Raw genomic sequence first — 72,089 nt, 5'->3', positions numbered from 1 at the left:
GCGTTGACAGATCATACTTAAGCTAAGTGTACAATGTACGCAGAAATGTTGCTATGACCGAATATGACATTAGGTGGATTAGTTAGAATTTCCGATATCTATGGGCATCTAGCTTTCATGATTAATTAATTCATACTGTGTTCCTTGAGAAATGTTGAAGAGCTGCTTAAGTATGTCACCCCTAATGTGATTGAACTATTGCTTTTTCAGTAGAATTTGTCATCTGTATTCTGCAGGATTTATATCAAATTTGAAAATAGTATATTATTACCTATTTCCTATTTTCTTTTGAATCATATGTTCATAATATTTGATATATATATAGAAGCATATCGTCGAAACTTATCGACGGTTCCTTAATAAAACATATGCCTAAATGAAAATTCCATGCTAACCTTTTGGTGAGTAATCCGTTAATAAATCGATCACCTCTATTTTACGTTAATGCGTTTACTCATGAACTCACCATTCATCTGTTATTGTACAAGCAGGCCAAATAGAAAATCTGTCATCACTTTGTCGCGGTCCGAAGAAGATGTAAAAAGGTACAAATCCACAAGTAATTACCACGAACCAAATCACGCCAATAATTATCTACAGAAGTAATGAACAATATTTTATATAATGTGAATAGGTATTGTAAATTACGCTTTTAAAAAGATTCTCACAAAAACTTAGAAGGAAAATTATGAAAGAAACCAATGACTATATACTGTAATTTCATATGGAATAATCATTTCTTAGTAAAGCAATAAAATGCTGCATACACTGAACACAAAGTCGAAAGCTATTAGGAGAAAAATACAAAAATTTTGTGTGATAGCAAAATAATATAATATTCACATAAAATCTGATTAATCAAGGTTTTTGCTGAGATTACGAAATGTCCGCTATGTATAACACATCCAGTAGTATTGTAGCAGCAACTTAGTTTTCTTACATATCGACCATTATAGCTGTCGTCTGAGAGGGATTGAGTAGTTACTCTGTATCTATAATATATCATTTAATTTACTATACACAAAGCCCAGTGATATTAAATTTCATTTTTGACTCAAGTTATTTTGTGGAAATCAAACTTTACTCGGTGTAAATGCCACCGATTGAAGCATGCGGAATTTGTGGAATTGTAAATTTTTACATGTTGGTCATACTTCATTCTTTATATAACAATCTTACCTTCACCATTTTAGTCGTCAGTTTTTGTGAATTAAAAGGAAATTTTATCACAATGTAACGTAGCAGTCCGAAAATCATTATGTGAATTGCTGTCGAGAACGAAGTTGTTATTTCGGACCCCCAATAAAACTGTAAATTACGAACGATAAACACAGAATGTTAATATTAAAAATTTGCCAGATTGAGTAAGTTAAACGCAGTTTAATTAAGCGTTATTTATACTGTTAAACTTATATCAGAACATAATATTTTAAATAATATCATTGTGCCACTGCACTTGGAAATTCCCGAAACATATCACATCAATGCATTCACTCAATCAATTTCCAACAAGCCACATTCAAGAATGTTCCCTGAAAGGTACTTACAATTACTTGTTTATCTATGTGTAAATGGCAATTTACCTTACAAAAGAATTCTGGAAGCTTCCATACGTCAAATCCTAGTGTTCTTCGGTACCAGAACAGTGGGCTTATGATGGCGGATATCAGGTCAGAAACACAGAGAGAAAAAATGAAATACACGAACAAATTTCTGAATTAGAAATAACATATTCTTTATTCGTTAACACAGTTACCAATGAAGTGACCTCTGGCATATATAACTCAACTTGTCATTAATGATTTAAAGACTATTCGGTGACTCAATCAAAAACGAACATTTTATTCATTCGTGTAAATTCTCGAACACGTATGTAAATGCATATAGTTAGATGTTACTTCATTGCAAAATAAAATTTCAATATAGTTTGCAATCACATTCTTATAATATTTTTTTCTATTTATCTCTGAAAAATCAAGAAATGCCTTTAGTTGTAACATATTAGAAATAAGAGCTCTGAGTCTGAACAGGCATCATTCCGATGACTACCGAAATGATAATGAAAACTGGCGAGTGCATCATTGTTGGACATAGTATTTTATTTTGAATGACCTCCGTTATAAAAGAGGGAAGTACTTCTTCTATCTTACTTTGGTTTTATCTTATTTCAATTAAATAAAGCAAAGCATTTCAAGCGAAGACTGGTATACGAATAAATGGACAAGTAAGTTATATTACCTCAGTTTTGAATACTTGCAGATGACAAGGATGGTTAGCAGGTTCAATACGATTCCAATAATGAATAATAATAAAAAAGCAACTCCCGTTGACCAAATAGACGGATTTCCAAATGGTCGATTAGGTCTGAGAATAAAAAATTCTCTAGCTCTGTCAATCATAATATATCACACATCTCAGTGGCTTTTTATTGATCTTTCAAATCCTTATTTAAAAATAGTAACAGAAACGTAAAGTCTGTGTGGGTAACGCAAGTGAAACATTACCAGTAGATTGAATCTCTTATAAGCTTTGTTTGTGGAGTCGACATCTATGTGAAACACGAACTATATTTCACTATTACGTGTTCGGTTGTGATGGAACAAGTTTTTAACCGTGCGTATATTCAAAATTAATCTTAAATCTAGTAATGGATGTTGTTCAAGAAATAAAACTTCACTATCATATATGCCTATCAAGGATCAAATTTTTTTCTAACAAATTGAAGTAGAACATGATGAAAATTCACATGTTAAGTCCAATACTTCCTTCTTCCAATACTTTTAAACATTCATCACAGATAGATAGAAATTTTAGACTCACCGTGACGTTGACGTCTCGTTCGGTAAAACATTTGAAGTTGCGCTGATGAATTCCGTTCCGATCGAAGAACTGATATTTTCAGGCCCAGATGTTACTATTTCGATTGAGGTTAATTCGAACATGCTTACAATTATTCAAATGTATCTATGATTTCATGAAATCTATTTTTTTGCTTATCACATCAATTTGATTATGACTTGCAAAACAATTATTCTGACTAATCTATCACCCACGCTGCACATTAAGATTTGATATCATTTTTCCAGCTTTTATATTCTCTGCAAGTGAAATTAGGTTACTCTACAACTTGTTATGTTTCCCAACTTGAAGCCACAGAAATTATATTTATCAATTGTTGAATTATATTTAGAATAATTTGCATAAAACGTAACACATTATTTCGTTTACAACAATTAAATATACATCGGCAAATGAAAATATAGACGTATCAAAAAATAGAATGATAGTTATATCACGACACGAATAGGTATTTTTACAGGCTTGTTAATTTGCCCATCATGCTACACATCGGAAAAGCATACAGGTTTGGATCGTACGGTAATGATTATGTATAAAAAAAAAACTGCTGGACTTGATTCTCAACGCAAGTGCTGTTGCAAATCCGTTATCGTACCCGTAGTTGTCGCCATCAGGCTTCGACGAATTGACTAATAATATTTTGGAAACGTTGGACCAGTTCCTGTGGGCTTTTTCCATCACTTGCTAATATTTATCTTATGACTCCCAATACAACTTTAAAAATAACACCATTACAAAAATACGTAATAATATGCATGTCCCGCCAGTCGGTAAAAAGCTAATTCAGTCACTCAGTTACACATGTCACGCAATAGCATACTTTGACACAGAAGATGCAATTTAAAATAACGTCACATGCAATTATAAATAACTGCTAGTCTTTGAAGCTACTTTCAAAATACCAATGTATTTATTGTCGCATTCAGTATTTCTATCTTGAAAAAATAAACTATAGTTCGGCGAAAATTTAATGAAACAGAAGGAATATGAATTTGACTACGAAATAGAGGGTAAAATTTCAAACGATGAAAATGGAACATGAATGTATATCAAGTTAAATAGGAGAATAAATAAATTATAAAACACATTTGATATTGTATATATATATATATTGGACGGCGCTGTGATTGTTAAGTAATATTGAGTAACATAACATTGAAAGACATAGCAAGTAGAAGGGATATTGTATGCATGATCATCAGACAGATCATTTCTTTCTAATTAGTGATCACGAAGTGGTTCGTTAAGAAGATCGTTTCAAATTGTTGTTGTTGTTACAAACAATCCCTAAGGAATGAACTAATCCAGGGTTTCCCAAACTAGGGTCCAGAAACCCCTGGGGGTCCATGATGACTGCACAGGTGGTCCACAACCATATGAAAAGAGTCTGATCGATCTTTAATGATTTATTTCAATCAAAATTCCATTGTATCTTTTTGGCCAAGCGTTGCTGACGAATATCAATTGTTAGAAGTAAAGCAATTAAAATTGTATTGTTTTTTGCAATGACATGCATGTGTGAGGCAGCATTTCAGCTCTTATCAATGAAAGAACAAGATACATGTCGAGGAGTCACCTCATTCATCACATCAATATCGTTTTTGTTGTAGTGTTGTAAATAAAATATTGTCCTTCTTCGTTCCTCGCTGGACAGAGAAATTGATACAGCATATGATGTAGGTCCGTCAAAACAAAGGTTCACGAATAGGGGTCCGCGGCGCAGAAAGTGAAAGCCTGGACTAATCTATTTTGCTTTAGGATGGTTTAAGCCGCTATTTAATTGAATAAAATATTTTTTCATGTTTTTGGTTCTCAAATAAATAGTTTTTCAAACAAACACAGCTTTACATAATTATATTCACTATAAAAAATGGCTTCATTTTTTATTGTTGTCATAACTATGTTAATAATTTATGTTACTGAGTTGTTTCTCGATCTGGATGAAATTGGAGCTGTAATACTTCTTCTTCGTCTGATTTCTGTATTTCCAAAGGTTTCTTCTAAATATGTCTTAGTGCAATTTCGCATTTTACTGGATCCAAGATTGTAGAATATTGGATTTAAGCATTCAGAAAACCGAATGAAAAAATATTCTGATAATCCCATCCAATAATCTAAAACTTTGTAATATCGCGTGTTTGGGTGACTTTGCACTGACCAAAACTCGTACACTGTAAAAAAGAGAAAACTACGTTAATTGAAGAAATCAGCAATAGAATATTCAGAAGTAAATATTCAACTGGACATAATCAGCTCTGTTTTGCTTAACAGCATCGAAAATTTCCCTTTGGGTCTGATTGCAAAAAGTATTCCCTTCAAGATCGTTCCAAAATATATGATAGAACATATAAATAATGCAAAGAAAAAGTTGAGTCTTTATTTGATGTAAAACACAAGAATTTCATTGCAATTTAAAGTTGCGTGAATTACTTTGAAATATTTATTATCTTAATTCCGTACTCATGTAGTATGTAAAACAAGATGGCGGACACCGGAACGTAGTATGTGTACCAGTTTAGGGTTAGGCCAAAATTCCAGGTACAAATACTACGGGAGTCACTTGGCTAGTCCCCGAACTAAAATAAGGAAAATTTGGATAAAATTATGTCCTATAACCCTAACCTGGTACATATACTACGTTCCGGTGCCCGCCATTTCGGTTCACATACTACGAAAGCGCCAACTTAATTTTTATCACAACATATTCAAATTTGGTTAAAAATAACAGAACAGTTGTTAATTAGTTTGTCTGATCTAATTAAAGCCGACAAAAATAGGTTCAACACGTTTTATGTTTGTGAGAGTTACTTCCTGGGGACATTTGGGGAAAGTACTGGATAGATCCCGAAATTGGGCTTGGTCCTTCTACAATATTAATAGCAACTATAATAAGAGGCAATGGAAGCATTGTTGACTCATGTTTTGGTTTGAAAATATATTGCGTTCTATTTTTGTCACCAATCTTATGTTGCGTAGGCAAAAATCAAATGATGCAAATGCAGGCATGCGCAATAAATAAAGGGAAAGGTTACGACTACGTGCTGATGATCTGGTACCGATACGCTTCTTACAACTCTAATTAAGAACATTTATTAAACTGGACTGAGTCAATTAATGTCGAATCATTCCATGAATCGTTGCAGTTGTCTTCGATGCGGATTGAATGTCCAACTGTGTACAAAGTGGCATAATTGCGTATTTTTAAATCGAACGTCAAGATGTTTTTAATTCAAAATTGTCAGAACATTGGCCATCAAACAATGAATATTCATTCCATTTAGTTCGTATAATTGTTTTCCGACGATTTAAAATATCGTGACCCTAATCGCGAAAAGTGATCAAATATATAAATTATATAATGGCTTCTTACATGTCTGTCTACATAAATTAGTCAATTAAACAGCGAACGCTGTCTCACAAACATTTACTTCATGACTATAGGTGCTACACTAACCTGTAAAAGGAATGTATCCAATAAGGAACGAAAGAACAATAAGAATCAATTGTCCGACAGCTTGTTTATCTTTTTTCTTTCTCTTTACTGAAGCTGTTTCGTTGGCTGATTTGGCTGCTCTAGTTTGTGTTGTAGCGTATACTTGGAATGAAATCATCACAGAAACCAATACTACCATCACAAGAGGACCGTATAGAAACAGCGGATAAGCAATCTTCTGAAACAGCGTGTACTGCTCATACCTTAAACAAAAAGGCTATTATATTTGCGTTTTTGTTAATATTTATATATAATGTATATTCTTTATCCCTACCTTCTACGCCAATTGCAATTAGAAATGAGCGTTACTGATTCATAAGTAGTTATAAATATTAGTTTTTTCGTCATAACCGGTATCGAATCAGAATTTTAAATACCGATATACCTATAATGTTTCAGAATATTACAGAAATGAGCTATTGACTTCCACTCTATTATTTCTATATGTTTTCAAACTTTTGCTGCCTCGTTTGTAGACATTATTGCAGAACTATTACTAGCAAAGGGTCAGCGAAATTCGACCTAATAGTATTCCTTTTCGCACATTGTAACTTACCATTCCATATTTATAGTACAGGCTGGCCATCTTGCGTCTTCAGAATCACTATATCTATCTCGTACTCGTGCACCGAAAAATATGAAGAAGGGAATAAATCCGCAACTTATGCTTATAAACCATATAGCGATGATGCCAATCTGTTATTTAGAAAATGTAATGAACATATATTTTGTCTATCAATACAAATACAAACTTGCCAGCAAAGGTTCATAGAATTATTTCAGTGAACACGCCCTCGTGCTTAAATATTATATATATCTATATGGTATGCTGTAAACTGCTTGTCTGAGGAAGTCTGATTTTGGTCAGACGAAACGTTACAGAAATACATTTGTGTTACTCTGCAGCATAGGACTCTTGAATTGCATAGTAAGGTATTTTTATTCCTGCTACAGCATCTTTGCATTATGTACATACAGATCCACCAGCACAAAGGCATTGAGGATAGATAGAGATTTAGTATCGCGCATCCTCTACTAATAGGTATATAAAGGTTGTTTTTACTAGATTGGAAAATACTCATTTGGGAGAAGGAAAAGCCAACTAAAAAAGCCTTTGTTTTTTAAATTTTGCACGCGTTTCAGCCATAAACGTTTAGTGTATAAAGATAGAAGTTTTCAAATTCAAATGTGCTGAAATCCCGGAATTTCAAGGAAGTTCGATACACAAAAAACAAAAGGATAAATAAATGTAATCGGTCACAAGTCTTTTAAACATTATATGGTTTAGCGCCAGGGACTACATTCCTTGTGGTATTAATTGTCAATTTCGAACGAGTTAAATTTTGTAAACATATTTATGTTTTTATATCCTAACTTACAATTGCATTCCTGTCCGTGATTCTGTAATACAGAATGGGAAACTTGATGGAAAAATATCGAAGAAATCCGAACGTCATAATGTGCATTGCCGTGGCAAATGACGTTGCAATATCAGCTGCCCAGAAAAACTGAAATAATAAAGCAAAATATTTGTAAATGGGATGCGTTCAAGTGTTCCGACTTACTTCAAAAATTTTATGAATTTCTACTGAGATGTTTGAAAAATCTTGAATTTCAGCAGTATTTTAGATTTACCCGGATTGTACAGCAGCGGATGGATTTGCAGAGAACATTAAGGATAATTATAAAAGAGGCTGATAGTCAAAAATGATTTCTGGTACACAGACAAATAGTGAAAAGGAAACAGTTTAAATCAGCCGCAATTATAGACTGATATTATTTTGTATATATGGATAACCTTGGATAGGCATTCACTTTTTGACCATTTTTCCAAAATGCTAAAATCTAGAATTACCTTACAGAAGAAACCAGGTATCGCCCAGACATCAAATCCCAGAGTTCTTCGATACCAGAAAAGTGGACTGATGACAGCAGATATTAAATCCGAAATGCAGAGAGAAAATATAAAATACACAAACAAGTTCCTGTAAAAATATTATATATTTATTAGAAAATATTTTGACGTCCATAGAACATCTTAACAGTATTATGAAAGCTTCTATATTTTGTTTAAGTTCCAGTTTTCGTCAATAATAATATCGCAAATACTTGAAGTATGTTTGGAATTTCTAACAATTTTCCGTATCCCAATAATTTTACACTTCACTCTATTCTGTATGACAATTGCCTAATTCACATTATTGATTAAAGATCAAATACATGTCAAACTTTTTCATGATACGCGGAATACTGTAATCGAAAAGAATGCGTATCATGGTTTGGCTGTAAACAGATTCCTATTACATTATCATTTCTTAACGATCCAAATGTTTCTAGGGCTTGAACGACTTACGTTAAATTGGCGACTATAATTATATCAATTTAATAGTTTTGATAAATCTTACCTCACTTTTGGATACTTGTATATTACAAGTATTGTCAATAAATTCAGAATGAATCCTATAATAAGGAAAGTAAATATGATGCATGCGGACAACCAGATTGCAAAATCTCCGAATGGTCGCTCATATGGCCTAAAATGCAATAAACGAGCGTTAATACTTTATTACTAGGAAAATATTAAACCGAAAAGTTTGTTAATTTGTTCAAATAATGCAAATTCATATAACTTTTGGTGCAATATTCAACATAATATGGCTGGGATTTTACTAATATTGCACAATTAGAACGCACTCACTTTCTTACAAATGGATATTTGTATTTTATTGTTTATACTCTGTGTTCATCAAATGGACCTTGCTGATTATATCTGAATATATGTACCAATAGAGCCAACTCCAATATGACTACAAATGAGAGTGAATGAACACACAAATGAGAGTGGTGACCAGACTAAAACTTGCCAGAATCATTTTGCATGAAAGATTCAATAACTGGTCTTTTGTAACTCTACTTTTATCTTTATGTGGGTTCATATAATTTTTCAAGGCTTGTCCATGGAACATATTTTCGGTCCCATTCCATCCCATAGCAATTATGCCTGTCCCATCCCATTCCATGGGATTCCCATTGGAATAAAATTCAATAAAATTGTTAAATTTTAACATTGTTAAAATTGTTAGGTTTAGCGTCCACTAAATGAAACGTCTCCCAGAAATAGATATAACTTATCTAAAACTTACTCTATAGTTGAAGTCGAAAAATTTCTTGAAGTCACATTGGCCAGTGTGCTCGGAAAATCTCCTGATACCATAGTGCTTGTGTCCGTACTCGTAAATGTATAAAAAAAAAAGTCGCATATATATCATTTTAGTTTCGACAACTTCGATTTATCTATGAAGTACGTAGTAATATAAAGCAAGCCGACATCTAAAAAAAATGTAACAAGGTTTATTTTTGGCCGCCAATTTATTCATGAATGCTAATTTACTAAAAATGAGTTGCTATCTTGTCGCTCATGTTTGGGTAAGAAACACCGCCAAAGACCTCAATTGTATCTAAAATCATGAATTCGCCGCAATATCCTTTCACAGTGACGTCTGCGATAATTGCAGTTTCTCTGCACCCGGGCACGACGGCGCATGTGCGTAGAGTACCGGTATGGTATCGTGGTTCGAAATGCTTCCATTTATATCGTGCCAGTAAAATTCGCCTATTTGGAATAAATTCCAACTAGCTTGTATAAACTTACAGATTACTTTGAACTATAATATTAAAGGATTTGAAGTTTGATGTTGTGTTTTCTTTCATTCCAGGTCGTTTTCTCGAAACAAGCTTGAATTTAACAAAGCTCTAAACCCGACACGACTTTCAGCTCTGCTAATAACATCAATATTCCAACATGAATTGGACATATTTATGGAACTCGTTTAATATTCTGTAAGCCAAAACTTTGCGTCGGATTAGACTGTAGATCGCCTAATTGGTAAAAATGGCATATTATGCCTGCAATTTGAAACATGACGTATAGTCTATTACAACCTCCTTCTGTTATCAATTTTTCACATTATCAAATCAATCATTTAGCGTTGAATTTCCTGCAAACCTGAAATACAGCTCCACCCAATTTCCTTTACTTACGTAGCTTAACTGTCCTCGACTATTTCATTACTTGCAATTTAATCACTTCGTTAGCTGATGGATAAATGGACTCATATTCAAACAACTTCCTTATTTTGAATTCGATACGTCATACTAATGACGCATAGCAAAAATGTGAGAGTGTTTTTTATATTTAATTACATGTATTCTATATGATTTAAATAAAATTAAGATGTATCCACGATTCACTCACTTTACAACATATTTGCATTGCAAGTCAACTTCCTGGTAACGAAATATGGCATTGAGATCGACTCATTCATAAATGAGTCGAAACGAATAAATGAGTCGAAACGAATATGTCAATAAATATTCTGCGTAGGCTACCAGGAAACCTATGCAACCTATGCAATTTAATATGAGGTTGCATGTATATACACAGCCTTTCTTCTAATTCGAAATAATGTTATCTTAAATAAAATCTTTGAACGTTTTCGTCTTTCTTTCAAAAAAGTTTCCCGGACATTTTCCCCAAATGCGATACAATGACATCATTTGCAATATTGCTTCGAGTGAACAAACAACAAGCCGTACTTTTTAATTCAGCGCGTATGCTTCTCGGCTGTGTCGATTATTGTAATGGCTAATTGGTAGTCAATAACTCAGCGATCACATTTATATCATCCCCAATTATTTTATCAATTTGTTTATTACCAATTATTTGTTTGTAGCATTACCCGGAGGGTACCGTCAAATTTTATGGAGATATATATTAAATGAATACGCTGCTTAGTATACTGATTATGGTAGTAATTAATTGTTCACCAATGCTATTGTTATAGAATCCAAACTACTTTGAAACAGCGCTCATATTTTCTGCAAAAATGATGTTTGATGATTGAATTTTAACCAAAAACACAATCCAGCGTCAAAAAGGTTGTATTTTTACTAAATTCTACTGCCAATTTCACCGACTAATCCCCCATTCTCGATGAGCAATATTTTTATCCCCGAGGCCGTAGAACAACCACATAACGAGATTTGAAGATATGTGGTAATCCCAAACAATAATAATTAATATGACGTCATATTTGGTCCAATTTACTCTCTATAAAAATTATATGTTTAAGATATCTATAAATCCTTCCCCACGCTTACGACGTAATGAGCTAAGAATTAATATTTATCTCTGAAAACTAACCTCCAGTTTACTATTTCCAAACCAGGAATACTCAATTTTCATTGACTTTGATGGAATACTATGAAACCTGTTGTAAAATAATATTCTTTTCTATATGCTAAGCTAGATAACCTCTATTGATTGTGAGCTTCACCCACTAAGAATAAGCAATATATGTCTGTTTGTGCGTAGTCATTGGACGTGCTCAAGATAGTTTCCAGTTGATTTGATGAAAATAGAATTGTTTACACTTTTTGACGTCTGTTCGCCGAACCAAATCATGGACGTAACGTGATTGTCTTGTACGCGAATTCATATTTTGTATTCGATAGCATTCAACCAATAATACTATAAAATGTTACGTATATTGTTGTCACATTTCCGTTACATTTACTCGTTGCACGAAAATATCAATGTATTCTATACTTTTCTTATTTCGGAATACAAACTAAATCTAGGAAATTGGAAACTTTCAGTCACAACTCGATAACATATTGATCCGACAATTGACGCCACCGAAAGGCGACAAGCGACTTGTCGGATTTTAGTGATAGTGTATGGTTTTATCAAAGACATTGAACTTTTTCATACAGGTTAATTAAGCAATAGATAATAGTCCACCGTTATCTAGCTAGACAGCTGGAAAAAGTATAATTTAGGAATAAAATTTGCCTTCTATACAGTGTTGTGTTGTAAGTGTCAATTGTATAATTATAAGTTCACCTTGTCATGGGACTGATTGAAATAGAGCAAAATGGTTGGTGATAAATAAAAGAAATAATATGAATGAATTTCTACTAAAGCGTTTCAGAAAATAATAAACTCTGCATGACGTATAAAAATAGATTGAAAATTGCCGAATCCATGGGCGTATCTAAATAGCTGGAAAATAAATGAAAGGAGAAATTTACTTCATTGCATATAGATTGTTTTTACCATTTGAAAGCATTCCTTTAAATTTGAACGGAAAAGGCTAATAATCAATTAGATGAAGGCCGTCTATTTAGTTGAACTTGAAAGGCTAAGATCATTAAATCGTTTCAATACTCAACAAGTATAAGTCAGCAACTGAATTTTAAGCTATGCTTTGTATGCTTAAAGTCTTAATTGCCTTATGGCCATTTCTCCATTTGTCATAACAGAATTCTATAAATCATTGCCTAGAACGAATATATTATACGAAATATGCTTTTGTAATAAGAAATTAAATAATCGATTCTTCAACAATCGAACATTTTTTTGGAGAAATATTATTTTCATCATTATATTAAAGATGACGTGTCAGTTTGAGGAGACAAAACAAGCCGGAAATATTAAGTTTTCTCGGCGCAGCGAGACCTCGATGAAAACGTTGTAACCACTGGAACCGTTAGTGAAAAGATGAAGTGTCAAGTTAAGCCGAGTCCTGTTTTTTCTAGACGTTGAAGAAAATGCGACTTTGTACTGACAGTTGCCATTAGCAACCATATACAAGGTTGATGCTGTAGATGTAATAGGATTTTTATATTCATCCCACTGAGAGAAAAGTTGGTGTGACGTCCTATATACGCGGCTCACCTGCATTCCAATGACTTGACTTGTGACAGAGACGACGATAAATACCCAGTTGCGAGAGGCTTGAATATCTTCTATTTAGCCAACAAAATCATGAAAATGGACTCTACCCAAGACCAGATTTGCCATTGGGCAAGACATTCAATTTTAAACTATTATTCTTTTCAAGTAGTTTTTGAATTTTAAAGCCTTGTTCCAGAATAAAACTGATTCAAAATTTTATAAAACTAATATTTGCTTAATCTTTCAATCAGGGAAATAATTGTTGTTCCAAATATTTACCGCACAGTCGAATAAATGAATCCAAATTTGAATAACTTAACCCTAATAAAATAAATGATAATATATGATAAAAAATATATGATAATTCAAATTAATTGAGCATGTTTTTATTATCCTAACAATACCTAAGCAGGCCTGTGCAAGTTGCGGCCCGCGGGCCACATCCGGCTCGCGGCAACGTATCATCCGGCCCGCGAGCAGGTTTCTTGATGTGGACACTTTCTTTTTTCTTTACATATAAAATATACTTTAACTTTGAACGAAAGAAATTTTTAGGAAAATGAAAAAGTCGGCAATACCATTAGACAAATCCTTCTTTAAATGACCGATTGTTTTCGTCAGCTCGAGATGTTATTTGGACCGTAAACGCTTTTACGTCGGTGATTATTCTACTCAAATCACAAATCACCTTCAACATATGTCTAGCATACAGAACTGTGGAACCATTGAGAAAAACGAGTCATGATATATATAATAATGCTAAAGATAAGGAAGTGCATCTGCAAGCAACCTAAATCGAGATTTCAGAGCGGCAATATAAAATACTAAAAACCGGACAGAAACAAGATTGATTTAGAAGGTTTGCGACAGATTAAAACGCTGTTGTAGAAATTGGAAACTGAAAAATTTCTGGTGCCCATGGCACAAAGTAAAGTAAATTCAACCGATTTTCATGGTACTAAATTGAATTTTAATCGGTGTGGTTTTATGGCAGACGAAGGGATTTTTCTATTGGTGAAATCTGTAAAATATAGCCAAGTCATTGTTGCAAGAACAAATCACATTTGTTGATTTCACGATATCGCAAACACCGAATAAAAGTAATCTGGCACTTTATCTCACGTTTTTATATATATCCGCGACATGCGGTGGTATTTAACAGTAGTAATGATTATATTTTGTCAAAGCAATTGCAGGTTAAGTTTAAAACAACAAAGCAAGACATTTTAATGTGCCCATATCAATGCATGTTAAATATACCCGTATCGCAAAAATAGGTATCAAAATTAAGTATATTCCGGCAGTTTATTTCACATTTTTATATACGCAGATAGACGTTGTATTCTAGAGCAGTGCATTCCAAACTTTTAGGCTCGCAACGCCTTCGAATGCATTAAAGTTTTCCGCGACCCCTGTTTACGTTAAAAATACTATGGTCACGAATGTTTGGTCATCGAAGGCATGGTCTTAATTCCGCATAGTTACTCACCCTTTAGCATTAATGATAAAATTCGGCATTGTTTTGCAAGCGTGACGTTTCTCTGATCCTATGTCTTGTCTTGAAATCGCGATATCTATGTTTTAAACTAGTTTTAATAACTGTGCTTTAAATAAAAATAACGGAGTACAATAGTACTTTGTTTTATTTAAATGTGTAATGAAATGCATTGGAAACGCACAATTGGCTTTACTTAGTCCGGTCCGCCACTGCATTTTGAATATCCAATGTGGCCCGATAGCAAAAATAATTGCCCAGCCCTGGGCCCTAACGGGTATATTAAGATATCGTTTTTTGGTGCCATGAAAATTTGTTGCATCCCCGAATTCCTTAAATTTAACTTACTATACAATCTACTTGGACGATTCCAAATTTATTTATGGCGTCATAACACATTTCAATAACAGCGCGATTCCTATTATGACACAATAACTAATTCGATGATATTCTATGACGTCACTGATAAAGAGTGGCCTCACAAATAGCACGGCATAGGAAGGGGAAACCCCTGGCAAGTGTGCCAAAATTGGCACGAGATTCTTAGCCCCTCAGATTAAAAAAGTTTTAAAGGATAGGTATTATCTGATGAAACTAGGTTTTTGGTTTTTCATTTTCGTTTGTTAACAATCCGATATTTAGTAAAACTTTTTTCCTTTACGGAGAAAGGGAATATGGTTTCAAAGTGATATATTATAACCTAACTTCTAGCAGAGCTCTCAACCTACAGACAATTGTACTCGAGACAAGCGTAGGATTTATTTGGCTACTCTCTTACGTGATATAGTTCGTCTGTGCCACTTTTTTTTATTGATTCTTGCTAGATTTACGAAATTGTCGAGTGCATGCTAGTTAGAGTTGCTTGTTTAATTATTGGTATAAATTGGTTTCAAAATGTACTTGTGGATCTCTGTAGCCCAATATTTATTTATCACAATGTGAAAATTAAAGACATATATATTTACAAAAAGAAGCAAAACATTGTTATTCACAGGTGAAGAAAACCTAAGAAGTTATCTAGTTGTGACACCCTATGATGTATTGCCACTAATAAAAACTGAAAATAATATGGACAATAAAAAATGCAATTGTTTATAGTGGGGCATTTTTTCCTATGTTACAAAGCTGTTGTTCTAATTGGGCACAACTAGAGTTTCCAGTGATGAACTCTTTCTCCTGATGGGATTTGCTTGACTGATGAAACTATTATAGTAGGCTACTTCACGTATCTCTCTGCAGTTACAAAATATAAAACGGATGTAAATATCTCTGTCAGCGGTTATACAGCATCAGAAGTCCCACTAATATGTCAAGAGAAAGTAAACAAATTTTTTTTTTTTGACAGGTAATTCAATACCGGTTAAAACGGCATGTTTGGGTGAATATTTATCATTTCTTCAAGACCTTTACCTTTAAAAATGTCAGTAGTACGTTCTCACAAATTTTGGTTGGGTCGCCTAATTTTGGTTGAAAAAGAAACCACTTCTGGCCTAAGGTATTATCCTTAGCGTGGAGCCGTACTATTTGTTATTTGTAGCTTATTGTTCGCTAGTAATCTTTGAGGTGGAGCGAGAGACTTGACAATTTCTATAAGAGGCGCGCAGCTTGAAAAGTTTGAGAACCACTGCTGTAAAGCATATGCGGACCCGGAATCGTACAAATTGAACAATATATGGCTTGGTGACGTAAAGCGCCCGTGATCAAATCTCTGCTCTGCTGTCAAGATGGAGCGACCTGCGGTTCTTGGACGTTTTTCGCACCTCCACAAAGCTTTTGACATGTAGACCCCGATTTCGTAAAATCCGTATTTTTTTCTGCTCAGCATTGCCTGATCAATTTATCACACCCTGGTTGAGGTACCAGGCCCGGGTAAATAGGTAAACACACTCATAAATCTTTATTATAATTAGAATTTTATAACAATAAATACTAATGCAGTGAACCTAAATTTAAAAACAACTACGCCATCAGCGATGACTGGAACCAGACTTAGAAGGTCACAATGATAAACCACACAACAATGTCATGAAAAGGCGAAAACTGTTTGAATCCACAACAGATATTCATATAAAACGATTTTAACCAGATCTAATTTCAATAAAAGTGATCTCCGAAATTTTTGTATACTTCCAGTATCATGTCTCCCCTCATAGTCTGAAACCGCTCGAACGCAACACTTTGACATGTTTAGGAAACCAGATGAATCGGATCTGGTACCATGAAGTACCTAGAAAATTTTTTTTTGTCATAACTTAAATTTAGTGTTGCAATTAATAAGAAAGCCGCATCTGATTTGTATTCATGTCCACATGATCCTACGAACAAATTAGAATTACATAATGTACTTTCGGATAGTTTGATATATATCATCAATTTGTTATATACGTAGAAAAATACATTCATTTGAACCATGCACAATGGCTATCTATAAAAATGACCTTAAATTGCTTTATTCCCATAATATTCATATCAAAAAAATAGATGTGCCTAATGGTTTTAGTCGTTTTATGAAAACGAAATGTGATTAGATCATTGGAGCTTGGAACTAAGTTGAAGAAAAACTTTGTGATGGAAATTCAAACTGTTACAGTGTAAAAAATAACACTAGGCCTAAATAGTCATCACATTGAAATTCTCTAGTTTCAAAATACCTCAAGCATCCTCAACAAATCGTTTGTTTTGAACAGCATTACCATTGGCCTTGGTACAGTGTTCAATATTTTTGATATTCCAGGAAGAAAACCTGGTACTTCTGTTCTTATTGAATTATCTTCATCTTCAGAAAACTTGGTCCTGTAAGAAATAAATAAGTTATAATGACAATCCAGCCTTACTCATCATTCATCAATGTATATAAAAGTAAATTAAGCAAAGAAGTAATGCACGAGGATTTAATGGATAGATGCGAGATATTCAATGATTCAACAAAACAGTGTTGACAGTTTATAAAGAAGGCAGGGCTGAGAAGCTGGAAACAAGCTTACCAAGATAGATGGAGCTGGGACCAGAGCTACCAGAATTTATTTACCAACCAATGATTTACCTTTTTATGCCGCCTTCACAGACGACTTCCCATGAACGCACGGTTATCATCGTTGCAAATAAAGGATACATGTCGCCTACTCCAAACTTGGAAGAATGCTGCTTTATCTTCTTCACATTTGCACTGATGAGACCTTGCCAGAGTCCTGCGTATTCATACCTAGCATGAAACAGTTCAAATATGTTAACCGTTAATGAAATTGAAACCATTGGTTAATTGTAAGGCGAGCTTTCGAAATACTAAAACATCCTCAAATTAACATCTCTTCCACTCAATTTATTAGTATAAAAGTCAAGTAATATCTGACATTCAAGTTCAAAAAATATATCTCACCTAAAATCATCATCAAGTGTTTGGTAAAGTCCATGATCCAACAATACAAGTTCAACTTCACTGCATCTGGATTTTCCTCCTAAGAAAAATGGTAAAAAGCTTCGTATCCAACTTAGACTCAGGAAAGAACCATCTAGAATCTTTCGCTCTTCATCACTTCTTCTTTTCACAAGTACATTACCAGGATGTGGATCACAGTGCACAAAACCATGAACAAATATCATCTCACTGAATAGTTTGCCAAGAAGTCTGAAAATTTACAAACATAAAAATAATTCCAATTTACATATAGCCACATAGGGTGCCACGAAGTGGCTCTTTGGAAGACTTGAGCAACGGCCTTCATTCCGTCGTTAAGTACCATTCGTGATGACCATATTTAACTAAGGTAAATTAGTTGTGATTTTGTTTAATTATATATATAATATTTGACTGTAATGCATTTGTTCTTTCACCTATGTTTGTTGGCTTTTTGTGCAAATGTGGCGAACAAAATAACTGGAGAATCTATTAGAAGCAAAGCCCACAAGTGTTAAGTGTATTTGAAAGGAGGCAGACCCCAAGGATAAGAAAGTTTTAGAACCACTGACCTAGTACAATAGATAACACTTATTTGACAATGAATTTGAAAAATTTACGGTCATAGCTGATGAAAATTTCTATGAGCGTTTTATGAGTTTTTTTATATTTGCCTCAAATATTATTCCAGTTTAAACAGATAGTTCATGGATATCAAGTTCAAAAAAATTAAAATCTCAATTCGGCTACCCATTTCTGGTCACAGGTAGAGAGAGCTTGATCTGGCCTCTAACTACCAGAGATCTTATATCTTACAAAGGCAAATAATAATTAGTATTTTTCACAAGTCAATACAGAATGTGATAAAAAACAGATCCAATCAGGTTAAATCATAATTATGCTCAGTAGGTAAGGTATGATGCGAAAAACTAACAACAAAATAAACAAACAACAATTTCAGTACTAATTTGCAAACAGTCAGTTTTGAAGTAAAATCGACTTTTCTACAAAGTACAACTGGTGGATAGACGAAAGTAATTTTGAATCTGGCATATTTCAACTATATTTTGACCCAATCATAAATCTCAAATATAAGTTGTGACAATTAACATATCCTCAAAAAATTAAATTCTAGTGGACAGCATACCTTGAAACATGATTGCAGTCAATATTATTTCTTTTGAAATAACCCAAATCGTTGACTTGCCCACCTTCACAATATTCCATCACTAAGACACGTTCACTTGATATATTCCAATGTATCTTAGGAACCTTATTATTGTCATAAACAAAGAAGTATTAAAAATCTTGCAAGTTTCAATAGTGAATATCCTGTAAAAGCACATTGTTATCAAGGTATTATTTTTCCCAAATTGCTATTTCATTAAACTTCCTGTCATACTTGTTTATTTATGTTAGTTTGGACATTTGGTTTTTATATTTTGGCAAATCAGCACAATAATGTGTAGCAAAATAAAATTAGCTTTTTAACACTCTGAAACAGTGGCACTTCAACAACCAGGAATAAAATAAGAATTGTTGGGAAGGTGCATTTTACTTAAGCAGCCTCCTCACATGAGTTGCTAACTAGCTTTATTTTTGGGCGCTCCAGAAGTATGTGTACCAAGATGGCACACAACCTGAACCCTAATCTGGTACACATAACTATGTTCAGGCTGTGCGCCATCTTGGTTCACATTCTGGAGCTTCTATTTTTCAAACAAGGAATTCATTTTTTTAAATCAGCGTTTAGGCAGGTTCGACAAAATCATAAGGTTAAAGATACCTTGAGCCATTCAAAGCATTTCAATTGCTCAGCCACTTTTTCTGCATTTTTTCCTTCATGTAAAAAATCAAGTTCTAGAGGTAGATGCTTCTGAGTTTCTTCTGATAACCAAACCATATTGAATTCTGGAAATATCTTTGCAGCCAATCTGAGACACACAATGAGTTTAATTAAATGGGATTCAAGAGTCTATTGTTGGTTTATTCAGGGCATTACACTAAGAACTTGAAGTATTACAAACACAAACTTTGCCATTTGCATATATTACCCAAGGTGGCAAACACAGTGGCAGGAGATACACTGGAAATTGAAATTTCAAAAAATAGAAAAAGGAACAAGAGCTCGTCATCAATCTACGGTATAAGAAGTAAAGTTTTTGAGATGGAAAAAAGATGGAAAATTTATTTAAAATAACCAGTTGTTTTACCTATAAAGTGAGAAAATGATGCTAAGCATGACTGACTCGTGAGCAAACTGCACTTTAATAGCATGTACGTAGTCATTACTATCATAAATTTGTATATGGAGCATAGTATTGATGTGTAGTCTTACAATAAACTGGCTTGGGTGATAAAGTTTAAATTACACATAAAACTTGGAAAAAACCAAACGTTCTTTGCAAATGAAAAAGGGTATGCAACAAAGTGAAATAGCTAGACTTATGAAAAAAGTACGCAGGTATAAATTATAAACAAAAAACAACGTACTTTATTCACCTTGTTGCACTATCAGTCACTTTCATATCAAAATCAGCATGCTCTCGCACTTTCGGATGTTGAACTTTTACAGCAACTTTTTCACCTGTAGAACGTAGAATTGCAGTGTGCACTTGAGCTAAAGATGCTGTTCCAATAGGTTCTGGTGAGAAATTGATGAACAACTCATCCAGATTGTCAATGCATAAATCATTTTTGACAACCTAAACAAAGTCAACAGTATTGTCAGTAATATCTGCAACAAGAAATTCAATGAGAATGTCACACTCTCCAACACTCGCAAATAATCCTACACATTCCGTAAGTCTGAAAACAATAGCTCTGATGTAGTTAGAATGTAATACTGATTCAATATATAAGTTAGATTTAATATTCATCTCACCACGACCAGTGCAATTCATTTTCATTCACCTGTACATATATGTGTGAGTGCTATACTTGTTAAAAATCTGTCCCCCGAAAATGAACCACTGCCAAAGTGTCTTCGTTATTTACATTTGGAGAACCCTTTCCAAGATTCAAATTCTAAAAATCTGAAGCCTTGCGCATTCGTTGTTGCATTGTATTTCTGGAGTTACCATATAGAATTGAAAAGCTGTGGTCTGCATGCTCTCAATTTATTACATAATAGTTGACTTAATTTGACATTCGTTCATTTCTTATCTTTTTTTCTATACATGTTTACAAATATTTTGCTCCAAACAAGACCCTGCACAAGCAGCAACTGCTAGGCAAAAAGCCACTCTAGTTAGGAAAAAATCATGATTGCCTACCCGACTTAAACCTGGGCTGTCATATTTTAAGTCTAATGCTCTCACTGCCATCATAATCTTTATGTATTTACCGACTCAATCTCTTGCAATGTACTCTTTGGTGCATCATCATGGAATACTTTCAATACTGTTGTATATTCACGAGGTAGAATGTAATCTAATGCTCCAAGCAATTGTCCCATCTTAATATATGTGCCTTTGTTTATACAACATAAATCATATATCTTGTGAGCTGATCGAGTGTGTGCCTAAAGATAATAAGAGATAATAATACATAATAAGAGATATTAAAATTGTATTCTAAATTTTTCCTCTTAATTTCAACTTGTTAGTTAATTTTGACTTGTTTCAATTGAAATGTAAATATCTGAAGATGAGAAACGATTTGTGAGCCTTCAATTTAAAAGCTTAGTACCAAAGTAACATCTTCATTAATGTTTTTTTAGATATTTTATTCATTATAAATTCTCAATGACAAACCTTCATTTGGATATGGGAAATGGTCCATGTCGGATGTAAACATAAAAAAAGTCACTGAATGCTACAAATGACCAGTAAAATGAATCAATCATGACATGAGATATAAACGGAATGGAGTATATTTTTTTCAGTGGCACACACCAAAAATGTTTAAAACTTTCTCTACACACTTTTAACACTGAAACAAGTATACTGAAATTTGAGATAGCATGAAAGGTGTCATATAGCGGGCTATTCACAAAATCTTTTATTTTTTGAATATTCAAAATTTGGTGAAATTTAAATATAGAAATTTTACATTGATACCTCAGAAAGTGCTCTCTCATATTCATCAGTATCGTTGTCGAATTTCCTCAAAGTTAGCTTGTAGTCAAGAATGATAGATAAGGTCGTCTTAGCAACTCTGGCAGACCGCAGAGGTGTCACGTCATAATAGGACATCAGTATCCCTCCACCAGCAAAGGCTCCCAATAAAGCACCACCAACTTTCAAAAGACGAAGTGGCATATTCACTTATTTTTTGTCTTATTCATATTAATAAAACATTGCCTAGCATTCTATTTTTAATAAAGCTTTATCTAAAATAATTATACAATTATATTTATTTAAATGACTGTTCATAAATGCGCCATGTTCCCATCTAACGTACTATTTTAGTATTTTCACCTACAGACCTACTAATTCTGTAATTTCTGAATCTGAAAAGTGGAAGGCATATTTCAGTAGTCTGAAACTGAACTACTATAACTGTATAAAGACAGAAAGACTTGAATTCAAAGCATAGACAGATAGAGGTCCGAGATAATACTGTAATATGTGAAGTCTGGAAGTGGGATTCATTCATCACATAGGCACCAAGAGATTTTCGGCAAATGATAGAGACTAATAGATCTTGAGAGGGAAATTATGAAATGGAAGAAAGCTATTCATGATAATAGAATTCCTTGCATTACAGCATCATAATGCTTTCATGAATCACTACCGTACACTATACCCGACTTGGAATGGTAACCCGACGAGAGGCCGTGGTTCGCCATATGGATAAGCCGCCTTATCGGCTTTCCTCTCCCCCGGGATAAATATGTAAATCTTATCCTTTTTTATCCTTAATCTTATTAAAAATAATTAGTCTTTTTTAATCAATTTAAAAGTAATGCTCTCTAACACAAATATATTCAGATATTTCTGTCACCTTTCCTCTGTCTGTCTTTGTGTAGCAAGACTGTATTGCGCAATGAGGTATAACCACCTAATGGGCAGATGAGTATAACACCTCAATCTGTCCATGGCAAATGGCAATGTCGACAATTATGGCCAGACTGTCGATAAACATACCGAATAACCATTCATTCAAAAAAGCCCTCTAGATGGCGCAAGATAGCCAGAAATTTACACCGAGAGATCACAATTTACAAACATGATTCGAATTATCGAATACTTTATGCTTCCTTGGCTTGAATATTTTTTTAGTCTCATTTTATGCGAAACCAGTTCAAAAGTAGCGTTTATTTTCCTTAAAGTCTTCTCTGTTCCCTGATATGTGAAGACTAAAGAGCGACTATTTTTTCAACGTGTATACCGAATATAGTGTCATATTTATCAGAAATGGTGGAATAACCCTTCCATCGTTTTCTTATCACTAGAAATAAAATGTATTTCTTGTGAAAGATAAGGAAATGCGATAATCAACAAATTCTATCAATTGCCCGCACCGTTAATTAAAAAAAATGAAGAACTTGATTTTTAACTTGAACTTTTCGTGGTACGCTAATTCGTTAATAGCTGACTGCTAATATAATGCCTGGTTCTGAGCGAAGACGTAAAATTCCGATAATCAGATAAGCAGATGACGTAGATGTTTTTTTAGTGGAAGGAATAATGGGTAAATGTCGCCAGTATGTTTCATCGTGATTTTATGATAGGATGGGATTTACATATTTATCCCGGAGGAGAAAAAAGCCAATAAGACGGCTTAATCAAATGGCGAACCAGGGCCTCTCGTCCAGTCCATGTCGCGTATGGGATTAGTCAGCCAGTTATTTGTTTTCGGAAGCACGGACTTGATGGTGTAGGAAGCCGTACCGACCAGGTTACGAGAACCACCCCACGCGGCGAGGAGTTCAGCAATCCTCTCGGACATAACTATCCCCGCATGGGATTTCAACCCACGCAGGGTAGTCAGCGGTGCGGTGGCAAGAGTATTCCTAACGCTCAGCACGACGCGGCAAACCGCCGAGTCCGAGCAAGCAACCGCGATACGCCATACGCGTGAATAAAAAGTTCACAAGCCACGATTCCAGTCTGTGGTGCAATAATGTGACCGAAACTTGTCAATGGCTTCCAAGTTCATTTCGCACGCTCGCCATACACGTATATATATATATTATATATAGTCTGTAATGATTTTTAATCTCACCTCCATTGCCCGTCTTATATTACTTCGTATGATAGCACTGAATGAGAATTGTATGGAGATATCACTGAAACAAATTAACGGGAAATTGAAATATTCACGTTATTGTTAAACATCACATAAAATTGACCGGCCATAGTGAAGACTTTGGCCACAGAGTGGTACACGTATTCGACCGGCAATTGCGGCTTCCTCTACAATTCGAGTCTACGCATCTGAAACAATTAATGTTTAGCTATCTATCTTCCATGCCCCACTTATATTGGTACGGAGCTCAGAGTCAAAATTTCGCTACACGGTTAAGCTGCTTATCTATTTTCTTCTATCTGGATATAAAATATAAATAATATGATATATCTTGATTAGCAATTATCCTAAACATCTATAAGCGCAAAAATAGAACAATAATAAATATTTAAAATGCACAGTATCAAAATGTAATTGAACTTCATTTTATTTATTCAGCTAATATATCCATTGTACCAACGGGGTCTTTATTCATAAATAAGATACCTGCAACTTTTAGTAAGGATCGACCGGTTCGCTGAATATCCCCCCTCGTCCTCACATACAAAGACTTTCGTTATGTAATTTAAAAAATAATAATAATCTGATTTCTACCCTATTACCCTCGGTTTCACGAAAATGTTAAGTATAGTATATTGTGGGGACTGGAGGGGAGTCAATCACAGGTACCGACTACCATATATAACATTTATACTAGTGAATGATTTTAACGCTATGAGTATAATAATCTTTCACCACTGAAAATTTCAAAGCAATTGGTCCAGTAATTAGGGAGAAAATCTATTTTTCATAACAACAATAACATGAAAATTAATTCTAACATAACATTAAAACGATCTATATGTCCGCTTCATGTCCAAAATATCATATAACAATATTCTCAATACAAAATGTCGGCGATAATAAAAATTGAAGCCGGTTTAGTTTAACTGTCTTTTTCGTTTTCCAAAATTATACTAAAATCGCTCACAATAAAAAAAATATTCGAGTACATTACAACTACGCTTTATGACAAATCTAGGGTGACCATATTTCATCACCATTCGGTAGAACATATTTCACCTGTACCTGAGATATATACAGTGTATATCTACTAAATTATCAAGGCCTAAATATGGAAGTGACAATAGACGAAGTGCCGACATTGCAATATTGCATTTTTGTCTTAACGTGCATCTGTAAGATAAATTTTGCCTTTATTCGCCCCAGTACCGCACCCGCACGTAATGCACTCCGCTTCGCTATCAGTTCGATCTTTTCTTAAGCATTGATACTTCTGCTTTATTTCTAGGGTATAAGAAAGATTTTTACTAGGTCTACTGACGTAATTTTCTCCCAAATCGAAACTACACTAAATTGCGAAATACAATATGAAATGATGTAAAAAATAATTGCAGAACATCACGATTTTTACGTGATAAACAAGTATGCATATAACCTAGAGCAGTGCTTCTAACTTTTGCGGGTCTATCGAACCTCTACGCCAGGGGTCGACAACCTTTTGTCGCTCGCGGGCTAAATTTAAGGGTTGCAAGTCATTGGCGGGCCGCACATATTTTCAGAAAGTTGAAAACCGAACGGATGATACTTTTTATGATAAAAACCAACCAGTGATACATCTCTCGAATAGAATATAGACTTATTTCCTCATTGCATCGCATCTCAAAAAATTTTATCTAAATATTTTCGGCGCCATTGAACCCTTTGGACTTAGCATTAACTTTTCTGCGTTTCGCCTAATAATAATTAAATTATGGGCTCATTAAACGAGTAATTGTGAATTTTATACTTGTTAAATTACAATATACAGTAATTCAGTCTACACTTATCTCACAATAAATTCTGTTACGTAAAAAATATAATCGTCAAAACAGATTTTGTTAGTATAATTCAGTGAAGCGTCGCGGGCCGGCCGACCCCTGCAGTCTACGCTATTGTGCAAGCTCCCGTCCCCATTCAACGGTTGAAACTAGGAGCGCAATCAGAACTTCACAAAGGAGAAGGTAATTTTGTGCAAGTTTATAGAAAATGATCATTGTGGTGTAACCTTAAATACGAATGTATGTGGAAATATTCATTGTTGTGTCACAGTGGTGCCAGCAGCAACCATCTTTTGTTGTATAAAATTGCATTTTTGAAATTCGGAAGATCATAACTCAAAAATGTTGGTAGCTCAAGTCATTCGTTTCCCAAACTTCAAACTGCATCCGCGTGCGGATTAATGTTTTTTTCACGGATATTTGATGAAATTGAGATAGCCTACATTATGAACTAGCGCCATTTTGATATGAGTTTTAATGAAGGGAACTGAATTCATGATGTAACAGCCATTGACATGTCCAGTAAAAAGTATATCTGCGCGAAGCTACACCCGGCTAAGCTATTTTGCGAGTTGTTTAAACGTGTAAGACTGTATTGTATGTCTACGATAAACTATCGTAATTTTAATATTTTTTCTAATTAGTAGGCTGGTTACTAGAGAGATTTTATTATATATAACTGTTCTAGAATCTAGAGGGCATTCGGCAAACCCGTGGAACAGCTCCACCGAACCCATGGTAAAAACACTGACCTAACGGTATCTCGTATGCTACCATCTCAATGCATTGCGTCATGCGTGTCATATGTGAAATGATATTTACAAGTTTCTACTTACTTTAAAATTTTCTTAAAAACATTTGATTATATTATAAGAGAATTTTAAATATTTAATCCAGTGAAAAAGGAGGACAAATCATCCAAAAGAAGGACGTATGGTCACCGCCTAGCCCTAGACAAACCCTCAGCTACATTTCAAAAGAGAATAACACTATTTGACTTTACACATCTCATTTCGCTCTCTTGTATTGTACGTCTAAACGTCACTATCGGATATAGGTCACCGAATAAACGTTCTATTCGACTAACGTTCATACTACCTACTTTCAAATAATGTACTTCCGTTCAAGTTTGATGAATCCAGCAGTTTTGGACTGCAAAAACGTCGTCGTTTGTAAGCCATTGGTCGTAAATTTTGACTTAAACTCTTGATTCCAGAATATTATCCCGGCTCCGGATGATATGAAAATACGCCTCTTACTCCAACGTTTGAAAAAGCAGGCCACTCCATTTTTAACTCTACAAGCTTGGTCACTAGGACTTATTTTGCTTCGAAACTGTTAATTATTGATATCATATTAAAAAAGAAGATCGCATGACAGGCTGGAATGTTCCAATCTCGTAATAGCCATCCAAAATGTTATAACTCAAGATTTTAGTCTTCATCATACATCTATAATAGCTTGTCAGAAGTCTGTAATATATAAAAAGTTTCGAAACCTTGTGATGAAACAAAAGTAATTCGCGATTTTCTAGCGACAAGCAAATTGAAAGCTGCAGGCTGTATCAAATAACTATAGCAAGCAAACCTGTTGTTTTGACTTTACTAATCTAAGCTTACATAATTCAAAGATCCATTAGGACGCCAAGATCGACCAAGGTAAATTAACATGTAAGCTTTTACAACCAGGCAAATGTTGCAGACGAATAGCTTTTGTACATCATGATTGTGTAATGCCCATGCCTGGCGTGAATGTAGGCACTCGCGCGGTAATACATCGACATATGGAAAGCCAAGCGGATTTCAACGTTAACCCCTCTCTTACATTATATAAAACCTGACGAATAGCTTGCTAACCGCTTTCATAAGCTAAAAGTGAACAATGATACGATCACGACGAGATATAAAAGAGAACAAAAATACGCAATATCTTGCCCTACGTCGTCATATCGCGTACCGGCTCATCAAATCATTTGTCTCGTCTGGACCACAGTTGACTCAAATTTTACCTAAACTGATATTATATGAGCGAAATGAAAAGCATACCGCCCGAAAGCAAAGCTATTAAAAGAAACTAATTCTCGTCCCTGCACTCTCACCAAACTTTTCCCTTCCTCTTGCCGCAGTCAATAAATAAGCACAGCGGACAAACCTTATCAATTCCATGTATTTTCACAGTTGTTGGCTTTCGTGCGCAACGCGGCACATACACTGCCATACATACATTACGACTATAACACTATTCTGCTTAACTACGCAATCGAGTCTCGTAACGCCCGATTATTTCGTGATGTTTCAAAAACAAGCGTGTCTTCGTTTTTCTTGTACCTCTCGATATATAACTGACAAAGACAGGCTAAATAATATTCAAAGTTGTGGTACAACCACGAAAAAGCCATAGTCGGCTACCGCGTCTGATTCTACCGAAATATTGTTTGGAAACTACGTTATCTCCTATTTTTGTATACAAAAAGAGTTTGAGAAATTAGTGAGACAGATTTGACCACCACGGAAAGGTTGTAAAACTTGACAGTTTCCTTGTTCAAGTCACAGGTACAACAAGAGAAAACCTCTTGCTGCAGTGTCGATAAAATGTTAAAATATATATAACAATAGCCTACCCTTCGCCATCCTTGGGCAACGATGATGCAGCGTCAAATGTTTCCAGATAACACATAGATGTGTCGTACATGTATTGAGTGATTACAATTAAACCCGTCATGAGAGTCGTCAGTTTGAGCTGAGCCATTTGGCAAGAACAAGTGCTACATAAATACAGGATATGTACAAATGATAAAGTGACTTCAAATGAGGTATAACGTACCAGACACACACGCCTATATCAGTAAGACATTCCCAATCTAAAATTTTTATCACGGTCACGATCATTAGCCTCAAAATGTGTCAAACGAAAATCGTAGCGCTCCATTTACTGTAAGCCGTTTGGTTAATTTGCATGAAAAATGAAACAACATTCATGAACGTAGGTATTGCTTGCTCGCAGTTTATCATGAATCAGAATACTGTATTGATAATGTAAAAGCAGAATCACCAATAATCGCGCCCAAGCGCGATCATTGGTCTGGCTATCCATAATCAATACACGACTGACTTGTATTTTTTGAAACGAGTTGCCATGTGTAATGATGGTAATATATAAAGCCTATTTTACTAAATGTTTTAGTAGTAAGAACGATAATCCAACACACTATGTATGTCATCAATAAAGCTGTAACTTCACAAGCAGTCGGTGAAAATATTGTTTGGCGTATTACAGGTATGAGGATAGTGGATGACGTGTTTATCTCACAGCAGACGTGCTTTCGGTTAAGTAGCCAGCAAATTTCCCGCAGCGACCCGTTCGTCGTATTTCTTTTGTCTTTTTATTGCGTGGCTGACGGAAAGAGAAAACGCGACTAAATAGAAGTAATTTTTGTCCGCCCTGATCATCGTTGTGATTGGTTTAGTTTGACTACGAAACAGCGACGCTGTTTATGTTCATTTTGATCGTCTCGCATGTTTAACCACGACAGATATGTCTTTGTTACGGTATTAGTGATTTTAACAGAAATATGAAATACTAGAAATTGCGTACCGTAACGGTGAAATAAGTATCGGAGAAGAATGCAAGACCCTTTTCTGTCATTATTGTTGATCTTAGAAGTGCTGACTGGTCTAGTATATTGAAAAGTGTTACAATGGAATTTCCTACTTCAGAATGTCTGAAATTTGGAATGACAGTTATAGCCGACCAGATATTTGTAAATCGTTCGTCCTAAAAGTGCTGTAAATAGCTTATTGAGAAATGGTCAAATACAGTTCTGCATTAGGCTGCAAGTATACAATCCATCGAAAAATGTTGTCACCTGGAATATTCTTTACAGTACCCTACTACTAAAGAATATACAAAAGTTAGCGGAATTCATTTGAATAATATTGTTCGGAATATGACATACCGGTATGTCTGTCAATGTAATACTGCCATTAATGCTGCATTTTCAAAAAAACTTAGTCCTAAGTCAATGATGGCTACCACCATGAACATAAATAGTCTATGAGTTAAAGTTATACAGGAAAAATAAGCAGTCGTGCAGTATTACAAGGTCAAGCTGGTTAACTAATATGCGATGTTGTAGGTAGCATGATTTGTTATTACGATGCGAATGCGCCACATAATCGATCATCGAGGTGGCTTGTACTCGGATGAAGAAAAGAGGCCTATTATCGATTTAAAGCATGCTATTCTATATTTAATTTATTTCCATCGCTGTTTCTTTTTAATTTCTCGACAGAGCAAGCAACCGTCCGTTTATCGTAATGTAAGAAGTCGTAAGGCCATGGCTTCTCCGTGTACGTGTATACTCATGGCACACACACGCGAAACCATTCCAGACAAAATATGATGACCTGATATTGTTTGATCGGGCGTGTGTTAGTGAAAAAGAGCGTCTGGAGTGTTGTTGCATCGCTTGATCATACACGGGTAAATTTACTTTATCAAGTTGACAAAATCCTGGACCGAAACAAGCCAATTTATGAAATCATTTCCGCGTGGGATTTCACTATACTGTCGCTAATGTTACATGTACGTATCTAAAATAGTTTAGTAGTAACTACACTGTTGCATTAACAGGTAGGTTAGTTAGCTCAGTCAAGATTAATCAGTGAAGAAGTTATAGTATGTGAGCGGGAATACATGTAGGATACAATACAATCTTGAGTTTAGATAGTTTTGTGATTTCGATAAACAGATATCTTTTGTGTTTTTGTTAAGTACGATAACAAATGTATGTTTGTGTTTTTCTTTGAATTATTTAGTAAGCGACTCAATTTCCACATTGCAATAAGAGTACTATGACTTCACTTAAGTTATGTTAACGATTTGGAATAATGACGTTTCCTGACTGTTATTCTTATGACTACCATGTATACGTGCCAAATTTAAATGTATTTCAGACAATTTTGGGGCCAAAATATTCCTTGTACAACCAAACTATTAGTATATCATTGAAAATAAATTATCTAGTTGCGGCTGTAATGGTATAGCGGTAATCTGCCGTCGTTACAATTCTATCGATTGAAATATCAGGAATTAATGAAAGGGGTTTGAGGTGAATAGAGCATTAGAAAAAGTTCAGATCGCGTAACAATAATGTATATGTCCATCTCAAACCAGTTTATTATATGTGATTAGAGGCATTTTGCGCAGTATTCGAAGTCGTCGGTCGGCGGAATGAAATGAGTATGCTTTCCATTTGACAAATGACAAGCTAGGTTGGTCGGCGGTCAGTGGTTAGGTTGCAGTAAGCATAGTGACGATGATGTTAGTTATTATCATTGTAGGAAGAATAAATTGCTCGGGGCTACATAATATCATGTTTGTGCTTAGGACTTGGATATCGGTTTTTCCTTTCATTTGCGGTCGCAAACGAAATCTTGTCATTAATTCGGTTTGATTTTTGTTTCGCTCTGACTAGACTAGAATGTGAGTATATTATATACAGGATTATTTTATTTTTATGATCACAATCTACCCAGTTTGATATGACGGTGGTATTCTTTGTTTATTAATTGGTCTTCGCCATACTGATTCTAAATAGCGTACTCGTTGTGTTAAAATTTATTGAATGTGACTTATCAATAACGGAACCCTGCGGCAGTAAACATTCGGAATCGGGTTTATTCATACATGCTTTTAAAATGACCGAGTTAGAAATAACTATCGCAGCGCCCAAAACTAGTTGGCTTTATCATTATGACAACTTCGCAGGAGTACATACCTATCAGTACTCAAAGTCATGTCTACTATTGCCTCATTACCATGCAGTGGTTTTATTATCTTCGAGTACTCAAAAATAAGTTAAACGCAATTTATGAGAGGTTGCGTTCTGCGTGAACTAATGGCATGTTTTTACTGAGCTAGAGTTAGATTGAACAAATGTTTGGTATAATTCGGCATTTGTTATTTAAAATGCTGATTGCAATCGCTTGAATGCAATGGTAACCGTTCGCCATAACTAAACACGGCATACGATACAATGATGAAACTATAACTGCTGTCAGTTAGACGCAAATCGTTTTCGCATTTCAGAACTAAGAGGTCTTTTCGGCGAGCAAGATTATAGGCCAAATATACAAGTCGCGTCATAGACTGTCGTTCGATTAACCCATTATGGACATTTCCGTGCAGGCGGGCTTGATTGAGGTTTTACAGTTGGTTTTCATACGATCTTATTTGTTCTGAGTTCTGGTGCATCGTGATAAACAGCAAATGTAGCGTGGTCGGGAAAAAAAGAGAAGGGACAAATGAAAATCACATTACCGAACACGTATCCTATATTACGTTATTGATTACACACCACTTTGAAGAAGCACAATGAAAAAGCTAGCAGAAGGCGGCCAGGCGTGTGTCTCATGCACACACACTCGTTGCGCTACTTGCTATCAAGGCGCAGCAATAATATAATAATATCACACACGGAACATTACTTGTTTACGGAGAGACAACTACGGGTTTAGGAACGCCCCGCGAAAATCGACGAAAATGGGTAGAAAGAGTTAGCTAAATCGCGCGACCAGGTCGATAAATTATTGAAAGCGAAAACTGTGTCAAATACGAATCATTTCAATGTGCTATCTCAGATATAAGGGTATATCAAATCCGCACTTAGTTTGAGTGAGGAAATATTGCTTTTAAAATATGACTTCCTTAGAAAAGACGTTCGCAGTGGACCCGAAGTGTAAATCCAAGGTATATTGCTCTGGATCAGTATTTAGCGATATCGTAAAATTACGAATGGTTAGTTGAAAGTGAAGTAGCTCTTTTCCCTTCTATCGGTAATTTATACGTATCAATTATTTTAATGTATAATTCTATGGGAAATCAGGCGCAGTTTGTATGTTCCAGCTATATACATGAATATTTTTAAATGTTTACATGAGTTATACTGCCAACCAAAATGCATATACGTTTCTTCATATTCGAAGATGGCCCGTGTTCGTAATCCGAATAAAAATGTATCGTGTAAGCATTTGAATGGGTTAAAATATATTTCAAATGTTATCAGTTTTTTGGCGCAGGCGGAAACATTTAAAAAAAAAAATTTCGATTGGTAGTGGTAGTTCATTCAGAAATTTAAACTTCATTTTTGTCCTTGTAGAATCCCAGATGTTCGGCACAAATGAGAAGTATTCTCAAGTTAGCCCGGTCTGTCGAGCATATAAAATAATCTCTGTACATGGAAGGCTATTCGTGTGAGATGAATCACTATGCGCTTTAACATAAATTTGTCTTTCACCTCTCTCAAAAACACTTATCTTTATATTTCTCTATTTGTTGCTTGCGCACCTTTCAAGTAAGGCAGAGCATTTATGTTGCCACTCGAGGAACATAAACCATCGCTCTCGATAATATAATATCACCAGACTACTCGTTTAGCTTATTTCGCTGGTTTAATTCTCACTTTTCCGACCGCCCCAAAACTCAACCAACCAAATCGAAATGAAAACGTGTGTTTCTTCGAGTGGCGTGCAATCACTTTTGTTATATTACCAATCCTCGCTATATCCGATTCACAAAGGTTTCGTGGTCGAGAATAAGAAACAAATAGCTTTTGTTTGAGCGCGGGCGATTGGTGGTTGATAACCCAAATCTATCTCCGTGTGTAAAAAAGCATAACGCAAGCGTAAGGTTTAGCTAAACTCGCACAGCACTTCGACATGGTTATTTATACGTAAATCCTTTTTGGCTCAGTATGGATGATCATTTCCGGATTGTATACTCGTTATAACACGATTGTGTGTTCGCTCTTAGCTTGTTATTACACATTATAACTGTTAAGGCAATTTATCGCAGAAGATATTTCTTCTATAAGACTCGTGCAACAATCTAACAACTCGACTGCATGTGATTAAACACTATACGGCGGCAGTTAGCACTAACAAATTGTAGTCTGTACAAAGAATTGATAAAGTCGATAATAGATGTTTTTTAATTCAGATATGCGAAATATTTCGGTGACAGGTGGGTAATCTGTTCTTGTCGGAGTTATAAAACGACAATCGCTGTATTTTTACACCGTTTTAGACTAGTATTTAACAGCACGGAAATTATTTTCCGATCAATGTATGTTTAAAGTTTTCAGTTTGTGTAGTATCGATGACTAAATGATAGTTTATAAATATTGTACATAGTTTTATAACAGTTTTCGTTTAATAGCGCTGTTTTGAGATGAGAACGGTGCGAGGTGGATATTTTGCGGACATGAGCGTCTTATAGAGAGTGGAAGTTAACGAATTTCGTCGGTCTCATCAGTTTGGTACGGCAAATTGGCATGCGCGTCAGTTTTCCTTTGTTCTGAAAATGTACCTTGAAAGTTACGACCAATAAATGTGGTTAGAATATACACATAAATCTAAGTCGCCAAAACCCGTCTAAATGTCATCGTCGTTAGCGTTGGCGACAGTCAAGAGCATGTTGTGTACATCGTCGTTGTTGCAAACAAAAAAGTCGCACAACATTCCAATCTCTCTCGCATACCAGACGAAGATTGTTACCTCACGTGAACTCACTAACTCCATCTTACGACAAAATAAACCAATTGCTAAGGAATTGCTCGAACATGATCGGTAATAAATCATAACAAAATGAATAAATACTTATAATAAAAACTTATATTCACTTCGATGCATGTACCTATACATTGTTAGATACTGGTTGATCATATTCTATTTATTCCACTAAATCCCCTTGCTTGCCAACACAGTGCAAATGAGTATATTAGACTTGAGGAGCGACATAGTTTGATTCCATTTTTTGTTTTTTTTCAGACAATTGAAAAATTTGATAAATTTTGAAAAGATGTTTTTTTTTTAAAATTTGGAAACAATTTGAAATGTTCTTTTTACTTATTGTGGGGAATGAAAAGATCTTTAATATTTCTGTCTAAAATGTTTAAAAATGGAACTTTTCTACAAATTATTCAACCAAATTCATATCTGCAAAGCTAACACCATATCTCATCTTGATCGACTTATAACCAGTGGCAGTGCATTCTGCATTTTATATACGATATAAACATTTTTTTGTGAAATCTTGATAAGCTATTAAAAAAATATGATTTGTATATCTTTGTGCAGCTGTTAAGAAGAAGAATCAGGTTGTTCTATACTCATGTCTATATCTGCATCGGGGGCGTAGCCAGGAATTTCAAAGGGGAGGGGGTTCTGAAATTTAGGTGCTCCCGAAGTATGTGTACTAAATGTCGCACAACCTGAAAATAGTATGTGTACCAGGTTAGGGTTAGGGTTAGGGTTTGCCAATTTGTGATTGCCAAGTTTGACTGTAACAGCTGGCCGGAAGCCCGCAAGTTTCTAAGAGAACTGATCTTCTAAAAATTGCTATGTGCGTGGCAAGTCACGCCCATTAGTCGTCGTTTTTTACTCATTCCAAAAAGGGGGGTTTCGACCGTCAACCCCCCCCCCCCCCCCCTGGCTACACCCCTGATCTGCATGTCTGTATATATTTATTCTAAACAGGATATAATTCTAATGTACTACATTTTCAAACAGTTTTTGTATAATTATCTAAAAATAAGTGTGAATGTAGTTATCTATACAATGCTGTGAAAAATGTGTGTGACTCTGCTCTTTATATACTGTTATTCCAAATCTATGTAAAAATGGATAAAAAGAAACAAAGCAAAAGCCCTCGACAAGGAGGTAGATTATCAGCAGCAGAGCAACAAGCACAATTAGCTATTGCTCAACAGCTTGGGATTCCGCCAGAATACTTAGATCCCAGTTTAATGGGTTATGGAGGATTACCTTCAGGAATTGATCCACAACAATTGCTAAATCCGATGGCTGCAGCAGCTAGTGGTTTTCCATTCATGAATCCTGCTGCTCTGCAAGCTTTCGCGGGTCTTGGTTCGTTGGGTGGACAAAGCACCGCAGGTATGTATTCTAATATATGAGTTTTTCAGATAGTTCACTATTTAGAATATATTTCAATGCATTTTTTAGGAGTTTATCAATATATTCACTTGGCAAATATCAACAATTGGATTTTAATTCAAAAATAACTGAAAGCGGAATATCTTTCTTTAAATTTAATATATGAAACTGAAATTTATTCATAATGATGCCTTAACCGAAATATTTATATTAAGGCGCTGCGGAATGGTGGAATCTAGCACAAAATCAGGCCCTGGCTGCAAGTCTTGGGGGTTTCTATCCTGGGATGATGCCTGGATTTTCTATGTTGTCATCCGATTCATTGCAGAACACAAAGTCATCAACTGTAGACAAAATGAAAGAAGACAATAGGAAATCCAATAGTCGTAATGGTAGGCACTTTTTGTACATCATATATACAGGTTTTTGCAAACGTGGTCTGTACCAAGAAAATACAATCGACTGCAGTGAAGATATTTGGTCTGTAACAACATTGTGGGGTTTGAAAGTTAGGTTTTAGGCTTTGAAATCTTTTCAAACAGAATACTTTTTCAGCAAACATTGTGAAGGATTATACCTTGATTTTGATTTATCAACCACTATAATTGCATGAAAACATCTCTGAAACAAGTCTCATAAAACTGTAGTAACATTATCTCATTTCTTCTTGACATATCTTCTCATTTCATCGTGATATATTTTTAAATTGCACTTTAAACGGCATATGTTATTAGGATCAAGAGGAAATTTAATTTTTTACCACTCTATGTAACCAGCATTTAAAAACAAACAGATCCCTTTTGTGCAAACGTAGACCTTTTATCATGATTTATTCAATGTTAATTAATTTATTGAAGAATTGTCGCCAAGGCCTGGGTCATCAGGTGCATCAATTAGTCGATCTCAACAAGACAGAAAAAAGTCGAATGAATCGATGAACTCATCTTCAAGAGAAAGACCTGACAGTCATCATAGTACAAGTTCTCCTTTCCGAGGAACAAACGCAAAGCAGAGCAGTTCAGCTGGGAATTCTTCCTGGGTATGTGGTTCATGTTTTCATATCATGATTGGTGTCAAGATTATAGAAGTATTTCATATCAATAAAATGGGTACTCCCGTAGTGTGTGTGGACCAGGTTAGGGTTAGGCTATAATTTTATTCCAATTTTCCTTATTTTACTTCTATTACGAGTTCAGGGACTGTCTGTGTTAGCCAAGTCAATATACCCCCTGCCCCCATAGGCTTCCGTCCCTTTACACAACTTGATGTAAAGTAGGCGAACAAAATTAGTTACCTCCATATTGGTACACACACTTCTGGAGCGCCGTAGAATGACCCATATCCACCATTCAACCGAATGGAAATTTTCAGCAACCGAACTAGCTTTGGTTTTGATTTATTCTTCTGCATAAAAAACTTTTTGGTATTCTGGCAATTGAACTTTGTATCTCATCATAAGGCTAGCTGTAATATTATTATTATTATTATTCACAATTTCCCTACTACATAGACAGCAAATAATTTAAAGAATTTTTAATATTTCAGATGGATGGAGTAAGCGGCCAACACCAACAAAAGTTGAATGAGCAGGTTTTTCAGGTTTGTCAATTACATTACCCACTTGCTGTTTGTGAAATTCTTTATTGTCCTCTAGTATGAGATTACAAAAATCCCGCTGCAGAAGGCCCTCAATTATGCGATTGTCATTGCATATAACCATATATTGATCTTGGTCCATATTATCTCTCAATTCATACCTTAAATTCAGTCTACAATCTACATAGTATGCATTTTTAATCCTATATTGATCAACTTGTTTGCAAGTAGTCCATTTCAATCAATAAAAATGCTGGGTTATAATTGTATGTCAATGTCTGACATAATTACTGTATTATAGCTAAATAGCTTGCATGCTTGAATTGATTCTATTTGTAAACAGTATTGCATATTGATTTTGTGATCAACAGTTATGTTTGAAGTTTGTCTTCATTTTAATGATGAGTTAGTAAGAATAGACTTAAAGATTATCTCCAATCTCCACTGTTAGTCATTTTAAATAAATATATGAATTAGTATCAGGTGATTGTATTTCTGTTGTTGTGTAATCTGGGTATATTGATTTAATATTTGACTGAAATAAATAAATGTCCAGAAACCTACTAATATGCTCTGAATCAAGTACATTCTATTTTTCTAGTTTTTAATCTCGTATGTCCGTACTCAATGTAAATGTACTTGTAAATATTTCAATCAATGTTCATAAAGACAAAGCTTTCTGGCGTTGGATCAAAAATAATTCTTTACCGCCATATTCAAGTTATTTATATCTGTCAGTATCAAAAGTATCTAAATAAGTTACCCATTTGTTACTAATGTTGAAAATTTATTTCACGTCATTCTTGTTAATAAATTTACTTGGTCTGTTTGAATGTACACCAAAATTGCATTTGTGTGTTGTCAATTGTTGACATTTCAGTCAGCTTCATTTTGTATTTGTATATTATCTACTGGGAAAATCAGAAATGCCAGTTGAAATCTATACCAATTGATTTACTCTCATTCGAGTGAATCTTTAAACACTCTTCTAACCATGCTCGACTAGAGATGTACTTTTGTGTATTAAATAGCTTTTTTGCAAATTGCAAAGTAAACCTATTTATTATTAAAGGCCATACGTGGCCAGGTATACAGTTCACTATTTATTGGTCGAGTTTAATAATGTATAAATCTTTATTATTTATATATAGGCAGAAATTATGAGGCAACTTGAACAACAATTTTTGGTGCAACAGCTTCAATTACAACAGCAACAACAACAAGATCAGTTAACAGCTGCTTTACAATCAGTGATGGCGGGTTCTTCTGGAACTTCACTTGGATCTAGTTCTAGTTCTCATAAAAAGGTAACTCTTTAATCACCAGTAGTAATCGTATATCTGTGCATATAATAATATATTTATGAATAATAGTTTATTCATAACTATAGGTAATTAGACATTGTTTGTCAGTGACTATGTATATTTATCTGATTGGATAATACCTATTATTTTTAATCTTCATTCATTTTAATGCTGGAGCCAAAACTTTTTTTCCAACACTTTTCATTGACTTCAAGTGTGGCGACAATCAGCATTTGCTTTCTTATAATATACCACCATAAATCTGTATCTGTAATAGTTTTAGTAGCTTTCACCATGGCAGTGTTTTCCTATAATTCATCCTAAAGATGAGTCTTTTTTACTTCTGAGTGAGTGTGACCTTGCTCTGAACAAATTCTCTTGAAAATGCAAGAATATCACAGGTGGGCCCAAGAAAACAGAATCCATAATTTATTCAACATTGAATTTCTGTTTGAGTAATCTTAATCTAATTATCGCTCTGCATAAAAATTATATTCTTTCTATAAAAATTTACTAATGACCCAGGTACTGTTTTTTGGTCATCCTATATAATATATCTTAGACTGAGATCAATGTGAATGGAGAATTCAATTTTAATTTCACAGTAATGAATATTTTGTAATTCCCAATTTTTATTTTAGTTTTAATTAGCTCTGGCAATATGATCTACAATAAACTTTCATTATTTTGTGGTTTTTCCATTTCCATCTTTGTAATTAATGTTTAGGGAGCTTCTTCGGATGCAGAGAAGTTGCAGCAGCAGATGGCTATGATGATGCAATTAATGCAAACGGGTGCTACAGGTTCCTCTCTTCAAGGAATGTCACCTGCGATGGCGTCCTCTTTATTCTCTACTCCAGGAGCTTTGGAAACTATGATGGCGATGAGTCAAGTATGTAAAATTATTCAATTTTCAATATGATTACACTAAACTGTTTCAGTGATCATATTTTATTTACTCGCAACAAAATTTCTAGTCTTCTTTTAAACAGTATTTATCATCTCTGTGACGAATCAATCATCTTCCTGTATCCACCACCTAACTCATTGTTTAGATAATCGATTGGGGTACAGAAAAAATTCAGCAGCAAGTCACTCAGTTGCACATTTATAAAATTGTAATGAAAACTTTTGTGACTGTTTTTTGGAAATTGACAAAATTTTTACTTGTAATTTCAGATGGGGAATATGAATGCTCTAACTGGACTTGGAAATTTACAAAGTTCAAGTAAGTCTAACGAAAGAACTGATCACAGAGATAAAAACTCTCTATCATCCTTTTCTTCACATCATCGTTCGTCATTGCACAGTCCACCCAAATCAAAGCAATATGCGTCTTCTTCGTCTCCTAGTTCATCAAAAACCAGAGTTCAGTCTTCTTCGCCTCGAAAATCACAACGTCAAACTCCAGAATCAGCATCGACTAAAAATACTGCTATTCCTGGCATCTCTGGTATACCGGGTGCAGAACTTTCTCCTGATAATGCTTTGCTTGCTGCTCTTTATAGTCAGCAGTTACAACAGCAACAGTATGAAGCATTTTTTAAGCAAGAATTGGACGCTTCGAACAAATTCAGAAACAAGGCTGCAACTCCTTCTTCTACAAGTTCAAGGGACTCAAAATCTAGATCTCGTGTCAAACAAGAACCTCGCCATGATTCACGAAATGAATTTTTTTCATCTTCGTCCCATGCTAGATCGAGTTTATACAGTCCCGCTAATTCAACTTCATCAAGGGGGAAAGCACATACTAGCCCGCAAAGAGATTTCTCCAAATCTCCATTCAGAAAATCAAGGGACCCTGACCATAGTCAATCTCGCGGTTCATCTTCATCAAAACACTTGAGTCCAAGCACCACAAAACATTCCTCTTCAAAAGACCATAGACAGGAAAATGTATCTGAAACTCTAAAACTATTTTCTGCACTTGCTTCTAATCCAAATTTAACTCAACAAGAACTAGCTGCATTACTTAGCATTCCAAACACAGCTGACGCAACGGCTTTGCTTTCTGGTATGGGTGCGATGCAATTTCCTGGAAGCAATGCCTTCCTTGATCCATCACAAGCAGGAAATCAAATGACACAAAGTGAATTAGAAAAATTAAATAAAGACTTAGCTGCTGCTTTAGCATTTGAAACACAAAGACTTCAGGAGCAGATGAGACAGCAGCAATTGCAATTGGAAAACAATCATAAGAAATCGAAAGATAAAGACAACAGAATATCTGTAATACACCAGGTTTGTATTCAATTGTCTCAATCAATTATCTATATCAGGGATGGCAAAATAACTATAACGCCAGATTGTAGTGACATGATTGAAATCTGATCAAAAATATATTTATCTCCCAAACCTTGAGATTTCGAACCGATTTGTCGTATCATTATACCGTAAATGTTTTTGGTGATTCATATGCATGCAACCCTGTTTTCGCGCACAAATTCCTTAAAATCGAGTAATAAAAATCGCTTCAAATCAATCCTGGTGTGGGGGTTAAGGGCTTCATGTGTAAAGCTCATATATCTACCAAGGATTATAAAAACTCAGTTTTTTATATAATCGATTGGGGTACAGAAAAAATTCACCAGCAAATCACTCAATTGCACATTTTAAAAATTGTAATCAGACTTTTGCAACTGTTTTTTGGAAATCGACAAATTTCTTACTTGTAATTTGTTAAGCTCATATAATATCTACCAAGGATTATAAGAAATCAGTGCTTATATATATAAATTGTGAAAAGATGAAAAAGCAAGTTTCTCATCGATGCAGACATATTTTAATAAATATCTATGATATTTAATTTTCAATAATAAAAATATAATTTTTGACAAGGTTTGCCATCCCTGATCTATATAGCAATGCCTATACTTTGCCTACTATGTCTATTAATTAAAAAGATATTGCCAATTTGGTCAAGGCCTATTTAAAAAATTGAAATAAATTTGGGTAAAAGACATCTCCATATAATCAGTGGTTTTCAACCTTCTATGCTGAAGCGGAACTCCTGTGCAATAGTTTAATTGTTTTTTATTGTATGAAATGTGAATATATAAATTTTGGTATATATAAGAGCAAACCTATGACTGGCAAATCTTTAAAATGTAGTTTGATAACAGTAATGGGTATTCGATTTTATTTAGACAATATGCATATAAAAATATAGACCTTCGGATTTGAATGTAAACCCGGAATCCCGGTTGGGCCCCACTTCTCCAGAGTGTGCAGGTGTAGCATATATCATTGGATTTCTGGCGTGGTTACTTGTGATCTGATTCTTTATGATTGATATTTCAGAATAATACCTCATCTGAAAATACATCAGATAAAGCCTCATCATCCAAATATCAAGAAAAAGCTGGTAAATTTTAAGTTCAGTAAATTGGATTTTTTTGGAATATTCTTTGTGTGTATTTTGTAACTGTTATCTAGCATATTTTTTTATATTTATTTGAAAAAATATTTTTATACAAAATCTTGAAATTGTCATATGTCCAAATTCCACGTTTAAATTTAAATATCAGTATCAAAGTGATAACCATAATAATCCAGCTGATTTTATCCGGCTGAATTTTGTATTCCTTGTGTAACGAAACCGAATCCAAACAAAATTGTTAAAATCGTTCATAATTAATTGAACAAATAGTGGCAGGGATCTCATTTGTTACCGATTCACCTGTTATATATCAATATAGAAATATTTTTGATTCGAACATTCATTTCTTTAATATTAATTTATTCCAACTGTTTCAGAAAAACAATCAACTGAAAATAATAAAGTGAATGAGTTGAAGAGAAGAAATGAAGATGCTGCGTCCAGTGATGGAGATGTTGCTTCTGAGAAAAATGGTTGTAAGTACCTGAATTTCATCGATTGTTAAGTAATTCCCACTTATTGAAGAGTTTGATTAATTTAATGTTTTGTACCGTAATTCAGACAAACAGTTTTAAATCCATTTAATAAATGTCAATGTGTCATGGAAAATTTGAATGTTTTTCTAGTTTCTAATTGTGTTAAATAGTGGAGCTTGTTTATATCGATTTTGAATAGTTTAACCGAAACGCTTTGGTAAATTATAGATTTTGTGCTTCCTACAATAACCTGAAATTTATATGTTGATCATTATGTGCAAATATAACACAGTATTTTTGCACGTACTTGTAGTTGTATTATTAACTTAGTGTATACTTATTAATAGGGACAAAGCTTGTTAACATATTATGTTTTGTAAGTTTTTCATCCCAGGGCATGTCCAGTTTCTTCCAGTTTTGGAGTAGGTTGTGAACTTACTTTGGAAAATACTCAAAAATTTATTGAATAAAATACTTTGTATTGTTTGTTATGTTAGAATAATCTCTATGAATTTATTTGAAATGTTGCAAGTTTGAAGCTTGAAAGGTGATTCTATTTTAATCAAGTTATCATATATTTATCTTTTGCAGCTGTGGGATCCAATAGAATTTCTAGAAAACGCCGCCGCGTCATTTCTGGTAGTGAAGAGGTTCTTGAACCTTTAAAACACGACTGGAAACGGGAAGTTCGGTTCAGAGCTGTTGGCAATCATCTGAAAGGAGAGGTTGTTTACATATCTCCAAGTGGAAAGAAATTTAGAACCTATCCTGATATACTGAAGGTGATGACAATAAACAAATTTTGAAAACATATGCTTTTTTTGCGAATTTGAGTCTGTTTATTTGAAATAATATCGAGATGTTTTCGTAAGGTAGGATTTAATACAGGGTGACCTAAAATAAACAGAACTCATTGGTTTCTTAATTCCCTCTAGAAAAATGATGATATTTATTCGGCACTTGAAATTCTCTTTGTGTATGATTGTACCCAAAAGTTTTGGAAATCTAAGATGTTTCCCACAAAAGTTATAATGAACTGGGTTCTGTTTTTTTTTTGGCTGCTTGTAACTAACATCTATTACTGAATCTATATTCAAAGATTTATAATTTACGCCATTTTTTTAGCACAATATTTTTTTCTTTTACCTGCAAGTCAATATTTTATGGTCTCGTAGTTGACTATTGATCATATTTCATAAGCTTTTCTGGATATTCAAAAATAGTTCTTCATATTATATTTCTTGTAAATGGCTTCCTTTTTACAGCATATTGAAGAGAACAACATGACACATTTGCAGAGAAATAACTTTTCATTCAGTTCGAGACTCAAGGTTGGATCATTTCTCGAACAAAAAGAAAAAGAAAAGGGGAATACTGAGGTATTATTATTCGAGGAAACAAAATGTAATTGTCAATGTAATACTGTTCCTTTATTTATTAAGTATATTCTAAGTCATTGACATAAAATTTTGTAAAATCAAGTTTTGTTTGATTTCCAACCTTCGATAAACTGTTATCTTTCTTTATTTTCGATGCCATCATAGTTTGGTCAAACACACTAAACTTAACCTATAGGTCATCGTGCCCAAAAAATTGATAATAAATTGTGTTTTATATCTGTCTCTTGGGATTTTAAAAATATTTACTTCAAAAACAAAATGTTAGTCATAAATCATATGTCTTCTCCATTGTCCTAACTTGTATATTGAAATGGTATTAAAAAACTAAAGCACATTTATTTACTTATATTCACTTTTGTTCAGTGGAAAAAAATAACAGAGGAGGAACTTGAACAAAAAATACAACAAGTTGATAGAAGTCGAAATTCAAGCCCTTTGCCTGATAATTGTGATCAAATGAGCGATTATTCATCATCTTCGAAGGCAGATTCTAAATCGTCTAAAGCAGAGAAAGAAAGAGGTAAATCTTTATATATCGTTTTGTAGTGTGAAGCGATAATTGTTACTGTTTTTCATTTAATTGTGTATTGAGGGGGAGGGGTTTCTGAAATGAATTAATTTATCATTAGGTGTGCATTGCTTTATTTCAATGAAGTTTAATTTAGTCGGTGTGATGGCCGAACAGTTAGGTGATAGACTTGCACACCTCGGGTCCAAGCACCATGCCCACCACCCCACCTGGGGTGTAATCAATTGGATAGACAATCAGAAAGATTCTAATCCTTCCATAAAAAATGATCCCCTTGCATACCAGTGGCTGCTTGTACTGGGTCCTGTTCGGTGCAAGAGGAGTGAATAAGAGTCATATGAGAAAAGTGATTTTCATTTTTTTACAATTTTATTTATTCATCCATTCATTGATAACTTTGAGTAATCACAGAAGTGAAGTGAAGTAAACTTTTATTTACTGCAATTGTTGGCTCTTTATTTCTACTTATCTATGTTCAGCAGATAAAGAGAGACAAAGAGAACAATTGAAGTTATTGCAGGAACAAGAAAAATTACAAAAACTTGAGCAAGATAGAATCGAAAGAGAAGTGAAAGAAAGACTTGCAATGGAGGTAAAAAACTTTAAATTTTAAATTTCGATCACCTTTTAACCAATAAATAACAAAGAACAAATTGTATGTTTTGTAACTAAAATCTTTTGGATTCTTACACAATGTGCTTTTATTTTAGTTTTCTTTTTTAGGGTTCATTTAGTTATTCAAAAATAAAATGTTTTCAGGAACGTCGGGCTGCTGAAGCATACGAGAGGGAACAGAGGAGGCAACAAATGCTTCTGATACGAGCTCTAGAATCTAGAAAGAAAGCTGAAGAGAGAGAGAAAAGGAGAGAAGAAATCAGACTGGAGAGAATAAGAGAAAGGGAAAAGAAAATGGTAGATTGTTTTTACATGCCTTATATGAAGGTTATCTCAAAATTGAAGATTTGACTTTAGAGGAGAATTCATAGGTCTATCTAGGTCACCTATGCACCCATGGTGTAATAAAGTGGGGGGGAAATCGCGATAGGTGGAAATTTTGGTTTTTCCAAAAGTAGTACAAGTCCCTCCGTTTGTATCGTCGATTGAAAGCTTAGTAACACAGAAAAAAATTTAAGTGTGGCAAACACAAATACTGACAATGTGAATTGTTTCAAAGGAGCAACGAAGAATAGCGATGCAAATTGCAAGGGAATTAAAAATGCCGGTTGAAGATATGGCAACTATTGGAGCTCCTGAACTTCCTCACCTTAATAGATTGCAAGGTCAGTGACATAATAGGATATTGCCTTATTGATAATGAATCATATTTATTTCTGTATCAAACTAATTCATTATCTAGTATCTAATGGACATAGGCTTATGGCTATTGCTGAAATCTTTAAAAAATAGAAAATAGATTCATGTTACCATTTGGGATGTGTAAAATAATTTGAAACAAGTCAAGTATTGCTTGCTGCCTATGTTCGGGTTAGGCTGTGAGGGGGTTGCTGGAAATCTAGCAAAAAATGCATTTCTCACAAGTTATAATTTATTATTTAATATCCAGATGTTGTAACCAAGCAGAGAAATAATCCAGGATGTGCGTCTTATTTTGCAATTGGACAATCACATTTCACACAATTTTTGAAGTTGCAATTTTTTTACTAGAACTTTTGCTTACATTTAGGGGATACCTTTGATAACGTAATATGGTCTGTAAGCTGTTGGTGTTTCTTGTTATTTCTTTGATGGGTTCAGGATATCAAAGATTTTATCTTCTATCCTATTTATCTTTACCAAACAACCATGGTGTTTTTTTTTTCAGGAACCTATGATAACAAGTGTCCTCATCAACTGAGCGGGAATGCATCGGCTGATTTACTGATGGTTCTAGAATTTGTGAAAACGTTTAACGAATGTCTTCGAATTGGTATGTCATGAACATTGGATTCTAGATCAATTCATATAGTTTTTGGGTTTTCCATTAGCGGCTCAGAGCCGTCAATCGGGAAAAGGGAAATAAGACATGGACCAAATAATGGCCAGGGCTGTTGTACGGCAGTTGCATATTGCCTTCGATTGGCTCTAGCTCAACAACTGTTTGGTCGAATGTCAGGAAATATGTTGTCTCACTATGCGTCTCACACCAAGAGATTTTACTCCACACTTCTTGTCTTGCCTCATTTTTTTGGGCAGGCAATGAGGCAAGCCCAATATTAATTTATAATCATGAACAGAAGTGGTCGCATTTTAACACCATATGAACACCCACATAAAATAAGCACCCACGGGCAGACGAGAGACTGGACTGCTTTCCATGGTTGCCTGTAAGTTTGCATAACAGTATCTCTGTTATGTTTCAGATGAGTCAACAATACCAACATTTGAGCAGATTCAATTAGGATTGTTAAACGATCCAAATCATACTTCTTCTGTAGTTCAAATAACAATGTCTCTACTTCATCAATGTTTATGTGATCCTGGCGTTCCCGCACCAGGTCCTTGGGTAAGCAAAATTAATCCATGTATTGTGTTTTATTACTGCTTTGATTAGACTTGATGGTGTGGTGCATCATGCTAAGCGTTAGGAATACGCTCACCATTGCACCTCTGTTTACCCTGCGTAGGTTCAAATCTCGTGAGGATAATTGTGTGCGAGAGAAATGTACGATGATTACCCTATGTGGGTTTGCAGGTTCGAATCTCGTGGGATAATTATGTGCGAGAGGATTATTGGACTCTCGCTATTGTAAGGTGGTTAACGTAACCGCTGGTCGGTTACGGCTTCCTCCACCATCAAGTCCATGCATCTTAAACAGAAAACTGGCTATCTAATCCCATACCCGACATGGACAGTGGTTTGCCATATGATTAGGCCATTCTATTGGCTATAATTTTGACAGGATCGTAATTGTTTCTGTTTGGCACTGGCTTCACACTCTGGGTGAGGTAGTGGCGTTTTGGACACACAATTTTATTTGTTTGTTGGTTATAGTGAAGAGTAACACTCTAACCTGGGATATTTTTCCAATTCTGCTTAAATGTAATGAATACATTCTTGCTTTTCAGCTTCATTGTCTTACTGGAGTGAAAGTTACTGATATTGATGTCAGTGTTCATAATTATTCAGAAATATTAAGACTCTTTATATGGGCGAGAAGTGGCTTCAAAACCGAGGTAATGATTTATAAATGTGATGGGTTTGTGCATAGTTTTTTGGGTGTTTGAGTATATATTTCCTCATTTTGAAAATTGGTATGAGGTTAATTAGGGTTGAGTGTGATATTCATTATTATTGTTTGTTTGGGCAAATCTTTGTATTATGAAATGTGCAAAATTTAGACATAACCAGATTTTTTTTGAATGACAAAGAATTGAACCACTACAAATATTTAACCAAAATAGATATAAGGTTCGCAGCACAGTGAAAAATGCATACCATTTGTTAATAATTTGGTGTATTTTTTAGATTGCACAGCGATTGGAGACGGTTCCATTTCTTTCACTTACGACGGATGAGAAAGCGCAATGTTTAGCATTTCTAGTCAATGAATTAGTTTGCAGTCGACCAATCTGTATGGAAATCGAGAAGAACATCGACAACCTTTCAACTTTGAGAAGAGACAAATGGATAGTTGAAGGACAAATGAGACAGTAAGTGTGGAATTGTAACTGAAATATATCCATATGTCCACTATTAATCAGATTCAATCTTATTACTCGTTAAAATAGAAATCAAGCTTAAAACTAATTTTCATTTCTACTCAATATATGCCTGATTTTGACTCAAAAGCCATTTTGAATAAAATGTGTTGTGGTAATCTGTCATATAATATCCTTATTTCAGACTTCGTGTTGCCAGAGAAAGAAATCTGATGCTGGAAGGTCCTATTATTAAACTGGAAAATCCAGATCATACAATTTCATCTTTAACGCCAACAAAAGTAAGCATGTTGTTTTGCATATCATTGATATTAACTTATTGGAATCCTTATTTTAATTTAAATACTCTGTAGTTTGCAAAGGTGTTCCGATGTTTACCTCATTTTAAACATCAAATAACATTTTCCCAGGTTGAGACACCCAAGAATTCATGGGAAGCCAAATTTCAGGAAAAAATGGATGAACTTACACAGGTGAAATTGTTGTTTTCAGATAAAGATTTTTTCATTTTGTGGGTTTACTCTTTACACGCCTCTGCACAGTCAACCTTCTCAAATGTATGAAACTATTGTTATTTTGAGAACCGAAATCTACTTGATTTGGCATTGTCTATCCCAGGGTTTCCCCAAGCTTGGTCCGCAGACCTCTGGGGGTCTGTGATGACTTATTTCACAGGGGTCCGCAACGATGTGAAAGGGGTCGGATCGATCTTTTATGATTGATTTCAATCAAAAAGTCATTGCATCTTTTCTCACAAAATGCTCCAAGAATTGATAAATTGTACAGTGAAGAGCAACCTCATCCATCACATTAATGTCGTTTGTGTTGTAAATGAAATATTATCCTTCCTCCTTGGTCAGGCACAGAAATTGATACGGTAGGATGGGGGTCTATCAAAAATAAAATTTGCAAGCAGAGATCAGCGGCCCAAAAAGTTTGGGAAACGCTAGTCGACCCAATTCATTACACTCTGGGTCAGGGGATGAGTATGGGATTTGACCCCAAGATCTTCAAACTGTGGTGCGATTATACCAGCATAGTTGAGAACAACACTTTGATCAATGTGTAATTCCAAAATTCCCTCAAGATATGTTGATTCATAGTCTTTTAAAGTTTTCTAATTTTCACACAATATTCAAAAATAAAAGTGTGATGTCACCTTTTTCTCTGAAAGAATAGAATTTAATGACACAGTTTGTATTTGAAGTTAGATCGTTGTTTCACGAAAAAAAAAGTTTTCATATTGTTTTTTTATTATTTTCAGCTGCACAGTTCATACAGTACTCAACTAACTAATAGCTCTAAACCACTGAGAGCATTGGATTTAGGACAAGACAGATATAAACGAAGATACTGGGTTTTGCCAAACCTTGGTGGGGTAAGAATATAGTTTTTCTCTGTTGAAAGGCGGGTTCTTTTGTTGTTATTCACTTGCGGATGACAAATCCCAATTTTTATATATCTAGACTTTTGCTTATTAATCTTTCAGTTCAGTTATGCTTTCAGTATGTGAAATTTGTAACTTTCTAGGTACATAAAAAAAGTTTAGATTTTTGTACTTTGCATAGTTTTATTTTAATGGTTTTTCTATGTGTTTTTGTTTTTTTACGAGGTATAACATATCTTCAATTTCCATTTGCTTACACAGAAAACTAGGATAATTTACAAGAGGGGGATCTTGGAGGCGGGCGCTTGGTAGAGTTTAAACTCTCGATAAATTCTAGCTGCACTCTGAGAAATTTTGAAAATACGAATCTGACTTATCAATAGAAACAAGCCAAACTTTTACTTTACAGCCATTGTCCCAAGCATGATATGTTAGGCCTACTACACTAATTAATAACCCATGTACGGTACGTCAAAGCTCTTCAACTATGGTGGCAGTTCGGGATGTTGAGTTAGATATTCACCTAATGCCTTGCTTTTTAAAAGTGAACAGTATATGAAAGCTATTTTTTGTTTAGGTTTATGTTGAAGGACTTGAAAGTGGAATTTCATATGAAGATGATGATGAGAGTCCAGATGAAGATGAAGATGAGGAAGAAGAAGAAGAGAATCTCGAGAGCGCTGATGACAAAGAAGAATCTTCTGACGCACCTGAATCTGAAAGTATAAAAGAGGAGGAGGAGGATGGTGAAGATGAAGAAGCAGAAGCAATTGAAGATGAAGAAGAGACAATGGATGAGGAGGATGAATGCAAAGTTGATACAGAGAACTCTTACTTGGATGATCAAAGTGGAACTATGAAAATATCTCAATCTGTGTTATTGCAGGAATCCAATGGAATCGATCATGATAATGCTGTTGTATCTGACGCTTTTACTGCTGAAGATGCAAACAGAATTAAAAAAGCATCTTCGAGTCAACACTCCAATAATGATCTACCAGTTGAAGATGGCGATTCAATGGCAGCACGGGACGGAATGGAAGAATCTGCACCACCTTTTCATGTACCCATCAGTAATAATTCTGATTCAGAATTACCAGCCGAAGAAAAAGATGCCAACCATACAAAGTCAACTGATGAACTGGCTAATTTAGCTACGGGAAAAATTGAAAATGATTTGGTAAACAGTGACAAAGACTCTAAGAACAGTTCTGTTCAAAATGGTGATTCATCAGCTAATAGTGGAGATGCTTATGAAGATAATGACCCGGTCGGTGATTTTGATCTTTGTGATAATATCGATAACGACACAAGAGCTAGTTCAGGCATTTCACGTTCATGCACACCAGAACCTGACAGCAACACAAATTCCTTTTTATACAACCCACAATCAGAGTCTAATATGGATGATGACACATCTCGTGAATACACAAATTCTCCAGTTCTATTCACAAAGCCGCTAAAACAATCTACGGCATTTACTTCCCCTATGTCCGAAAAGGAATCAAGCATTGAGCTGATTCCTCAGCCAGGTCTAATGAAAGAGTCCCTTCCCACAAAGGAAATATCTACGCCTGATAGAGAAAACGATGAAGTTTTAGTCGCAGCAAAAGCGATAGCGGCCAAAGCAGTTGCTTCTTCCTCACACTTGTTATTTCCAGGTGCATATTCTGTTTTTAATCAGAAATTCTGTCAAGTTAGAAGTTCTACCATGTTATTTTTATTTTTTAGAAAAAGAAAGTCCGACCAAATCCAAAACGATAGAAAATGACATTATATCAGAGAAAACTGACAATAAATCAAATATTCCAAATTCAGAGGATGGTGAGTTACATATTTCTTATGTAGGATTGCTTATGCAAGGAATAAAGATCTCGCTGATATAAAGGTTTTAGGTAGAGATGACAAAACCAGATGATTTCTCCTCTGAATACGTTGTGCATTATTATTTTTGATTTTGTATATTGAATATATTTTCGAATCGTATACCGTTCAACTGGAAATTCCACACTAACTATTGTAAATCTATGGGAAATAAATTGGTAATGCAGAATGTTTTACATGAGCATTGTTTTGATTTATTTTTTATTTGAACGTTAAATGTAAAATGCTAAAAGCTGTGAATATTCAAATGGAAATATTCTGAAGTATTCATAAAATCCATATTCGAGTAAATCCAATATTAATTACCAACTCTGAATGTATACGAATATTTAAATTTTTTTTGGTGCTCAGCGCTATATATAAATTTATTGTTATGACAAATGTGACGAGCTTGGACAATTCAGTGGTTGAAGCTGTCTCACTCATTTTACGCTCCGCTTAATAACTGTTTCATACTTACAGGCCAACTTCCTCTAGGAGAGCACACACTCAATGCACTTGTAGAAATGGGAGTTAATCCAGTTTCATTGAACTCGCAACAATTGGAGGTAAAATGATTTGAATTTCTAACAAAATATCATCTCAATGTATATGTAATTGATATAACAAGCTAACTATTCAAAACTTTATTTTTAGGCTCTGTCTCATCTTGATGTACCAGTTGGTTCAACACTAGAAAAATCGAATAATGCTGAGAAGAATGAGATGACAAAAGATGTTGAAGAAAGTGACAAGTATGTGCAAGGTTTTTTGTGTGTACACAAGTCCAGTTATGTGACATAAATTTTCTGGTGGTCACATATTCTTTGGTACTTTCAATAAATTTCAATAAAAAGGTATTGTGACTAACACAGAGATGTGCTGATGTTTCTAATGTTTTGAGATTTCTCATATTCAAGCGTGAATGTGTTAGAATTTTGGTGATAGAGCACATGAAGGTATATCCTAAATATGTCTGCACTGTTACAGGCGCTCCAGAAGTGTGTGTAGCAATATGGAGGTAACTAATTTTGTTTGCCCACTTTACATCAAGTTGTGTAAATGGACTGAAACCTAGGGGCAGTGGGTATATTCACTAGGCTAACACAGACGATCCCCGAACTCGTAATAGAACTAAAATAAGAAAAATTGGAATAAAATTATGGCCTAACCCCAACTAGGTACACACGCTACCATGGGAGTACCATGTTACAATATGGATTGAATTGTATACAGAAAATTGATCATTTTTAAATAGAGATTCGCCATCGTGCTTTCAATTTTCATTTTAAAAAAGTGAAAGAACTATTTGAGCATTCACCCTTTGTTGTCTCATTTGCAGGAGTAATGATGTTGAAAATAATGATTCCACTGATCCACTGCCTTCTGAACCAAACAAAAATGTTTCAAAACAAGAAAACACAAAGAAAGATCCAGAAAATGGAAGAAAAAAATCTGACGACCAAGACATTCCTATGGACCTATCTTGCCAAACCGCAAATTCTGAAAATCAGCCAGCACCAGATGCCGAACCATTCCCTGTACCTAAAACTCTATTGGCTGCTGCTGATTTCCCAATTAAATTGGAACATAGACCCATCACAGCACAAAGTGATTCACCATTCCGTGATAGTCCGGACTCAAAGTACGGAGAATCTAAATATTTTGTACCAATAAATTTTTCTAATGACATGAAAATGGAACAGGAAAATTATAATTCAATGATCTCATCTCGTTCTTCTCCGAATACACTCGCAAATTATATTGTCTCAACGAACAGTTATTCTGATTTTCAATCTCTCGATGATATCAAGTTTCCTATTCGTGCCCCTGATGTCAAAGAAGAACCAGATGTCATACCAAGAGGTTTGTGATCTTTTTTTTTCATTAGGTCAATTCAAGTTTTTTTCTGATTTACTAATAGCTAGGACCAAGATTTATCAAACTGGGTCCTCCTGGTTTTCTGTGGGCCATTAGCAAAGGCTTTAATTCAGAACAATTCACGATGACAACGTTCCTTTAAAGAAAGCTGACTGTGACTGTTTAAAATTCTTCGTTGCAGCAATTCTTGCGTTTTATGTAACGCATTGTTTTGTTTCATTTTTTTTTTTAATATTGAGCATGGCACATAAAATAACTGAACTAAAGCTTTTCCTGTTTTCTTACAAAAATTGTGAAATTATAATATGGATTAATATTGATACGAACTTTTTTTCACTGCTTGCCTAACTCAACCGTAAATAAACAATGGGGCATTCGTGTATGGCAGATGTGTGCAACATATCTTGCCATTGGGCCAATTCACTTCCGACAACCAGCTGTTCACACATAAATTCAGCGGGAAAGGCAGAAGGGAATTGGGTTGTCGCTCAGCATTACAAAAATAAATGCTCTGGGCAAAATGGCGACTGATTTAACACAGCGTAGAGAGCAAAAAAAACATTAGGTATTTTATCCATGTGAGCACCTTTTTAAACATAAATTGTCAGATTAGGATTTTATGCTCGATGAGGAAAAATCTGACAGATGACACTGGTCACACTAAATGCCTGTTTGCACACCCCTGGTCTATGACATTCTTGAAGCTTAGCGAGATATCAAATCCAAGATCAAGTCGATGCGTCTGAAAGAAATAACTGCTTGACCATACTCGACATTGACTGGTAACAAATCATGAGCCCGTATTTCGGTAAATGATCAGTCATTTCGGTTTCCTACTTTCGGGATATGAAAACCCTGTTTTATATGAAGTCATCATTGAGCTCATCTATATTTTTGAATATGACATGATATAACAATCAATAATAAAACTGTTCTATTACAGAATATAAGAGAGGATGGTGGAGAATTGAGAGCATGAGCCAACTCAGACGATTGAGTGAAAATCTTCATTTGAGGGGAATACGTGAAAAACAACTTCATCGGAACATCACAAAAAATTTTGAAGTTTGTACAAATTCAATGGAAGATTCAACAATCCCAGGTAGACGTCACTAACATATTAATAATTGGAAATCAATCAGACAATAAACTTTATTATTCATGCCAGTTGCCAATCTACTGTATTAATCACCTTTAGTAGGAGTTTACTGCTTATTTTTTAAACCTTGTTATCACTTGGAACAAGGCTCTTCGCAAGACGCTACTCACCGATAAATAGGGGCCCACTATTTTGGGATGCTTTATCTCAATAAACTATATACATTACAAAGATAAATGAAACTGTGTGGTCATAGATATTTTTAATAGGATTCATATTATACTCACATTTAATCTAGCCTGCTTCGGGAAGATTGGCAAAGTAAAATATGGCTTCGTTTTCACTTAGGAAAGGATAGGATTTACATATTATATCCTTGGAGAGGAAAGTCGATAAGACGGTTTAATCATATGGCGAACCACGGCCTCTCGTCCGGTTACCGGTTCATGTCAGATATGGGATCAGTTATTTGTTTTCGGAAGCATGGACTTGGTGGTGGAGGAAGTCTTAACAGACCAGCGGTTACATGAACCACCCTACGGTGGCGAGGAGGCCAGCAATCCTCTTGCACATAACTGATTTGAAGCTGCGAACCTACGCAGAGTAATCAGAGGTATGGTGGCGAGCGTATTCCTAACGCTTAGCACGATGAGTGACATTTTCGCACTAGATCACCATGAGATGACAAATTTGGTAAACATGGTAAAATTCATTTAAAGACATTCTGAAATCTGTCAATTTGAAATAACTGGAATGTAAAAATATTGTTTTCAGAACATAAGTTTGCTGTTATAACAGTAGAGAAGCCAAAGAATGAGCCTGAGGAAAAGTTGACAGAAGTTAATAAAATAAAGAAAACAACGCGTAGTTCTTCACAAGAGAGGAAAACTGAAAACAACGATATTGCATCAAAATTCCTCATGTCCGAGAAGCTGGCATTCGAATCGGAGATGAAAGTCTTGAATCAAGTTGAAGAATTGGCAACTAGATGTGTGGACATGGCAGTTGTATCAACGGTGAGTAAGAGAAATAACTCTTAGTGTTATCATCCAGAAAATGAAATACAAACGTTATAAATTTGTTTAATGTGAACTGTATTTTGTCACTTTCCACCTTTGGCAATAGGGGATACTAAAACATATTGAAATAATATCTAGCTCATCCTGGGGGAGCTATGCATAAAAATAAGTGGAAGCTAGTCGTAAATCTATTTGGAGAGATGTTCGTAACATATTCGTGTTGAAAAACTTATCTATAATCAATTTTTATTACAAAAGAGTAATGATCGATGGACATGAAGATCAAATGCTTATTTTGGCAACTCGATGTCAGCAAATGTTTAAAGAATTATTTGGAATGCCATAAGTGTGCCTATGGATTAAAAAAAATCTTTGAAGCAAATTTAACAAAATATATAAAAATAAGTTTGAAATTGATTGATCCATTAGTTGTGGAGATACCTCGTGTCCAATTACATCCATTTTTATTCTAAACACAGCAATGGAGCACAGATAATCCTCAACCAAGCAGGCATAGCAAGGATCTGGCTCATGTACCTCTACCTTCACTGAGAGATGAAACAGGGCTTGAAATCAAGTTTGATGCTGTGAATCCTATACAACATGATGAAGCGAGTGCTCTCGGCTCAGCTGTAAACTACCTCGGTTCCCTAGAACGTGCAGTGTGCAGAAGATATCTAAAACCTCCCCTTGTACGAAAAGGTGGAGCGTCTGAATTTAGCAGTCTACCATCACTTTCAGATGGGTGGGTGTTAGCCGTTTTGAAGTGATGAACATAAAATCAATCTTGAATGTAGAAATCGTAGACAAAAATAAAAAGAAGAGTCTTTTGTTATAACCCTACAAGCACTTGTTTATATATGCTTCCTTTTTCTTTCCCCATTTTTATTATCAAGATTTCTAGATGCCTTCACAACAGCATTATGTTTATGCTGGATATGAGCATCCGTATTGTTTATGTTATAGAATGTCTTGCAACCATTTGACATATTTTGTTATGCATTTTCAGGGCAATGGATGTCGCTCATGGCCTTCGAATTTGGAGAAATGCAGTTGCATCATCATCTAGTGCTGCTCAACTATCACTCTGTATTAGAATGTTAGAATCATGTATAGCGTGGGACAGATCAGCTTCGGTATGGAAATTTTGATCCCGAGTTATCAAATTAATCGTTCGTATATTGGTTTATTGAGCTGAATATAGTTATACGAATTTAAATTTTCTTATTTGCAAAGTATGGTTATTTTGAATATCCATTGAAGTATCCATTTTCAATGCATTTGAAGATATCCACTGAACTTGTTATACACTTCAATTTAAATTCGAAAAATAATGAAACGAATGAAATTCGCCTTGTTTCATAATATTCATATTTCACATAATATGTGATGCTAAGGGTTTGTGATTGTTGACTTGTATAATCATCTAAGGGTGATAAAATATAAATTTGATAAATAAAAAAATAATCTTTATAACCTATTTTTTTGTATCACAGCATTCACCTGTAAAGACTGAAGTCTTGCCATCAAATAAAACAAAGAAACGTAAGGGAGATAAACGAGGAGGAGCTTCCAGGACGATTAATCGTTCAGAGAGTCCTGTACCTCCAAAAAAGAAACGTAAACGGAAAACAAACACTGCGAAAAACGCTGCTTCATCCGCAGAAGCAGGAAGTAAAAAATCAAAACATTCCAGAATGCCAATTGACACTGCAGACGTTATTTCTAAATCATCCCTGACTGAAGATGAAAATGATCCACCTGTTGTCAATGGCGATTTAACGAATTGTGAAGCCACGTCTGGTCTGGCAACACCCATTCCTACAACACCATCTGTCTCTGACAATTTACAAAACTCAGTAATGTCAGCGGACAATAGTTGTGATTTTTCACAAAATAATGGCCAAGATTTTGTATCTTCTCCGGTACCAGAATATCACACAAACTCAGATAACGTGTCGGAAGAGTACAGGCCGACATCCGAAGCCAAAAAGAAGAAAAAGAAAAAAAAGTCGAAGAAATCAAAAACATCAAAGGTAATAATCAGTTTGTTCACATTTCACTCCTTTCTATCAAGCACAACGGCACAGTACTGTGGTGCGTCATGCAAAGAGTTAGAAATACGCTCGCCACAGCACCTCAGATTACACTGCATGGGTTCAAATCCCATTCAGGGTAAATTATGTGCGAGAAGATTGCTGGACCTCATAGGGTGGTTCGCGTCACTGCTGGACGGTTTCGGCTTCCTTCACCATCAAGTTCATACATTTGAAAACAAATAACCGTCCAACTAATCCCATACCCAACATGGACTGGTAACCGGACGAGTGGTCATGGTTCACCATATGATCAAGCCATATTATCGGCTTTCATCTCCCCCGGGTTAAATACGTAAATCCTATCCTGAATGACAGAAATGTTTTGTTTCTTGACTCAGCCTAATCAGTTTGTCACACCTCATGCTTGGTAGTGGTCTCTAGCTTTCCCACTAGACTAACAAGCTTGTTGGCAATATAGTTATGGAAATTATTGCACTTGGTTCTGACTCCCTTCTGAGAATATAAAAAGAGGCCGGGTGTTCAGGAAAATGTAACACTGGGAAAGCGTTCTAAAACACACACTAGTTCCATTGCCCCAATGCTTTAACTGAAAAATAATCAAATTCTCATAATAATAATAATACCCTTGCATTAGCTATTTGTTTATTCCTTATTTTCGAGTCTATTTCATGCTTTACAACTCTCATAGTTCTCATATAGAGCAATATCTGTTTTAGGAGGGCGAAGAGGGTGCTAAACCAAGCAAAAGTAAACCTAAGAAAAGAGCTGACAAGGAAACCATTTTATGCAGGTAATGTGTATGTAAAGCTTGATAAGCACATAGGCCAATTCAGTGAACCTCGAGTGCAAATGATAATAATTTTCACGCATTATGTATAAGCAACATCTTATTTGTGTAGGATAAATGTATCATTCAGTATTTGAAATTTGAGGTATGATATCGAAAACTCATGGAATTAGCTGTATCTTGGTATCTAACTTCTGTATCAAATTACAGAAGAGTTTTGAAACCCTCATTATTTCATGGCATTTACTTCTTCTTCTTAGTACCAAAGTTAAGTCAGATTTCAAAGTAAAAGTTAATCTTTGAATTTATTCATAGGAACATATTTCACTTTCTTTGTGAGGTTACTGTGAAAATAGAAATGGAACAAAATCATTGCTGTCTTCATAAAAACCCATATAGCAGATTGCAGTAATGAATTCATGCATTGTCGCGTTTTCCCTATCTGTTTTAATCTTCATACTGATCACTATACTATGCAGTCAATATAAAAAAAAAATTTGCAGATTGATTTTATGATAATAATTGTCATTGTCTGTTTTATTCCAGGAATGTTCTCAGGGAACTTCAGTCTCATGAAGCCGCAACTTGGTTTTTATTTCCAGTAGACTGCAAACTCGTTCCTGGCTATCGGAAAATTATTAAAAAACCTATCGATTTCCACACGATAGAAGGTCGACTGAAGAGAGGACGGTAAGTTTGTGTAAATGTATATTTGATATCAAAAATCTTGTCAAACACATGTTCACATGTTGATTGAGAGAGAGAGAGAGATTTATTGCCACAAAAGATTGTCAGTCTACCTCAGCTTTGATTTTGCTGCTGTATGTGAATTTTCTTGAGCTATTTTTTAGCTAAACATTATAATTTGATTTTAGTTCGGTTGCGGTAGCATCAGGCGGGCCTGATTGAATTACCCAAAGGACCGGATTTAGCCCGCGGGTCGTAGTATGCTCATGTCAGCTCTAGTGTTTGGCACGAGTCGCAATGCAGAATGTGCAGTTATTTCAAGTATATCCAATGATATCATTGCATCATTCATGTGTATGTGATGTAAAATTTGTACTGCATTTTTAAGTTACTCAAGGTGTATTTATTCTTCTAATAAGTGTAGAACAATATAATAATTTGAATACAGAATAAATATCATAATATATATCCTACCCAGGTACAAATCTAGAGAGGACTTTGTTGCTGAAGTTCGTCTTGTTTTCGACAATTGTCAAAGATTCAATGAGGATGATTCAAATATTGGAAGAGCTGGACATGAAATCCGAAATTTCTTTGAAAAAAGGTGATTGTTTGTTTTTTTATTTTCATGAAACCAAAAATTAACTGCCAAATTGTAAGTTTTTATTTCTTTTTATTATTATTTTTTTTGTTTTTAGATGGGCAGAGATTATGAAGGATATGTTCGGCGAAACGGTACCAGATATTGATCACACTTCAATTTCACCATCTATTCAAACTGACGATGTAAATGAAGAAGAAAATAAATTTGAAACTGACCAAACTGAATCTAATCCAGTGCCAGAATCAACAGAGAAGGTGGTGCCCTTATATCAATCATGCAACGATTCTTCTGGTAGCGGTGGACTGGTAATTGATGATTCGTGATAAAAAAGAATGCTATCTGGGAATCCGAAAAGTGACAGCCTTGGTGGTTGAAACTAACTTTAACCAAGCAATAGAGACTTGGATGTGCTACCTCCGAGACTTAAGTCTAAGATGGATCAATTCTAGTAACAATTATCGAATATGCAGCGATAAGATCGTGAAGTATGGATGTGCAATAGGTGCAGCTTTTGTACACGCCTGATTGAAAATGATTATGGACATATTTTTATTTATTTGCAGTATCGTTGAGTTTTTCATGTCAATTGAGTTTCATATTTCTTTCTACCTTGGCATCAATTACATTAATATTCGAACACAACCTATAAATGTTATTGTAATTGAATGAATTGCATTAATAAGGGTAAAAGCACCATAGGTATTATAAGTGAATATATTTGAAACAATTATTTGAGAAATGTTACTTATTTATCATGGCAAATGGGTATAAAATGGTTGGTTATATTACATTAAATTTAGTTTTCAACTTTTTGCAATTACTTTTTATATTATCAGTAATTATGAAAGTTGAACATTTGTGGGCCAAGTAAGAAAACATGACGGAGCTGCTATAATTACCTTATCTTTTAATTATTTTTTCTTGAAGAGTGCGCTCTTGTAACTTCATTCCTTTCGATGTTTGACACTTCTATAAATTTTTGTATGTGTGTCTGTGTTGTCAGATATTGAGTCTTTCAAAAATTTCAATCAATCGAATTGTTGCAATAAACTTCGTAGCAAATTGTTGCTTTTTTCTGGAATAAATACTAACGTTTGCAGATAAAACTTATTAAAGGATTGGATAGAGTCCTTGCTGGAGAGGATGGGTCAGAGCGATTCCCTCGATCACGGCAAACCGCTACATTGATGTCGTTTTCACAGCTGTGTAAGAGTTTACCGGTTGGACGTCCAAAGCGAAATAATTAAACGATTCCTCTGTCATTGTCACTGGTCTGACTAAGGTTATTAAACGTCGTTTTAGTGGACTTGTGTAGTTTTTTTTACGTTGTGGATAGCGAAATAGGCTGCAGAGAGCGCCCCGCGGTTTTTGTGCGAACAACGGTGCCATGCGTTACGGTACCGTAATTAAAAAGTAAGGAGGGTGCGAGTGACTATTCGCTCTTCACCTTCAGTGCAAATGTTAAATTCCCGAGATATATTTCGAACGCTTACATTTATAGTTTGCATTGCTGGCTCCAGGGTAGTTGGTCAGTCTTATATATATCTAAAAGTACTATCGCTGTCGCCCCCAGTTCGCGGTTTTCCGTGGGAGGAGAACAGTTGCGACAGGCGCGACGGTGTGGCTCAACGGGCTAAGCGTTAGGAATACGCTCGCCACCGCACCTCTAATTACTCTGCGTGGGTTCGCAGGTTCGAATCCCAGGCAGGGATGGTTATGTGCGAGAGGATTGCTGGACTCCTCGCCGTCGTTGGGTGGTTCACGTAACCGCTGGTCGGTTACGGCTTCCTCCACCACCAAGTCCATGCTTCCGAAAACAAACAAACAATATAACTAATCCCATACCCGACTTGGAATGGTAACCGGACGAGAGGCCGTGGTTCGCCATATGGATAAGCCGTCTTATCGGCTTTCCTCTCCCCCGGGATAAATATGTAAATCATATATCCAGTTTGTTTGCCCCCATCACATACTTGACCGTTCGCGCTGGTTTATTTGGTGCACGTGATCGCACGCATGACTAGCTTTTCTGTTCAACATGCGCCCCGATTTCGGTTGCTTTGCCTGCTGCCGTTTCATTCGGTGTTGCCTTTAGGGCGTCCTCCTTTATCTTGTTTAATCGTTCTTTCAAGATCAAAGAATTTATAGTCAGAGAAGAGCATATTTATAACTGAAATGTAGTTTACAGATACAGGAAATAAGTTTTGTTTCAAATGTAATAGAATGTCGAACTAATTGAACGTTTATATTTTCTTTGATGTCGTTAGATTTGAGCTATTCTGTATCAGATCATATTTTTTAAAATTTCTAATCTACAAAAATTGTTGAAAAATGGCGGACTCCAGTACTATTACGGTGAGTTTTTGTTTTGTTCTATAAGAAAATAATGGGCCTAGGGTATTGTAAATTCTATTCTAAAGAAGTAAAGTGCAGAAGTATATGACAGCAAAACAGTATTCCATGATTCTGTTATGGGTTAACTAATACTGTATTAGTCATATCATTGTGTATCTCTGCAAAATTTGTAATTAATACTGTAATATTTTGCCATAACACAGTAATACCATTACTGCATTATGGAAACTTGAAACTCTATGAACTAAGGAAAGAAACATTGCCCTGTGACTGTTTAAAAAGAACGCCTACTGGTAATCTTTGAAAGTTGAAAAATTCTTACATATTCCAGTATTCATTGCCATCATTGCATTTCTGTTTTTATAGTTTCATTTTTTTGTAGCATCTGAACATTATCAAATTCTGATCATATTTTACATTTTTCTCAGTTACTGCAGTACTCAGTTATCAAGTAAATGACTATGCTAATACCATTGTTTATTTTACTTTTACATTTATTAAAGAACTTCTGAACTTGCTTCATCATCTCCATTTTCCAATAACAGAATAAGCTGTCTCATTAGAAATTATTAAAACCTACTCATCTTCTTAACATATGGATTGTGATCAATCTCAATATTGTTAACTAAAGCCTTTGTTATTGCTTTGCAGTCTCCCGAAAATGACATTACTCAAGGAGCAACTATAACAGAGTTGGACGACGATGATGTTCCAATGGATCAAGGTATGTTAACACCATTTTCATTCATATTTTTTCAACAGCTTTCAACATGAATTCTTACAGATGTTAATATTTATGGCAGCTTTCAAAAATCCAACGAAGTCTCCAAAGCCTGTAATTTCATTCGAAAGTATGATCTTACTTATATCGATTCTTGATCATTACAACGTATATATGACATCATTTCACACATGTTTGACTTTCATGAGAAGCAGGCCTAATAATGCTATTTCCTTCGTATTTGCGCTCATCGAATTGGCTTCAAAAATCAATGTTATGTTTACAAAATAGCTTTTGCTTCTTGTTTCATTACTTGTATGAGACATTAGATTATTTGGGAAGACCTGAATTATCAACATTTTCTTGTTATTTACATCATTGACTGGCTGTCTTATTTATTTTCAAAAATATTAAAAGGGTGCTTTGCTGATGTAAGTCCAAATAGTTGGATCATAGAAGATTTTGAATAATCTGAATGAATCTATCTACTGCAAAACAATACATCGAAACCTAGTTTCCATTGAAAAAATGGCAAATTTTACACACAAAAAAAATTTCACTTTTTGAATTCTCAAAATAGATCTTTTTCCAGGTTTTATTTTCGGTTGAACTAAATTCTATGTACATTTCTACCATTAATAACCCCAATTAAAAAATAGTTACTAGGTTCACTGTTATAGTTACTGTTATTAGGTTCATAAGTTTAAAATGACTCTTTCTTTATTTATCACCTAACCCTCACATAGCAGGACCGTATTACTCGTTTTTAGATTTGATTCTTGTTGATAAGTGGATAAGGAAATTAAGGCATTATTTTTTTTATATTTTTTAGGCCTTCTTTTTCCCTCTGTAAATAGCAAAAACATATATAATAGCTGGAAGAAGTTCATATGCTCCATTTTTCATCATAGATTTAAGATTATTATGTCATTGGATCATGAGTGAGCCGAACGCAGTAGTGGAGTCTTGAGAACCATGATTTCTAGAATTTCTATACCTGCGACTCAAAGCTCATAGGGTCTGTCACAATGTCTGCAACATCGCTTTTAGTTGCTTCTTGATCTTGGCAAGCATTGGACATAAACACTTACCAATAACAACACCTTGGTTTCATAGGTTGGCATGTGCAACATTCTGTGTGTATCAACAAAAATATTCCTTAATTGTAATAATTTTCAATACATTTGCTCAATATTATGGTGCCTAGTTGTCATGGAAATATTATTTATATATTGTCAACAGTATTCATCTGTCAGGAAATTAAGTAATCGTAGTGTGATAAATATATGACAAAACCCATTCGTATTAATTTATAAAATTTTTGACTAGCATTTTGCAATTCCGAGTTACATGCTTTGAAACATTGTCATCAAGATATTGTAATACATAATATATTGATGGTAGATGGGTATTGTTTCTTTCAGCTCTCTATCCTGTTCTTTCTACTTCTGTTGAAATAGATCCTTTCTCTCCAGAGGATTCTTCCAGTCATAGAAATATATGTCAAGTCCCTTTAGACTTGAAATTGCAGTCGTCTGTGACTGATTCTTTTAGCGGAGTATGTCATATGACTGATTGTACGACTTCTTCTAAAAATGAAGCCAAATCCCCATCTCTACGGGTTTTGAGCCCTATACCTCATCTGAATCCACATTTTGAAAACTTTTCTGAATCCGTTCAAGGAAATGTTGATGGCATTGAGAAACAAATCGTCTCATCAGAAAACATAGACCTATTTAATTCATTACCAGAAGATGGAGCCCAGAGAGAAAGTCTTATTGAAGGCTTTGTGAACCCTACTTACGAAGATGAGGGGTTTGTTGTCATTGGTGATGATACAAACAATGACTTGCATTTTTCATCAAGTCCTATCCCAATTCCTGAATCAACTGAATCTGGTGGAACTGTAGCTGCCTCAGATTACTCTGTCATTCATGAGCCAATTTTGTCTGAAAATTTCGGCCCTTCAAATAATCAGACATCAAATAATAAATCTTCATCAAATGAAAAATTTATTCATTTGTTTCCAAGCTTATTAAAGAATACGCCACCTCTAAAACAATGTGATCATCAAAAAATCGAAGAGAAAGTTTGTGAAAGCATTTGCGCCAATGATAAACCAGATGTTATTCATGAAAAGAACACAAAGCCTCCTGACAAAATAATATCACCAAATGAAATCACTAATGAAGATGAAAATCTAGAGAAAACTGTGTTTACTGTGCAACCTGATATCAACTGTTTCGCTACTGAGAAAGAAAAGGGCATTGACGAGATTGATATTGAGTTTTTTCCTGAAGTAATAAAATCCAAAGAAATATCACAAAATGAAGTCGCTAATGAAGATGGAAAGTCAGAGGAAACTGTGTTTATTGTGCAACCTGACATCGACTGTTTGGCTACAAAGAAAGAAAAAGTCAGTGACGAGACTGGTGTTGAGTTTTTTCCTGAAGTAATAAAATCCAAAGAAATATCACAAAATGAAGTCGCTAATGAAGATGGAAAGCCAGAGGAAACTGTGTTTATTGTGCAACCTAACATCGACTGTTTGGCTGCAAAGAAAGAAAAGGGCATTGACGAGACTGATATTGAGTTTTTTCCTGAATTAATAAAATCCAAAGAAATATCACAAAATGAAGTCGCTAATGAAGATGAAAATCCAGAGGAAACTGTGTTTATTGTGCAACCTGACATCGACTGTTTGGCTGCAAAGAAAGAAAAAGTCAGTGACGAGACTGGTGTTGAGTTTTCTATTGAAGTATTAAAATCCAGAAATGTTGCAGATCAAACCGTCATACTTTCCCCAGTTACCCACTCTCCTGAAATAGACAGTGCTGATGTTGTTAAAGAGTCATCTTCTGATTCATATAATGAGGATGGTCAAGACACAATATGTCATGAAATAGATTCCGCATTTCAGTATTTAGACGACAATTTTGAAAATGAATGTAATACTCCAAATGAAGAAATTTTATCCAATGAAAATAACTGCTCTGATAATAGCGGAACTGTTTTGTCATCCAAATCTGAAGCTTCGGAGGGAATTCCCGCTATTTCTGACATTGAACAAAACAAATTACCTTGCTGTGCTGATTGTGTACAAAGTGATTCCCTTGAAGCAATCGAAAAGGACTCTACTGGAGTCATAGAAAACCTTGATGAATCAACCCATGCTGAAAGCATCAAAGATTTCACAAAGTTAGATACAGAGGACAGTATTCCTACTGGTAATACAGATATTGGTGACCAAACTGATAATAAATTAATTAGTGGTGTTGAATGTAATGCGAAACAAGAAAACAAAGTAGGAAGTCCGATTTTATTGGGCGTGGAACTGCAGAATGATTATTTACTCTTAGCTGATTCTAAACCTGATGGAAGTTGTTCTTTGGAGAATTGTAACCAAGAAACAACAGATTCTCCAGATGACACCTCTTTAGATAATGAATCAATTTCAGACGAATCTGTTACACTGCCTGGGCCGAAAAATCATCCAGATAGTGATGCATTTTCTGCTAATGAACAAAGTGCAAATGTTGAAGCTGGGGTCGTGGAAAAGTTAAAAAGTAGTGTCCAAAATGATGAGAATGACACAACCCACAATGTAGAAGAGAAGAATGTTGAAAGTGTCACCTTTCCTAGTATTGAAGGCAAGAAGGATAATGTACAACCAGTAGGTTCAGAATCTATTTCCAATTCAACAGAATTGGAAACTGTTGTTTCCACTAGTTTTCTAACCCCACAAGATTGCCAAATGCAGACATCTTTAATTGATGTTGAATCTACTACATTGTCTCATTCTGAGCAAAAATCTGTTGAAATAAGCGAAACATTGTATTTGAATGAAGATCCTAGTAATGAATCACAAGAAAGAGATTTGAAATTGTCAAAGCCCGCTTCTTCAGTGGAGGAACCTACATCAATGGAGGGCAATATTAGTTTATCAAATTCACTAAAATCAAATAACCGTGCAGATTCAAGCCCAAATGATATATTAGAAAAGTCACTGAATCCAAATGAAGATGCATCAACAGTCAGATTGGATGATAAAAATTGTTACGATGACGATAAAGAAGTAGAATTTAGAAATGAAGATGCAAGTTGTGAAATGAATGATGAGGACGAATTACGAATGAGTGAGATGGAATATTCACATGATTATTTCGGTCATAACACAGGGCAACAACTTGAGCTAGATGAAATGAATTCATACATCGATGACGAGTTGCTGAATTGTGGAGAATTGCTTAGTACCACATACAAAAGTAATGGCGGACTTTCAATGAAGACTGAGAATTATGAAATAATAGAACTGAAAATGTCAGAAGAAAGTAACTTTAAATTGTTTAGCGATGATGTAATCTTGTCTGAGGCAGCTTCCCTTGAGAATTCCATACAATCTACTCAAGTGTCAAAACCTATACAGTCAACAGCTGACAATATGACAGAGGCAGTGTCTGTTTCTACTAGTATAATGCCTTCTCTTGTGTCTTCTGTTTGTTCAACTTCTGATAGTGACGTGGCGAATTCGTCAGGAGCTATAAAGAAAATTTCTGATGATGACGACACACCTGTTGTCGAGACACAGTTGTTCACTAAGGGTGAGCGATCATGCGTGTCCTTCATCTATCATCTTTAAGCTTATACTTTTTCTTCACTTAATTCATCGTTTCATTGTTTAATTCTTCCTACCAATTTAAAAACTTGAGTGTACATCAAGGCTTAAAATATCTATCTTCATTTATTGTATTGTGTTTTTCTTGTCACTTCGGCAGCATAATCATGTAAATAAAGCTTTACACACAAACCACTTACGCCAAGAAGGTTGTGTTGTGTGGTTGGTTAGCTTGATTTTATGTTCATCATCATGAATTTCAACTGTTGCTTTATTAGAATATATTATGTTTCTCAGTTTTATTTGCAACCAACTTTAACTCACATAGAAATTGTATTCTATATAAAGCACACGGATCTTGTAATATGGACTTTTTGCTCATCTATGGACATACCTATTTCGATGATAGATTGTGATATCCTCATCTTATTATCTTATTAATAATCGTTCTTTCTGATCGTTCCCCTTTTTTATATTTACACGTGTAATGCCCTTTTACATTATCATTGCATCTAAGTTATATCAGAAAAAGTTGAATCTAATCGTGTATTGTACTCTATGTAATGATTTCTTTTATTTTTGCAGGATGTGATGTGAAGGATGTGAATGGAGACGGTATGTTGACATTAGAATTTAATTTAACTAGTTTGAAATTTTTGTGATCTGGTAATGCTATATAAATAATAGTTTTATATCTAGGGCTATCTAGGAGATAACACTTCACACTTGTTGAAATATTAGGTTTGGTTCTATACTTACAACTGTAATATGTCAAATAGCAGGACAGGATTTTGACCACCCTTGAAAAAAAATTGATGCCAAATGTCAGCGTTAATTAATATAACAGTGTGATGAGTTCATATATTTATGAAATCGCTGTTATATTTCTGAATATTTTTCAAGTTGTTATTAACAGTCCATAGCATTGTAATTGTTTATTGACTATTGACTTTTTGATCAAGTACACTTCAAGTCTTCTGATGATATAATAATCAAAATTTCCCTATTTTTAGGTTCAGGTACAGATGGTGACAGTGATGATGACTCCATGCCAGATTTAGTCGACAATATAACAACATCAACGGCATCTGCTCATGTTGATCCCAAGACAACATCAGCGACTGCAACGAAGGCTTCTCTGTCAGCTGATGTAAAATTTGTATTGTTTTCTAGTCATTGTTAAATACTTTTAAAAGTAGTCCGGTACTGGCTTGAGCTCATGCATTATTATATATGTTGTTAATGACAACAAAAGATATATCCTTGGCAAAACTAGTACCAAACTACCAAAGTCGAAAAAATAAATATTTTTCTTTGTACTCGTGCATTCTCATTGTTTTATGAAATTTACCATACTCGACCGAGACTGAGACTCTCATGCTTGAGTTTAATATATGGGGCTCAATATGATTTTCTTTTAACTCCAATATACTAATCACTGATGTTCCAGCTATATATTTTCAACTGTGCCACTATGTCTCTTTCCACTTTCTATTGGTCATGCTACCCAGTATGAAAATTATCACACTTTTCTGTAACAAAATTACTGGAATTTATTGAAACAATAGGGAACTACGCTATGTTTAGAATTTAAATCGTTTAGCGTAAGTCAATTGTTACATTACAATATCACTACACTGTTACTTTAAATAATTTTCAGTAGGTAAGTACCTGTTTAATAGGTAACTGAGTTCTTTGGTGAGTGAGTGATAATCAACTTTTTATTTTTAAGGTGATGAACTTACTCAACCAAGCAAGTGCTGGAGGAGATGCTGAAGAGCAGGAGCAAGTAAAGGCAAAACAATCAAGAAATGAAAAGAAAGCTAGAAAGGTTTGTTGGCATGATATTGAATTTTACAATTTGCAATGTAAAAATTGGAACTGTGTCAAGCAGAATCGGTAGTACAAAGCCACATGTCGTACTTTTTTTTTCATATTATAAGCTAAATTTTTGAAACTTTTTCAAAAGTTGGATTATTTTGTTTTTTGACATGTTTAACAATGTCACTTGTATATATTTTATTTTGTTATTTCTATATTCATAATTTGATTAGATGACATTGGTACTTTTACATAAAATGATAATAAATTTGATGATTACCAACTTTATATCTAGGCGATTGCAAAGCTGAATTGTATGAAGAACATCACTGGTATTACACGCGTAACAATAAGGAAATCGAAGAATATTCTTTTCGTTATCAACAATCCTGATGTTTTAAAAAGTCCAGCTTCAGATACGTATATCGTATTTGGTGAAGCAAAGGTAAATTTTTGTTTCCTATTGTTTTGTTTTCTGTCTTTATATAACCCACCCAGGAATAACCATTTATTTAGTTACTCTTTGTTCCGACTTCATTAACAACATAGTCTTCAGAGAACTAGATGTGAAACTAATATGACTGACTGCAGACTACTTCTTCTAATGCAATTTTACATCAATTGCTCTGTCACAACAAATATCATGGGATTGAGTTTTTGAGCATTCAAGTTTTATCCGCAGAATATAGAAACTTAAAAATATTTTTCCGAATGTTGTGACAACTAGTGCATATACCGAAGGTGTATTTTTTATAATGAATCAAAAAAAAATTTTTTTTTCAAGATTGAAGATCTGTCCCAACAAGCTCAACATGCCGCAGCTGAAAAGTTCAAAAACACAATTCCATCTGCCGCAGAAAATGCAACTACTGCTGCAAGCGTTCAAGATGACAGTGATAATGATGAGGTTTGTGTTTATTGCTTTCTTCTTGTTAGATAGTAATATGGCTTCAAAATGTAGGGAAATGGATAAAATTTCTATGATAGATTAACATAAATCTCTATCATCCAATCATCGCGACCTTCTCATTCCCAAATTTTTTGATGAAATTTTGCAAAATTTTCCACTTTTGGGCCATGGCAGTTTTGAGACTGAAAGTTTTATTTTCAATTTTCCATGTTATGTATTTCACGTTTTATATTATCAGGAAGTTGATGACTCTGGTGTCGAAAGTAAAGACATTGAACTTGTTATGCAGCAAGCGACCGTGACCCGTAACAAAGCCATTAAATCTCTCAAAAAGAATAATAATGATATTGTCAATGCAATCATGGTGAGTTATGAAAAATGGTTTCGATTTTAAGATCTGTGGTAATAGGATAACATCAGATTATTTTGCTTCTTTCATTCTGGGTAAATCAAAGTTGGCTATTTTTTTTACCTGTTCAGGATCCTTGGTATAAGAAATCTAATAATACGACTCGCTTTCCTGTAACCTGTGCAGGGCTCGTGTCTTACCAGTTAATTGTTCTCAGTGGACGGGGGATTAATCTCTCTGTAATGAGTTTGAAATTGTTATTCAGCATTTATGCCATGAATGTATTCGGATTACTTTTTGTTAATGTATGCATTATTTTTTGCAGGAATTAACTATGTAGCGAAGGCAAATTTCGCACATGCTCATCGGCTGGTCTCAACCATGCGTCACTATGACAAATACTGTGGTGTAGCTTGTCAATCATCATGATGCAGTTCTATTGTTTTGGATTTTTGACGCGTTGCTGTTGTGCATGAATTGCGAAATGATTTGTCGGTTCTCCTTTTGTAATTTTGTCCCATTTTTCATGTACAAGTGTTTGAAATAGTATGTTGTTGGGTGTTTAGGAGATGTGCTATACCCCAAGAAATAAAATTCTGGCCAAAAATAGTTTTATTGGAATTTGTCAGATTTTTTGAAGCCAAAGGGAAGTTAGTTAGAATTGGAATTTGTGATTCCGTGCTACTCGATTCAGACAGTTTTATAACTAGAGCTGCTAGATCTCATCAGGTACTTTGTTTGTAACGTGAGTTCGACGTATAATGACATTGTCTTGCAGAATATGATCTCCTTTGGAGACGATTATTTGCTACAGAGTTTCTGGGCATGACACGTTTCTGGTTCTGTGGTTGGCGCATGATTTTATTAGGACGTCGGATCGAACCGGTTAGCGCAATCACTGGTGGTTATTGCCTCATTCTCCGCAAAAGCCTATACATCTGGTTCAATGAAATGGTTAGAAATTCCCCGACTGGATCGGTAGCCTGACGCGAGACCGTTAGTTTAGTAAAAAAAAATCGTGGTTCAGATGATTTCGCAAACGCCCAGCTCGTCATTTCACCATTTGAGGGAGACAGAGATCTTTCTCTGCGAAAAGTTAGAACTGCGCCTTTGAGGCACAGTGCCCGTAGCTGAGTTGTTTGCTAGGCAGTTTGTGATTTGCTTTCAATTTTATATTTACGGTATTCCGGGGGAAAGAAAAGAAGATAATATAGCTAACCAGGGTCCTCTCGTCTGGTTACTAGTCCATGTCGGATAGGCTATTTGATTAGTTACGTTACGCAATGGTATTGCATGTACACAGGCAGACAGGTAGGCCGATTTCTGACATTGTGATACTGATGAGCTAGTCCTAGATCCGGTACCGGTACGGTACCGTACCGGTACTCTAGATTCGATTTCAATATCAGCCCCCACTTTGAAAGACATCAATTATAACAGTGAGTGCAAACCCCTAATTTGTGAGGCGCGATTTGATAACTCTGTCCAGTAACCAATTCTATTACCGGCATGCTAACTGTAAGTAGCCCACTTAGTTAGTAGTATTCATTAATGATTCCTGAGCATTTTTTCTGCTGCGCATACTCCAATGAAAGAAATACCATTTAAAAAAGTGTATATATTTTTATGTCTTGTGAGT

The 72,089-nt window shown here is 34.8% G+C and overlaps 5 protein-coding genes across 6 annotated transcripts in view; 3 read left to right on the top strand and 2 right to left on the bottom strand.

The window, feature by feature from the left end:
• Positions 1 to 9,681, bottom strand: part of LOC120342676 (uncharacterized) — an 11,264-nt gene extending 1,583 nt beyond the window's left edge. The window contains exons 1-12 of the mRNA XM_039411611.2: positions 9,496 to 9,681; positions 8,758 to 8,886; positions 8,208 to 8,337; positions 7,732 to 7,860; positions 6,909 to 7,048; positions 6,314 to 6,555; positions 4,774 to 5,030; positions 2,821 to 2,951; positions 2,239 to 2,364; positions 1,584 to 1,713; positions 1,180 to 1,308; positions 467 to 594 (exon numbers count right to left, since the gene is read on the bottom strand). Coding sequence (XP_039267545.2) covers positions 467 to 594; positions 1,180 to 1,308; positions 1,584 to 1,713; positions 2,239 to 2,364; positions 2,821 to 2,951; positions 4,774 to 5,030; positions 6,314 to 6,555; positions 6,909 to 7,048; positions 7,732 to 7,860; positions 8,208 to 8,337; positions 8,758 to 8,886; positions 9,496 to 9,566 — 1,742 coding nt within the window. The 5' untranslated portion in view covers positions 9,567 to 9,681. The remainder of the gene's footprint in view (positions 1 to 466; positions 595 to 1,179; positions 1,309 to 1,583; positions 1,714 to 2,238; positions 2,365 to 2,820; positions 2,952 to 4,773; positions 5,031 to 6,313; positions 6,556 to 6,908; positions 7,049 to 7,731; positions 7,861 to 8,207; positions 8,338 to 8,757; positions 8,887 to 9,495) is intronic.
• Positions 9,682 to 16,460: 6,779 nt separating this feature from the next.
• LOC120343148 (aarF domain-containing protein kinase 1-like) lies at positions 16,461 to 22,334 on the bottom strand. Its single transcript, XM_039412268.2, has 9 exons — positions 22,042 to 22,334; positions 21,327 to 21,503; positions 20,483 to 20,685; positions 19,767 to 19,914; positions 19,128 to 19,252; positions 17,963 to 18,211; positions 17,630 to 17,788; positions 17,238 to 17,379; positions 16,461 to 16,813 (listed from the first exon to the last, which is right to left on the bottom strand). The coding sequence occupies exons 1-9, from the start codon at positions 22,240 to 22,242 to the stop codon at positions 16,610 to 16,612; spliced, it is 1,608 nt and encodes a 535-aa protein (XP_039268202.2). The 5' UTR covers positions 22,243 to 22,334; the 3' UTR covers positions 16,461 to 16,609.
• Positions 22,335 to 35,561: 13,227 nt separating this feature from the next.
• Positions 35,562 to 60,794, top strand: LOC120341956 (bromodomain adjacent to zinc finger domain protein 2B-like). Of its 2 annotated transcripts, none has more exons than XM_039410576.2 (36): positions 35,562 to 35,948; positions 36,164 to 36,340; positions 36,806 to 36,987; positions 37,494 to 37,547; positions 38,696 to 38,851; positions 39,576 to 39,740; positions 40,028 to 41,089; positions 42,149 to 42,212; positions 42,605 to 42,703; positions 43,295 to 43,485; positions 43,969 to 44,082; positions 44,467 to 44,623; positions 45,115 to 45,224; positions 45,392 to 45,544; positions 45,807 to 45,912; positions 46,455 to 46,559; positions 46,993 to 47,135; positions 47,699 to 47,806; positions 48,099 to 48,283; positions 48,477 to 48,573; positions 48,703 to 48,765; positions 49,557 to 49,670; positions 50,257 to 51,340; positions 51,411 to 51,503; positions 52,026 to 52,111; positions 52,200 to 52,297; positions 52,885 to 53,408; positions 54,367 to 54,525; positions 55,297 to 55,538; positions 56,021 to 56,286; positions 56,551 to 56,677; positions 57,038 to 57,577; positions 58,318 to 58,391; positions 58,935 to 59,078; positions 59,554 to 59,679; positions 59,774 to 60,794. In XM_039410576.2, exons 1-36 carry the CDS (start codon positions 35,675 to 35,677, stop codon positions 60,000 to 60,002), a joined length of 7,671 nt encoding a protein of 2,556 aa, XP_039266510.2. In that variant the 5' UTR covers positions 35,562 to 35,674; the 3' UTR covers positions 60,003 to 60,794. The 2 variants fall into 2 exon arrangements, with proteins under 2 accessions (XP_039266510.2, XP_039266509.2); XM_039410575.2 differs by having other exon boundaries at positions 45,112 to 45,224.
• Positions 60,795 to 61,939: 1,145 nt separating this feature from the next.
• Positions 61,940 to 71,059, top strand: LOC120342303 (nascent polypeptide-associated complex subunit alpha-like). The gene is made up of 9 exons (XM_039411078.2): positions 61,940 to 62,034; positions 62,686 to 62,758; positions 67,956 to 67,985; positions 68,384 to 68,520; positions 69,103 to 69,201; positions 69,487 to 69,636; positions 69,976 to 70,098; positions 70,340 to 70,465; positions 70,776 to 71,059. The coding sequence occupies exons 1-9, from the start codon at positions 62,011 to 62,013 to the stop codon at positions 70,788 to 70,790; spliced, it is 777 nt and encodes a 258-aa protein (XP_039267012.2). The 5' UTR covers positions 61,940 to 62,010; the 3' UTR covers positions 70,791 to 71,059.
• LOC144420991 (uncharacterized) lies at positions 62,848 to 67,945 on the top strand. The gene is made up of 2 exons (XM_078110982.1): positions 62,848 to 62,885; positions 64,180 to 67,945. Exon 2 carries the CDS (start codon positions 64,323 to 64,325, stop codon positions 67,392 to 67,394), a length of 3,072 nt encoding a protein of 1,023 aa, XP_077967108.1. The 5' UTR covers positions 62,848 to 62,885; positions 64,180 to 64,322; the 3' UTR covers positions 67,395 to 67,945.
• Positions 71,060 to 72,089: the final 1,030 nt, after the last annotated feature.

Source organism: Styela clava, chromosome 3, assembly GCF_964204865.1.
Source record: "Styela clava chromosome 3, kaStyClav1.hap1.2, whole genome shotgun sequence".
NCBI classification, from domain to species: Eukaryota; Metazoa; Chordata; class Ascidiacea; order Stolidobranchia; family Styelidae; genus Styela; species Styela clava.
Note: the sequence above shows the minus strand (reverse complement) of the source record. Positions and strands in the feature narration are given on the sequence as shown.

Excerpts from the sequence above, each read along its gene's own strand:
- LOC120342303 (XM_039411078.2), top strand. The coding sequence starts at position 62,011 with ATGGCGGACTCCAGTACTATTACG. Across the intron at positions 62,759-67,955 it reads TGATGTTCCAATGGATCAAG|GATGTGATGTGAAGGATGTG; the intron begins GTATGTTAACAC and ends TTATTTTTGCAG. Across the intron at positions 68,521-69,102 it reads AGGCTTCTCTGTCAGCTGAT|GTGATGAACTTACTCAACCA; the intron begins GTAAAATTTGTA and ends TTTATTTTTAAG.
- LOC120341956 (XM_039410575.2), top strand. The coding sequence starts at position 35,675 with ATGGATAAAAAGAAACAAAGCAAAAGCCCTCGACAAGGAGGTAGATTA. Across the intron at positions 56,287-56,550 it reads CTACCATCACTTTCAGATGG|GGCAATGGATGTCGCTCATG; the intron begins GTGGGTGTTAGC and ends ATGCATTTTCAG. Across the intron at positions 59,079-59,553 it reads GGTCGACTGAAGAGAGGACG|GTACAAATCTAGAGAGGACT; the intron begins GTAAGTTTGTGT and ends TATCCTACCCAG.
- LOC120343148 (XM_039412268.2), bottom strand. The coding sequence starts at position 22,242 with ATGCCACTTCGTCTTTTGAAAGTTGGTGGTGCTTTATTGGGAGCCTTT. Across the intron at positions 19,915-20,482 it reads GTGACTGATAGTGCAACAAG|ATTGGCTGCAAAGATATTTC; the intron begins GTGAATAAAGTA and ends TGTGTGTCTCAG. Across the intron at positions 18,212-19,127 it reads GACTGCAATCATGTTTCAAG|ACTTCTTGGCAAACTATTCA; the intron begins GTATGCTGTCCA and ends GTAAATTTTCAG.
- LOC144420991 (XM_078110982.1), top strand. The coding sequence starts at position 64,323 with ATGACTGATTGTACGACTTCTTCTAAAAATGAAGCCAAATCCCCATCT.